Below are 72,089 nucleotides of genomic sequence, written 5' to 3'. Positions count from 1 at the left end.
GGGAGGACAGGAGACCACACCACATGGGTGCGTATGGTACTGTTTGTATGTGTGTATATGATCTATGTATGTATATATTGATGGTATATACCGTATATGTTTATACTATATGCAGGCCCGGCACCAGCACCCGGCTTGCCCACGCAAGTGCCGGGGCCCTGGGGAGCTGGAGGAGCCCACTCGGGCCCCCGGGTCAATTGCACCAGTGTCGCTTTAAGACACTAGTACAAATGATCTCCTTCCAGCTGGTGTTGTTTTCTAGCTCCCGACTAGCACAGCATAGAGCTTTCTTTCCCAGAGGGGGGGGGGGGCAGTGTAGCTGGAGGGGGGATACAGTGTGTCTACAGGGGGAGTTGGGGCAGTGTAGCTGGAGGGGGATACAATGTGTCTACATGGGGAGGGGGGCAGTGCAACTGGAGAGGGGATACAGTGTGTCTACATGTGGAGGGGGGCAGTATAGCTGGAGAGAGGATACAGTGTGTCTACATGGGGAGGGGGGGCAGTGTAGCTGGAGGGGGTATACAGTGTGTCTACAGGGGTGGGGGGAAGTGTAGTTGGAGGGGGGGAAACAGTGTATCTACAGGGGTAGGGGGCAGTGTAGCTGGAGCAGGGGGGATACAGTGTGTCTACAGTGGGAGGGGTGCAGTTTGACTACAGGGGTGGGGAGGCAGTGTGGCTACGCGTGGTAGGGGTGGCAGTGTGGCTACTGGTGGGCAGCCCACTGAGGCTCTTTCGCCCAGGGAACCACTAAAACCTGGAGCCAGCCCTGGCTGTATGTTTGTATATGGTATATATAGTGAGCATGTACAGTCAGGGAGAGTGAGTAACAAAGAGACAGTCAGGGAGAGTGAGTGAGTAACAAAGAGACAGTCAGGGAGAGTGATTGAGAGACAGGCGGAGAGAGAGAATGAGAGACAGGCAGCGAGATTCAGTGAGTGAATAAGATACAGGCAGGGAGAGTGAGTGTCAGAGAGTCAGGGAAAGGGAGTGACAGAGAGAAAGTCAGGGAGAGTGATTGACAGATATACAAGCAGAGAAAGTGAGTGAGAGACAGGTAGAGAAAGTGAGTGATAGACAGACAAAGAAAGTGAGTGAGAGACAGGCAGAGAAAGTGAGTGACAGAGAGACAGTTAGGGAGAGTGAGTGACAGAGAGACAGTCAGAGAGAATGAGTGACAGAGAGACAGTCAGGGAGAGTGAAAAATAGAGAGACAGGCAGTAAGAGTGAGAGACAGAGACAGAGAGACAGGCAGAAAAAGTGAGAAACAGAGAAACAGACAGGGAGAGTGACTGACAGAGAGAAAGTCAGGAACAGTGAGGGACGGAGAGACAGGCAGAGAAAGTGAGCAACAGAGAGACAGACAGGGAGAGTGACCTACAGAGAGAAAGTCAGGAACAGTGAGGGACAGAGAGACAGTCAGGAAAAGTGAGTGACAGAGAGACAGTCAGGGAGAGTGAAACACAGAGAGACAGTCAGGGAGAGTGAGAGACGTAGAAACAGTCAGGGAGAGTGAGAGACAGAGAGACAGTGAGGGAGAGTGAATGAGAGACAGAAAAACAGAAAGAGAGAGAGAATAAGAGACAGGCAGGGAGAGTTGGGGAGTAAATAAGAGACAGTCAGGGAGAGTAAGTGACAGAGAGACAATCAGGGAGAGTGAGTGACAGATAGACAGTCAGGGAAAGTGAGTCACAGAGACAGTCAGGGAAAGTGAGTCACAGAGAGTCAGTCAGGGAGTCAGTGAGTCAGTCCCTAAAGAAATGAACAGTCCTTTTAAAATATCCGATTAACACTGACACCAGGTAGAAGAATTCTATTTTTGTTGTTGAATAATAATTTGTTCCTGCTTTGCCTTCTAGACAGATAGACAATAGTATAAAAAATGTACCTTTTATTGGAGAAGATTTGATCATCTGTGCTCTAGCGTTAGTGACTAGAGACCATATCTGCTTGAGAAAAGCAGAAGACAAATCTGCTGGTTCTCTTGTCCATACCTAGCAGTCACTTGCTAAATGTCACATCTGTTATGGTTAAGTGCTCCCTACTGAATCCCTTCAATATTTTTTAAAATATTTTTTCCTATTTAAACTACCCTTTAAACTTGAGAATGGGGTAATTTATCATTAAACTAATCCTAATAGGCTTGTGGAAGTTAAAGTCAGCACTGGAACAGCCACCCTGGATCACAGGATCACTGACTTAAGAATTTAGATGGTAATTTGGCTTTATTTATTAGCTGCTCTTGTCAGGGGTGAATGATTGTCATGTACATGGTTACCCCTCCTCCTCTGTACCTATGACATTAGGTATGGGCCAGCATAACAAAGAAATAATGCTACTTCTCCCTGTTGAGTTTGGAGTTCCTCAATAGGTCACACCTTCCCAAGACACCTAAGTCGTGACCCTAACTGCATGCAATTGGAGATTTTATTTGTAATTCTTGAAACTTAGTACATGACCTCTATAGTTTGTTATTGCAAGTATTCAAGACCTAAAGCGGCACCTTTATCTAAAAGATAGGTGTAGATGGTCTCAGACTACCCTGCAGCTGGTGTCAAGGGAGGCATTCAAGACTAGTAAAAACAAAGTATAAGCTGTACAAACAGAAGCGAAAAGCCACAATTTTCATTTCAGCCACCAGGTGGCTACCTCACCAAAGCAACAAGGTGGCCTCTTGTATGATGTGAAATGTCATGTTCTGGGGTGATTGTCCGAATAAAAGGAAAAGCGCTAAATATAAGTTTTATTTTTTTTTATGAATACAAAAAAGTAATTGGAAGCTGCGGCTTCCTCATCACAATGCACGCAAGAACCAGGGTCATATTAGGACAGGGAAAGTATAGATGTAATACCAGTAGGGCAGAAAGGGGTTAATAATTAGTATATTAGAAGAAACATTCATGTTACGTTTATGAGTTGTGAAGGAATTTGTTCTCTTTGTACTAGTAGCCTTTGCAGGCTAAATATATGATCATAAGGAGTCTTAAAGGCCATGCATGTTCCACAGAGGATTCTGGGTAGGGAATACCCAAATACATTGCCAGGATGGGAACATGCCACTACCCATACATCAAAGTTCATTTACAGGAAATATTGTGACATGAAATTATAAGAAAACCAGCAAGTCTCTTTCAAAAGGAATAGGTACCTAACAGTAGACAGTGCTCTTTCTGAATCATTGTTCCTCATCAGTACAGAACTGGGAACTGGTTCAGTTTGTGAGAGGCCACAGACGTGGGTCAGGAATAAGTTCATTCCCCTAATGGAGATTGCACTTGTTGGTGACCTTTAGCATGTGTGTTGATAAAAGAAATTGAAGGTGAATATACTAAATATATCTGGAAAGTCTCTCTTCTGCTATTACTGCAGTGTATGAATATATCCCAATGGCATAAGAGAATGTTACAAAGCTGCGACTGGTAAATCATGTTTTGGGGTTGCAGATGTTACTGTGCATCAAAGACAGGAGTATATTAAATAAGTAATTAATGTATTTAAATTAAAGGGCTGTTCCGAGAGCGTAATAAAGGGGACTGGTTAAAAAAAATAAACATGTTCCTACCTCCTTGGTCCTTTCCCTTTAAACATTAAACAGGTAAAAAGGGAAAATCCTTACTTTAATCCTTTACATTCAATCCTTTAGGCTAAAAAAACACTTCTGCAAAATCTGCACCAATCCCCCCCCGCCAAATACTCAGTGGGGCCGATGTCTTACTAGTCAGTTGGTTACATGCTTCAGCATTATTTAAAAGTTCTGACCTTTAAATAAATCTGGTGCATCACTGGCTAACCAGAGTTGAATACAGCTTTAGCCTACCCCACTTTTTTTTGCAAGTAAACTCAGTTGGCTAAGGTATTTGCAACACCCCTGCAGATGCAAAGGGTTAGGTAGGTGAAGCGAAAGTGTCAGTGAACAGAGAGACAGTGTGTACAGCACACCTTTAGTGTTGTCACAGATACAAATTCCAGGAACTAAATCAGGAGACTCTAGCCAGAGCTGCAGCTTCCACAGTTTGGACACAGCTCCATCTCAGTCCTGTGGACCACTCTCCACAACCAATACCAGAATCTGGACCTGCTGTTTTAACGCTCTGGCCCGTTGCCTGCTTCCCGTTGTTCATTAACCCCTTAAGGACCAGGCCCTTTTTCGTTTTTGCATTTTTATTTTTCACTCCCCACCTTCAAAAATCTATAACTTTTTTATTTTTCCGTGTACAGAGCTATGTGATGGCTTATTTTCTGCGTAACAAATTGCACTTCGTAGTGATGGTATTAAATATTCCATGCCGTGTACTGGGAAGGGGAAAAAAATTCTAAATGCAGTGAAAATGATGAAAAAACACATTTGCGCCATTTTTTGTGGGCTTGGTTTTTACAGCTTTCACTGTGCGCCCCAAATGACAGGTCTATTTCATTCATTGGGTCAATACGATCAGGAGGATACCAAATTTGGATAGGTTTTATAATGTTTTCATACATTTACAAAAATTAAAACCTCCTGTACAGAAAAAAAATTCTTCATTTTGCCGTGTTCTTGCGCTAATAACTTTTTCATACTTTGGTGTATGGAGCTGTGAGTGGTGTCATTTTTTGCGACTTCTGATGACGTTTTCAATGCTTCTATTTTTAGGACTGTGCGACCTTTTGATCACTTTTTATAGAATTTTTTCTATTTTTCAAATTGGCAAAAAAATGCCATTTGCGACTTCGGGCGCTATTTTCCACTACGGGGTTAAACGCAGTGAAAAACGGTTATTAGATTTTGATAGATCGGGCATTTTCGGACGCGGCGATACCTAATGTGTTTATGATTTTTACGGTTTATTTATATTTATATCAGCTCTAGGGAAAGGGGGGTGATTTGAATTTTTATGTTTTTTTAATATAATTTTTTTTTTTAACTTTTTTTTATTTATTTTTTTTACTATTTTTCAGACTCCCTAGGGTACTTTAACCCTAGGTTGTCTGATTGATCCTACCATATACTGCCATACTACAGTATGGCAGTATATGGGGATTTTGCATACCATCTATTACAATGTGCAGATTGCACATTGTAATAGATAGCCTCGATCATGACAGCCTCGGATCTTTGTGTGATCCCAGGCTGTCATGGCAACGGATCGCCGCTCCCTGGTGATGTCACGGGGAGTGACGATCGGAGCCAAGATGGCGGCGCCCACGCGCCGCCGGCTCTTTGATGCCGCCGGCAGCTTTGCCGGGTGCGATCAAAGGGTTAACACCCGCGATCGGTGCAAGTACCGATCGCGGGTGTTAGCGACGGGCGTTTGCTTCATTATGAAGCAAATGCCCGGTGAGTATGTAGAGGGCTCAGCCCGTGAGCCCTCTTCATACTCCCCCATGCGCAGTAAGACGTAAGGGTACGTCTTATTGCGCTATGGGGTTAAAGAACCGTTAGTTGATTTGTACAACGTTGCCTCCGTCTTATCCCTGGAAACGTCTGTCTACCACCATGGGCTCCCCATCCATTTCCCAGGGTCTCATATTACAGATACTCAGGGGTTGCCCCACGGAGAAACCAGTACATCAGCCTCTCCCTCCATATTTCTAGTACACACCACCTGCTGGAGACCTGCCAGGCTGTAGGACAGCCCTCCGGTCCCCATACCAAGCACCATGACTACAGCGTGTCCTAGGCCGCAACCGCCAGCCACTTCGGTATTCTGGATCCCGGCTGCCTCCGGGCCCCAAGAAAAGGCTAGGCCCCGGAGGGGGATGTTGCACATTACACTGACCTGCCTTGTTTTCTGCCTAACAACATCCCATTTTTTAAATAGCAAGCACATAGCGCACATCAGTCATGATTTGAGTCTCTGGCCTTATTGAGAATTATGCCATGAATTCTGTCTCACACCTTAAACCAGTGAAAGGATGCTTAAATCGTTCAGATGGAAGCAGCATTCCACACCAAGCACACTTACATGCTGGTGTGGGTCCCCTGAACAAGGAGCAGTTCTTCCTATATTTTCTAATAGCTCATTGTGAAGATAAAACATCACACAAGCCCCTTCTGGCCGGGTCATCTGCTAATCATGATGTTACAGGCTCACTGACTGGGGAGGAAGGAGGTGTGTAGTCAGTGGCGTAACTAGAGTCCACTGGGCCCCGGGACAAAATTCCTAATGCCCCCCCCCCAATTATACCTAAAAAAACCCTCAAAACCCTTTCTGCTAACTGACATTTCAGTGATTATTACATATTCTGACCCCCACAATTAATTATTTAATATTCTGTCCCCCACAATGAATTATTACATATTCTGCCCCCCCACAATGAAATATTACATGTTCTGCACCCCACAATGAATTATTACATATTCTGCCCCCCCCCCACAATGAAATATTACATATTCTGCCCCCCACCCCACAATTTCTGCTTGATTTGTAAACCCCATACTCACCTCTGACTCCTTCTGACCCCGCGTCTTCATTCTTCCACCCACGGCCATACAGGAAGGGGTGCGCGGCCGTGTGATGACCTAATAACGCGGCCGCGCATCCTAGTTCATGGAGCGATGTGCTGGGGTTGTCTTCCGGCCACATTGCTCCAGTTATAGTGCTCGAACGGCCGCTTACGGCACTGTTAGATCTTCATTCTCGGTGCCAAAAAAACGCAGCTGCCTGAAGCGGTTTGCTTGGCCGGACTCCCGGCCAACACTGCGACTTCCAGGCAAATCTCCATCAATATCTCCACATCTCCACAAATCTTTCTTTTTTCCGCCACCAGGAGCTCCCCTTAACCCTACACGGAGCTCCGACCGCCACCCAACAGGAAAAGCGCCTGCTCAATGCCATCTTGCAGACCCGACAAAAATATGTCAAGTCCAATGTCCGTCAGATGGAACCCATCATCCAGCATCAAGGCCGTATTGTCCCCTTCCAAGTCTGACAACAACCCCAAACTTTGACCTTACAAAACGCACCATCCAGGCATTTATAGTCCGCCTAACATGGTCAATAGCCCCAACATCCCGCGCACCCTGCCTAGCCACTGTAGGGACCATCTCAGACCACACTATGACAACCTCAGCAAAGAATTCAGACAACGTGTCCACATCCGATCGCATAACCGTGAGAAGCTCTGCGACTCTAAGGGAACCAAGGTCGTTACCACCAGCATGTATCACCAGCACTACCGGGGAAGTACAAATACGACTGATGTCAACCACTTCAGTAAGGACCTGGGACCATAACAAACCCCGTATGCCACGGCAGAATACATCAACACCATGGAAGCCCAGGGTCCTCCCACCCGGCCGACTCTCCGCCCTTTGGGATGCCCAATAGACATAAGAATGCCCCAGTATCCACACAACCGGGCGCGATCGCAGCGCAGAAGAACCTGTAACAGAAAACAAAGAAAAATCATTGGAGTAGCAATTACTGAAGAAGATCAGCGCGGACGTAGCGTGCAAAACAACCAGAGCGCCAGGGCCCAATACGCCTAACATCGGAATCAGGTAATTCTGCCCTGGCCGCTTCAGTGGCGGCACCAATCCTAAATGAATGAGTACCGTACTCAGACGGGACTAGGCCCAAAATTGACAAACATGTACGAAAAACAGACAAAAATTGTAAACGGGTGAGAAGTGAACCATCAGCGTGCACCAGAAAACGATCACCCAGCGGTAAAAGGGATAAGAAACTACGAGACAGCATAAAAGGACAAAACGGACTGGGAACCACACACAGGTGAATCCAGGCACCCCTCCTGTACACGTCTGTCTTAGACCTGCGGACCTTAATCCGCAAAAAACATCTTGGCCAAAAACCACATCCTGCCTAAACAAGCCCCCTGGGGAAGAGGCGGATGCCTGCAATAACTCACCGATACGAAAAGCCCCAAAAAACACGAGGCTAAAAGCCAAAGAAAAAAGCAAGGCCTCATGTTCAGATGTACATACTGTCCCACAGGATGAAACCAGAGACCCTAAAAGCGAGAAGGAGACCGAGTGCCGCACTCCCTAGTCTGTCTGATAAGGAAACCCTTGGTAATATCTGGCCAACCCTGCAACTGAAAATGGAACGCCAAGCCAGAAAGGTATTTTTGCGCAACCGCCCCGGAAACCCCGTGGGAGCGGAGGGAGGACAGATAGGATAACGTTACATCAACCCTATCCGAAGAGCTAGAAAAAATGGGCCTATCCCCGGCAAAGGACAACCATGACTCCCACGCCTTACCATATTGACGCCAAGTCGAAGGAGCAAGAGAGGACTGGACCAAAGAAATCAACTGAGGATCAGGTCCCACAGCCCCTCCGGGTCGGCTGAAGGAAGAAACTCCCGAAACTCCTGCCAATGAAAACGGGAAAGAGCATCAGCAACAATGTTAACACAACCAGGAATGTGTTGGGCTCTGAAAACAATGTTAAACTCCAGGCACCGAAGGACCAGATGCCGCAAAAGTGACAACACAGGGAGAGAGGAAGAAGGCAATCTATTAATGCAAAAAACGACCGCAAGCTTGTCAGTATGAAAACAGATCCTACGGTTGGTCAAAGAAGGCCCCCAGAGCTCCACCGCAACCACGATCAAAAACAATTCCAAAAGTGTCAGGTTCCTGTCTGCGTGCATCCCGGGCGGGCGAGGGTGAGTAGGACCTGCTGCACCTGTGCCTGGACACACCAGTAGCCGGAGGTCCCTGGGGTGGTTGAGATGGGGCCAGGGGCATGGTCGGCTGGGTCAGAACCATAAGTGGCTGTGTAGAGGCCAAAGGGGGCTGTGTAGGAGCCACCAGGGGCTGAGCGGGGGCCACCAGGGGCTGGGCCGGGGGCCACCAGGGGCTGGGCCGGGGGCCACCACGGGCTGGGCCATCAGGGGCTGAGCAGGGGCCATCAAAGGCTGTGTAGAGGCCAAAGGGGGCTGTGTGGGAGCACCAGCGGCAGAGCGAGGGCCACCAGGGGCTGAGCGGGGGCCCCCAGGGGCTGGGCCGGAGCCATCACAGGCTGGGCCAGGGCCAACGGAGGGGCACTAGCCTCCGCAACTAACGGCACAGCAGTTGCTGCCACCGGTGCCGAAAGCTCCTGCCGCACCTCGGACACCGGGGCAGCACTAACCTGGGCAGTGGAGACAGAGGCTGAGGCATCAGATGAGGAGGAGGCTGGAGAACTCTGTGTGCCCCCCCATGCTGCTGATGGCGGCCGCCCGTGCTACAAACGCTGTGGAGGAAAGAGGGGGCGGAGCTAGTGCCTCCACAGCGCAGTTGGCCAGAAATGCGGGGAAGGGGCGGGCTCGCGAGGACGCGGGGGCGCGCGCTCCAGCAGCAGAGGAAGGGATGCCCCTTGCCCGAGCGTGCAAGCCAGCCCCAGCCATCAGCGACGCGTCCTCGCTCAGGTGCGCCGGCGCCCGCGACACACGTCCGGACCACTGGCTAACCACTGTCACTGGAGGGAGAAAGGAAGAAGGAGGGGGAGGGAGATATGCCGGTGACGGGGGTTGAGCAGGAAAAGGTGCCGGGGGGGGGGGAGCGGGGATGAAAGCTGTGAGGGAGATAGGACCTGTGACAGCCAGCCCTCTCCCTCCAGCCTAATGTGAGCGGAGAAGCGCCTCTAGCCTCTATCAGGGGATCGCCCATAATAGCAGACCTGGCAGGGAGGACCCAGGCTAACAACCAATTACACGCTCACCACAGCTTCACCGGTGGCGCGGGCAAGAGGAAGTACCTTGCCCAGGCGCCCAGCTTATAAACCCAAGGGGAGGGGAGAACAACAGGGAGGGGGAGGAGAACCTAAGGACTGAGCACTAACGCCCCTTAAAGTGCTAACGCCACAATAACACATTAAGTGCAACTCCTGGACACTCCCATTCAGAGGGCACCCTCCATAGTCAGTCGGGGGTACCCTGCAAGTGCGACGCTCGGACCCTTAGTAAATGAGCCCCATTGGGTCACATTTATCAAAACCAGTGCAGTCTGTAGTAGGTGCAGTTTGCCTGTGTAGCGCGTCAGATTCAAGAAAAGTGGCGCACGGTCTTTATTAGTATTGCGCCCCCATTTCCGCAGAATGCATCATTTTCTTTTTTTCGTGCACTTTGTTCAAGCTGCAGAATTGGTTGCAGACAGAATTGTGACACACGTCAGTAATAAATGTGGCGCAAACAGTAACACACCCCTTTAGGTGCACATTTTTTCTGTCTTGTCGGACACATTGCTGCCACGACAAAAAACAGGCGGAGACACTTTATAAATACACGTGCAAGCAGTTTGCATGTTATTTTCAGTGCAAAGACAGGAAACTGGAGCCAAAAATAAAAATAGGCAATAGGCTCTGCTGGGTCATTGTTATGGTGTTTTGGTGTGTTTGGAATGGCTATAAAACTCAGGTGTCAGTAGGCCCCTGGGTAACAGAGCCTCAGTGGGCACCTTTGCAGTGAACTCACATGGCGGGATTAAACATTCAGAAACTAAAACAGTCTCCAGTTTCCTAAAATATTCCCTAGTTTATTATACCCTCATGGTTATTTTATATACAGACCCCTTAACTCCCTATGGATTCATTAGATACAGCCCCCTTCACCCCCATGGATTACTTATGTACAGCCTTATTTGCCCCCCCCCCCAGCAGCTCTGGGCCCTGGCACTTGCCCAGGTATGCCTAGTGCTGTCACCGGCCCTGACTACATGCACAATTTTCAATTGTATTAAAGTGAAACAATATATTGTGGCTGAAATTGCCTTTTGAACTAACAAAAAATTGTTGAACTCTGGCCCCTCTTTCATCAGACAAGGCTTAGCTTAAGGTGACGTTTTTATCTTCAAACTTTATATTTCTGCTTAAATATCTTCTCAACAAATTGTATGAAGCAAATCTGAGGATGGTCACTCTCCATGAATATATCAATTAGACAGGAGCTTTTGGCACAATGATCATCTTTTCTCATCTCCGAAAGTTTGGATGCCGTAACGGATACAAATACTTCAGACATTTTTTTACTTATACACAAATGGTATTTAAATTATCAAGACCAAGTTATTCATCATATGAATGCACTATTTGTAACCAATATTTATGGCACTAGCATCTGTACCATTATGTGCTGCAAACATATCATCGGGAAGTAAGAGTTTTCCTCTCACTCACATCTGAGATCCATTTATGCAACTGGTATGTATATGGATTAATGGTTTAGACAGGAGAACTGATGTTTTATCACAAATTATAGGCAGAAGACAACAAAGGCCTGTTCACAACACTGACTTCTAGCAGTCACTTGTACTAATATATTGGACAAAACATATGTTAAAGGGATTACGGTGGAAAATGGACTTATGCTGTGTCCACCTTTGGGAGTTGCAGAATATGGAGGATGCGCCTGTTTCCAGATGATCCCATAGTTTGAAATGACATTTACATTAACCATTAATATTTAGATTGGTAAGCTATGCCACTCTGGCTTCAGCCTATTTTTATGGTATTTGTCTCATTGGACTTAACAGTATAAGAACTTATTCTTTCAGTAAGTGCAGAAAAAAGGTGGTCCAAAAAAACATCAGTGATCAATGCCTGTTTCCCTTATGCAGCAAACACTCGATATACAGTAACTGAAGAGGGCTCGGCTCTTGAGCCCTCTTCAAACATCCTTAAAGGGGTTTGCCCATTAAAGAAAGTTCTCAAATTTTAATCCCCTAGTGATATTTACACAATAAAGATAACTTTTAACCCCTCATGCAATTTTACTCAGTTTTAAGGCGGCTTTTCCTTATATCACTGCCTAGGCTAGTTAGTGTAAAATTCAGCTCTGTGGGCTGGCACTATCTGAGTAGACATTTCTCAATTCCTCTGTGCTGTGCTCTTGCACAAGATGCCGTGTGCTGACAATGTGCTTAGATTATCATGGTACAGGGTTGAGCTACACTTTAATTTAGCTTCTGAAGATTCTACTAATATCTGAATTATGTCTGGTTTGTAATATATTCACTGCTCTTTTATTTACTCCTCTCTCCTACCCCTCCCCCCTGATGATGTGTCAGCTTACTGCAGTCAATCTCTCCCTCCAGCATCTCAGTGGAAGGAGATTTGAAATGTGTGTTTTGTTGGTAAAAAATGCAAAACATATGGTACTTGCCCACCATTCTGTGCTTGAAATACATTTCTAAGCCTGCCCATGTGAACCTGGCCTCAATATATGACTCAATTTTTACAACTACTCTTGCATAAGGGTGTAGGGATTATTTTGACCACAGGGGTACTTCCAAAACATTAATGTGCTGCAGATGATGGACCAGCAAAATAGCATTTTATTACCTTAAATACACTATTCTAGTGCTTAATATGTCACTTCTTGTTGAATAGTACCATTACATTGCATGTCAGGTGCGTGCATGCTCTAGTATTCTCCCTGGTTCCCATGACCAGTCTGTGAGAATGGGCACTGGGTAGGGGCTCCTATTATCTCTTGCATTGGTTGCATTATAGATAATTACTACCCTGTGAGCGACAAATATCATGTTTATTACCCCCTAGAACGAATAGATCAAAAATTATCTGCAATCATTCCACTGACATCACAGATCTAGGGAGACATCTAAACACAGAAAATAGTGTAGGTTGACAAGAAATCGTTATTTGCCAAAAGATTTTAATGTTTCCAATAGTTTATTAAACTGTTTGAATATTTTTCATACAACTGACAACAACTGATCAGCAGGAAGCGGTTGAGATAAATGGTTGTCTGGAACCAAAGGCTGCATCAGGAGTGGAGAGAATAAAACATATGAATTAACCCTTTTATTAACTGGCTTGTTTTTGGGTCTTAACTAGTTTTTTTTTATCATTGCATACCAAGAAAAATATTTATTTATGCTTTTTTTGTTTTTGTCATCAATGTTGTTGTGAAGATTCATAGGGTGTCAATTCTCTTTTTTTCTCCAATATTTGTGCATTTGCATATTTGTGCCAAAATTTGTGACTTTTCCACTCGCCAAGCAAACTAAGACACGCTATTGTATAAATACAATATTTTGGCACAACTTGTGGTTAAATAGTTGCAAACTCCAGTTCCACTTTAGTGTAGGAAAAACTTTAGAAGAGTCTGCAACTTTTGTGACTTTTTAATAAAAAAAGTCGCAACAACCCCACAGACTCAGCTGCCTGATATATCAACCTCTAAGATAAGGTCCAAAACCTAATATAAGTCCTCTAAGATGAGTTCAAAACCTGGAATAACAAAAAAACTAATTTCAACTTAAGAACAAACCTACAGACCCTATCTTGTATGTAACCTGGGGACTGCCTGTATTGTATAGTAGCCTATGCAATCCACACATATACCACTAGAGGGCACTGTTGAAAACCGTTATTCTTTGATTTTCCCTTTTCAGTGTGCCATAGCATAGCAAGGTTAGAAGGAATAGAAGGATAATATGAAACTGCTCCATCAGTATTCCATTCATATTATCATTACTTTAGAATAATAGTCAGGTCAAGAAATATTTAATAACACACATGGAAGCTGTGACACCCTAATTTCTTATTTCTCTTGCATACAACCAAATTACAGAACTGCGAGGTAAGAGCCAGTAACATGATGCCCATAAGCTGCTATTGGGATGTTGTGGAACTTGCGACTGGGTCCTCAAACTCTACAAACTCTTTTGGCCTTCCAAGATGTGGCACTTTTTTTCAGGGTTTTAATGTTGCCTTCTAAAAACCTCTGGGGAGTTTTATCTTTTCTCTTTCTAGTTGTCGAGTTCCTTTTCTGTCTTTTTTCTTAGGTGGATTCTTCTTGTGTTAAATTGCACCTGTACCAGATAGTCTAACATTGCTCCTTGGGGTGGAGGGTGCGCTTTTTAAAAAAAAGTCGCCAATTTTTGTTTAAAGAAGTCTCACAGATGGCTGTATGATGAATCTCCCCCTTTCTTTATTTAATGCATTTGGTTATATTGGGGCTTATTTACTAAGGGTCGTGGATGGCACTTTCGTCAGATTTTCAGACATTTTCGGGATTTGCGCCGCTGTGACAGGTATTTAACTGGGGATTGTGTCGCACAAGATTAGATTGTGGCGCGGCTGCCCTGGCTTCCATGTGAAAGAAACCGGGGATGGACGTCGGACGGTCCGACTGATTCGGACTGAGCGTGGGATTTAACTTTCAAATTGTGTCGCAAGATCAGGCACTTACATGCACCAGGAAGAAGAAGGTGAAGGTGAAGAAGTAAATGTGCCCCATTGTCTGCTTATTGCAGCCGAAAAACAGTTCACAGGCAGGTTTTTTTGTTTAAAAAATAAAAATATCGTTCCAGAAATAAAAAGGATTGAAATCAGTAGTTTTGTGTGTTTGTCAAAATTTGCACAACTTTTGATGTTTCTAAATAAAGCATTTTAGATCCCAATTTTTATGTACTGCATTTTTACATTGCTGTCTAAAATTAACTTTTTTATTTTTTTTTTACCTGTAATTTTTTTCAACGTGGTGAAGTTCAACAGGTCAGTGCTGTCTAGCATTTTTTTGTGAATACATCTAACTTTTGTCTAAACAGCTGGATTTGTTAGATAAATACAACAAATACATTTAAAAACAATGCACCACGAGTCTTAGTGCAAATGTGGAAAAGTTGCAAAAAAGTCCGCACAAAAATCAGCAACTTTTTTGCAGTCCTAACATTTAGAAGAAAGGTAGTGATAAATCTCCCCCCTTGACTTTTTAAGTGAGTATTTCAGTTCAGGGCCATTGGTTAGGGCTTGTTGTTGTGAGACCAGTTGTACTCTTTTATGATGATGTGGGGTGCCAATTAATTATTCACTTCTAGAAAGGAGGGGTGGTATAAAAAAACCTTAGAAAGTGTTCCATTTTGTTTTTGGCATTAATAATGTTGCCAAGTTTACCTTATAGCATAAATAGCATGTTCTGTGGGTAAGTGCAGTTATACTTAATTAATATTGATTTTTTAAATATAGTTTTAATTAAAACAAAAAGTTTTTTCCATCCTCGAAAACACCTTTTGTGACTTTTGATCACTTTATATTTCATTTTTATGAGGTTACAACCAAAAGGACATTTGTAGACTATTTTTGAAGTTTTTTCCTATGGAGTTAACTCAGCTGGATAAATAATGGGTTAAATTTATATTGCCTTGTTACCAATTATTTTATCATTAATCTTTTAGTTATTATTTTAATATAATGTGGGATATGGCAAATATATATATATATATATATATATATATATATATATATATATATATATATATACACATATATATATATATATATATATATATATATGTATATATATATATATATATATATATATATATATATATATATATATATATATATATAGCACTTTCCTTGTGGATCCAAAACTGCAGCAAAACCACAAATGGCATGAAAAATCCCTGTATGTCTGTAGCCTAAATGTGTTTTCCCCCGACACAGTTGTCCAGCTCTTTATAATTGCAGTTGGACAAGAAGTGCAACTCTTTACCACTATGGCCACTATGTGGCAGTATAGAGCTAAATAATAATTGTCCTCAGAAGCTTCAATCTTGTATGGAATGAATCTTATACCGAAATTTAGTACCATAAAAACTCCTCAGTTCTCGTTTTATAATCTAATGTCAAGGCACAGGGATAACTGTACAATATAATAACATATTTAAATTAAAGTCATTTTATAATACCATAAATATGATGCTATACCACTCATTCTTTTACATCTGAAATAAGAGCTATAAGGTATTGGTAGAGGGGAGAGCTATAGAAAAAAATAATTGAGATTTATTCCCTGACATGTCTTTTTCTGTTGGTAAATGCAACAAAAATAATCCAATTTTTGTGTTTTTCTACTTTTACACTACTATTATATATTTTTTTGTGCAAAGGTGGTGTTTGGGTAACTTTATGTTATTGATTTTTTATTGTACACATTTTTTAAACTTTATAAAAATGTTTATTTTGTCCTATTCTTTTATGTGAACAAGTGATCATTTGATTGACTCTTCAAGCTAATAAATGGCAATAATGATTTTTTTTAAAATTAATAAATGTTTTTTATTTTTTGTTACTAAGATGTGTGGCAGAGGTTCCGACCGTGATCAGGTCGGGGATAGGAGGAATCCTTGGCTTGCCAGCCGGTAGACATACATACATTGATTATCAGAGCACATTGGCAGAGCTCTGCCCACAAACACTGTGTGACATCATACAATGTGCAAAGACCTGTCTCTGCCCGTCCTACTGCATGGTTACACCACAGGGAAAAGAGGAAGACGTAGTGTGGGAGGCAGGGCCGGCTCCAGGTTTTAGTGGGCCCCTGGGCGACAGAGCCTTAGTGGGCCCCTCCTTGGACCGCCCTCCAGTGGCCACACAGCGCCCCCTCCCCCTGCGGACACACTAACCCTGGGGACACACTGATCCCCCCCCACCCCCCCAGGGACACACTGATCCCCCCCCCTACGGACACACTGAACCCCCCCCCCTCCCCTGCGGACACACTGAACCCCCCCTCCCCTGCGGACACACTGAACCCCCCCCCTCCCCTGCGGACACACTGAGCCCCCCGCTCCCCTGCGGACACACTGAACCCGGACACACTGAACCCCCCCCTGCTGACACAATGACCCCCTCCAGACACATTGAACCCCCCCTCCCCCTGTGGACACACTGACCACACCTGCTGACACACTAACACCCCCCCCCTCTCCCCCTGTATACACACTGACCCCCCCCGCCCCACGCGGACACCCTGACTCCCCTCAGGAAAAGAAAAAATTCACCTTTCCTGGTTCCCCCGGAGCAGCGCCTGCAGCTGTCTTCGGCCTGGGCCTCCCGTACGCGCCGGCTCTGAAGCCGGCACACGTGATCCGATGACGTCATCATGTACGCCAGCTTCAAAGCCGTCGCATACCCTGCGGAGCGCTGCATCATGGGAACCGGGACAGGCGAGTTTTAGATTCTGCCTCTATGCTGCGATCTCGACCAGCGCAGCATAGAGGCAGAAAAGCGATCGATCCGGATGGTGATCAATTGTACCAGTGTCTTATAGCGACACTGGTACAATTGATCCGGGGGCCCGAGTGGGCTCCTCCAGTACCCCGGGGCCCCGGCACTTGCCCGGGTTGGCCGGGTGCTGGCGCCAGGCCTGGTGGGAGGTATGTACTGAGTTCATCTTTTTTATAAGGGGCCCTGAGACTGCTAATTTATCATTTATTGGTGAGGGGAGGCTGCTATTGTTTATTTCATATTTATATAAATGGAGGCTGCTGCTGGACATTTTCTTGATTGGGGGCTGCTGCTGGTCATTTTATTGAGTAGAGACTGCTGCTAGGCATTTTATTGATCAGGGAAGGCTGCTGCTGGGCATTTCATTGAGTGGAGGCTGCTGCTGGAGATTGTATTGCAAGGTGGTTTCTGCTGCTGGTCATTTTATTGATGAGGGGGGTTACAAGAAAGTATCTGCTGCACTATAAATGAGGTGTATGGTACTGTGAGTATATGTTGGTGTATCATATATGTGTAATTTCAAGTACAAGAGTGCAATATATGTGTAATTTCAAATGCAAGAGTAAAGACCAGGGGTCAGGAACCTTTTTGGCTGAGAGAGCCGTGAACACCACATATTTTAAAATGTAATTCTGTGAGAGCCATACAATCTGCACATGCCTCCCAGTAGATAGGTAGCCACAGCACTTCCCCTCTTGTAGATATGTAGTCCCAGTACATGTCCCCCATAGGTATGTAGTCCCAGTACATGGCCCCCAGTACTGTAGATAGGTAGTCACAGCACATGCTTCCCAGTAGATAGGTAGCCACAGCACATGCCAAGGTATATAGGTAGTAATAGCACATGCCCGCAGTAGATAGGTAGCCACAGTAAATACCTCCCAGTACACAGGTAGCCCCATCATCTGCCCCCAGGCCCCAGTAGATAGATAGTCACAGCACATGCCTCCCAGTAGATAGATAGTGTCAGCTACTTTCCCCCAGTAGATAGGTAGTCACAGCAAAAAAAAGGGAATACTCACCTACCTGCTCTTCCTTCAGTGGTTTCTCATCACCCCCAAGCTCTTCTCTGTGACCCAGGCGCTGATGCCATTGTTGCTCTAGCGCCTGGGTGATAGAGAGGAGTGGATGCTTCTCTACTCTATGACACAGGTGGTCTCACCTAAGCAACCTGGGTCACACAGGACGCAGGTAGCGGTAACATCACTTCCTGCATCCAGTGATCATCGCAGTGTTTGTGTCTTAGAAATACACACTGCCGATCGGTATTAATCAATGATTTGTCTGAGAACCACATGCAGCCATCAAAAGAGCCACATATGGCTTCTGAGTCGTAGGTTCCATACCCCTGGTATAGGCAGTTGCAGTACTTTAATTTCACAAGAGTATTATTTCAGAAGCACTGCATGTGAGTCAGTTCACATCACTGGTATATATTATAAAAGTGTCCTGTTTCATGGGTTCTCTTTGGAAATATATACGTTGTTAGGCCCCATGCACACAAACATTGTGGGACTGTATATATGGCCACAATATGCCCCCATAGACGGCAATAAGTGCTGTGTATGATACAGTAAGCACAACAAGTGCAGTTCACCATTATTTTTTATGGAGAGCAGCTCTCAGTCACTCAGTCACCAGCGCGCCTGCCGTATGCCCTCCTCGCTATGGATGGGCGGGCTCACATTCGTGTGCATGTAGCCTCAATGATATGTTTTAAATGTTGTATTAAAAAAGTTTATACATTTTATCTTCTACAAGTAATATCTCTTGCTTATTATTTTTGGTTCACATTATTTCTTTGCTTCACATTAAATAGAGAGGCTCTTTGTTACACATGATTTTTTTTCCTTTCTAAATCTAATGGAAAAAAGTTGCACATTTTTGCACAGTTTGCTTATTTGCAAAATTTTCTGTGACATCTTCATATTTGCACCACAACCTGTGGTGCACAGCTTTTTTTGCTCTATTTATCCAATGAATCCAGCTTTTTAGACTAAACTTGTTATATTGACCATTTATGACTGTTGAAAAAGTAAAAAAAAAGTGTGCAAAAGCTTGCCTGGTCTCAGGTGGCAAACTTGGCAGGAAAAAGCTGGACAACCAATCTTTAGACACATAATTTAACACAAGGGAAAGGCAAATTAGACTAAAAAACAAGGCAAAAAAGCAATTAGACTGATAAAAAAATAAATTTCCCGCATAATATTTTATAGTATATTACTAAACACAATATTTTATTATAATTGTATATTATAGTCATTGTCAAATGTAAGGCATTATAATGTAAAAGATTATTAAATATATTCTACAAAATAACACAAATAACTCACACTGAGAACATATTGTGAACATATGAAATTTAATTAAATTCTGAATCAAATGAAAATAAAACATTTCAAGTGCAAAAAGTTCTTCTAATCAAGTGTAAGCCATGTGGCAATAATCTGTACAACAAATCAGTAGATCTTGTCTTGAATTAGGAGGAAGAAAAAACTGATAAGAAAACATTAAATTTTAAGTATTAACTTTTATTAGTTAGGATGATTCAGGACGTATTGTTCTCTATAAAGTAACATTCTACCTTCTCATTCATTACAGTGAGGAACTAACATTTATCTACAAGTCACGTATAGCAGAAAAGATACATATTCACAAATTTGCTGCATGAACACTTACATTTCAATTAAATAAACTAGTCTTTGAAAATCTGATACTTCAAAGAATTATATAACAGTTAGGGTCTGTTGTTCCCTTAGAAACAATATTTTTTACTATGAGTTCTCTGCCAGTTAATTGTTGGAGGAATGTAATAAGCTCCATCCCCACCAATGTTTCAGCAGGCAGGGGGCGGGAGTGGGCATAAGCACCCTGGCCCGCAGTATGTACTATAGTCTCAGCAGGGGCGTAACTTAAGGGGGGTGCAGAGGGTGCGGTTGCAACTGGGCTCAAGAAGCCTAGGGGGCCCATATGGTGTACCTTTCCTATATGAGAAGACTAGTACTATTAACAATACATTATAATTGGGGGCCTGGCACACATTTTGCACTGGGGCCCGGTGGCTTCAAGTTACTGCTCTACTTACAGCTGTAAATGACCAAACTAACATTTCTTTTTAAACTTTCTAGCAGATATGCAGAGATAAGATACTTAAAGTACAACTGTAAAAACTTTTGCCAAGCCCTGTGATGCTGCCATGTGTTCTCTTTATTCCTATGTAGGTGTTTTATAGTGTAGGTGGACATGTCTTAATATATTATTTTCTTTGTGATGTAGCAGATTACTGTATGATGCAGAGCTCCAGTACTTTGTCTTCCCAGCCTTGTTCTGCACTAGATCTGTGTACAATCAGTAACACTGATCCTGTGTCCTGATTGGCTGGGTTTGTGCACATTCAGGTAAATGCCCTGAATGCTAGCGGCATCATTGCTCATAGCTGCTGTCACAACAAGGAAGTCCCGCCCACTTCAGAAAAAGCTGAGAGTGTTTTATAGATCGTCTCACATGTCTATCACCCCTATATTTCATGGTAGGAAGAAGCCAGAAACTTAATACAGGTAACATTGGAATTGTTGTCAAAGGCTCTCTCCAGCTGTGCTAACACAATTTTTGTCAAGTATTTTTACTGTAATACTTTAAAACAAATCTTTAATTATAAGACATAAGTCAGGACTTTAATGAATCTTTAAAAGAAATCTACCATTTATAAAAATAAAAACTATGTACAAATACTCACCTCCTCTTCTCTTGATGTTGATCCCAACGCTGTCCTCTGGTAGTCTTAACATGTTGGAATCACCTAGAAAATATTATAATTAGCAGCACGGTGAGCAGTGACAAGATATCCGATGCTCCGGGCTGCTAATTATGCACTTCTCTGCACCTCCCTCCAATGCTGGGAAAGTTTCTTTTCTACTTGATCCCTAGATCAGCGCTGGGATCAACATTAAGAGGAGCAGAGGTGAGCATTTGTACATGGTTTATATTTCTTTAAATTTTGTTTATTTTTTAAAATATATTGTTTTCATTTTTGGAATGATTTTCAATGATAAATTATCATTATACATATGTAAAATAATGAATAAAGACATGGTCCCAAATGACACTTAGGGTTTCCTATTGGGTCCAGTGAATTGTTATAGAACAAATGGCCTTAAATGTGTGGATGAAAGGTAAGTTTCAGTCCCTCTTTGGTTTGCTCATTTACAATAAATACATCTGTTCAAAATAGTGACTCAAAGTCTCTTTCATATATTTAGGCATATGCTTCGAGCCAGGCCTTGATCCCTTCTTTGTTTGCTGTAACCCATTCAATGTTATTTTTTACAGTTTCTAGAGCTTGCTTTCTGGGGGTTTCTCCTGCTCCAGCCTCTGGATTTCTTTCAAAGAAATTTTCCATCTACAAAAATAAAAAAGTAGAAAAGTGAGCAATTGGAATTATCTTGAGAATGTAATTGATTTCATATATATATATATATATATATATATATATATATATATACGGTATATGATATGGGACTAATCGCTTTGGCCACAACTGCTAGGATCCCCAGCAATCAGCAGAACAAGGGACCAAAAGTCCCCCTCTTAATGGAACGTTGTGTCAGGGGCGTAAGTACAGGGGAAGGAGCCATAGCATATGTGGTATGTGTATATATGCTGTTTGTCTGTATATGGTATTTTATGTATCTGTATATTTACTGTATGTGTGATGTGTATATGCTCTATATGTAAGTGCATATGGGATTTGTATGTGTTGTATGCCTGTGTATATGATGCATTTGGTACTGTATGTAGGTGTGTATGTAAAAGCTTTATGTATATGGTGTGTGTATATACTGCATGGAATTGTAACTCAAAAGTGTGACTATACAAATACGTATATTTTTTAAGGGGGGAGGGGGGCCCCATACAGAAGTCTGCTATGGAGTCCTGCATCTCCTAGTTACGCCCCTGCGCTGTGCACATGCGTTACCGTTGTGGTGTCCCATTCCATCTATGGATCTTGATAAGCTCCACAGAGGTAAATGTAATGTATGTACATTATTCACAGGACTTTTAGTCTCCTGTTCTGCCTTTTTGCTGTAACTTGTTACCTTCATGGGACAACCCCTTTAAATAATAATTCTAAAAAACAATATAACGCGTTTGAATTTCAGTCAATTAATATTAATGACACATACTTGCAGGGGCATACCACATAGAGAAAACCTTTAACAAAATTTGAGCCTTTTTCATCCCGTCATTTGTCCATACTCAAATGGTGTATAACCTTTCCATGGCTGGTTATTATACTCTAAAATCTTTGACAAGAGGATCTGACAGACTATGAGTTAAAGGGTACTGGATCATGCTCTAGCTACAGAAATGATGATGCCTCCAGAAATCTAGGGTAAGAGAGGCTGACCAAATAATACATCTTATTGAGCCTCAGGATCTGCCGGCTTATGTCCAGATAGACTTACTTGCCAGAGCTGAGTTTTTGTGTTAAATGTTGTTGATATTCTTGTAATAATTCTTCCAAGGTTTCGGTCGTTGATAGTATATCTGTTCCGAAAATAAAAATATGGGTTGTCTTGACATTGGAAAAATGGAAAATATTAAAACGTTGTACAGTTCAAATTCTGACATTACCTTTTTACCAAATAGTCCCAGTTAATCCGCACCCAGTCCCAAGCCATCTGTTGTCCAAGTTTTGTGTATACAGATATGTAATAGATTACATTCAGTGCATCTTGAGTCTTAATAAGATTTTGGTTATAAATTTGTTTGAGATACCTGAATAGAAGAAAAGAAATGTTGATTCACTTCATTTCATATAAAAGATAGGAAGTTGTCATACATATGTGTATGTAAGAATATTTCTCATACCCAATAGTGCACCCCATACATACATACATATGGGTCCCATAGTCACAAATTGTTTTAGCCACAAATTTCTTATAATAGCCGTCGCATTTGGTGGGCATCAGAGAAATTCTAGATTTATGTATAAGGAAGGGCACAATGATATGAACTAGACAGAGAAGTTTGGGTTCTTATATGTTTGGCCACAACTCAGCACCATATGCAATCCCCTGATATATCTCCTCAATACAGGAGCAGATGTACCAAAAATAAAAACCGGAAGGAAGGAGCTTTTTGCTGTCTATTAGATTCCATGAAAAGGACAATTACTATCAAAGCTTATTTATAAGGTGGGTGTTTTAAGATGAGCCATTGAAGGACAAGGAGACCATGTGTAACATTGCACATTAGCTGTTTGTGTCTGTCAAGTCATGTACACAATGAATGAAATAATCTTTCTGGGCGTAAAGGACGCCCTACTTACACATGACCCCTAGTTACAAATGGACATCTCTAACCACTGTGATCTCTGGTGCAGTGCTCTGGATGCTGAAATTTCTTATTTACTTTACTTGAGTCCAAGGCTACAGTGATCCTTGTTCTCATGTCAACCCAACATTTTGAAATCTAATTGTCACAGGCAAAAAATAATTTGGCTGGAGTTACACTTACAAAATATACCTGTTCCGACTTACACACAAATTCAACTTAAGAACAAACCTATCTTGTACTTAACCCCTGTAGTTGAAAATATTGCTTCGAAGCTAGAACTAGAAAACAAAATGAAAAGTTCTTGCAGACCTATCCAGCAGCGGGATACTGTTTGTTGATGCGAGGCCCTGTAGTAGCTTCTCCTTTTCTTGAGCTAATGGAGTTTCTAAATACTTCTGGAACATGAAATTCCAGGACTCCTCGTCATTAGACTGCATCATCCCATAACGGTACACCAGCTGTCTGAGGTTCACTGCGATCCTGGGAAAAAGCAATGTACACACAATGTATTAGCTGTAATGTACAGGCATGCTGTTGTTTATTGCCCCTTATACTGGCCTGGTGTAAACAGAAAAAGATGGACCCATAAAAATAACCAAATGCTTTTACAAATTGAGCTATGCTTACACATAGGTAGTTATTGCGGCAGATTTATCAAGCTGTCTGAAAGTCAGAATATTCTTAGTAGCCCATGGCAACCAATTACAGCTCAGCATTCATTTTACCAGTGCTCATGAATATTTTAAAGGGGAGCTGTTATTGGTTGCCATGGGCCACTAAGAATATCCTGACTTTCAGACAGCTTGATGAATCTGCCCCATTATGTTGTTATATATGGATGTTATACAAAAAATTGCGTTGGCTAGAAATATCTCCCTATTGCCCTTATTTTAGGGTCACAATCATGACACCTTCAACTTTTATTGCGCTTCAAGTTTTATTACTTTTATATGTCATTGGTACAATCTTGGAAAAAAGTGTAAAACATTGTGTGAGGCCTTCAAAAGACAATTATCTACAGGATTGCCAATGTGCTAAAAGCTGCATGTGATAGGAACCCCATAGAATTTAATGGAGCACCAGTCATGCATGCGCCTTGCATTCATTGGGGGTTTCAATGGTCTGACCCACAGCAATCTGCCACTATCTGGAGGAGAATGGGGTGGCAAAATATAGGGAACAAGCCTATGTGTATATTCTACTTAATCATCTTGAAGTTATGTATGATAAGAAGTACTTTCTGTTACCCTGTCCCAGTTTTCCAGCTGTTAAATATAATTGAGGCATTGTTAAGTGCATCAGAATCTCCGAGCCTGCACGCAAGAGACAGCACTGAAGAGCGAAGGAGCCTGAAAGCAAGGGAAGACAGTTATCCTGCAATGTTATAGGCAACAATCTGTTTCATGTTGATGGAGGCATGCACTTACTTTTCCACATCACTGCCTTCATCTTTCCAACCAAGATCATCTGCAATTGGTTTTACTTGTTTGCGTAAATATTCCTGTAACAAATGACTTAGAATTACTATATTAATAAAGCCAATGCAGCCCCACAAAGCATTAGCACATTCAATTCTGCACCACATCAAAGCCAAGCTGGTTTGACACGTTGCCACAAATCTGTTGTGGTTAAATCTATATTCACTCATACAACACAAAAATCCCAATAAACATAAGAATTATGATAGTTCCATTCCTGAACACCCAACTTGTTATTTAAAAAGCATAAAAACTTCATAAGAGTTTTTATATCCTTATGTGCATGTGTGGGGCCTGTAATTCTATGCAATTTGTGTTGTACCCATCTCCTTTTTGCTATCTAAGTGGCGTATTACAGCGCGAATGCCGTAGTGAATACCCTATCCTACAATTTGAAGAACAAAAGCTTTACAGAACCAATCTGAAAGGCAATGTCCTACAAACACAAAAAACTGTGTAAACTTCCCTATGTGCCGTTGTCTGTGTAGTGTGCAGAGGGCACCAGATTCAGGATTTCTGGTGCATGTTCTGCATGAATCTGGAAATCCCTGTACTGCTCCGACGGAGTGCACCACTTTTTTTGTGTGACACACTTCTGTCGGACTTTGCATGATAAATGTGTCGGACAGTCGGACTGACCGGAATGCCTCTTTCAGTGCAGAAATTTGTGTTGCAAGATGCCTATGGCAGCTGTGACACAAAACGGTTGCGTGTGACACAATTGTGGAGCAGACACTTCTTAAATACCTTTGCAAGCAGTTTGCACCTAAAGGAATGTGCAAGTCCATCAGAAAACAGCACAAGCACCTTAGTAAATGTGGGCCAATTATTGAGAAAGGACATTCTTAGTTCCCAAGTACATCAATAATCACCACTTTAAGTGGATGAATCCTTTATATCGATACAGTTTGCATTTGTCATTGCATTGTCTAGTTAATACAGCGTGATATGCTACATGCATATCCCATGACTTGAGCTCTGAACGGACGAGTAAACCCACTGGTTTCCCGGACCTCCAAACACAAACTTGAACGGAGCCCACTAAGTGACTAGAAATCTTTTCCCTTTCCCTTGTCCCCATCCCCTTTACTTGTTCTTTACTTTGTTCGTTTGTGTTGTTGACCCTATTATAGGGTTTTGTTCTTTATGCAAAAAAATTTCAATAGACACAGTTTAAAAAAAAAGATATTCTTTGAGGTTTAGAGGTGAATACTAAAGTTAAGTTTTATTTATTTATTGTGAGAAATTTGTCTTGACCAATGAAAGTAGAAGAATCATTGGTGCTGCAAATAGCCATAAAGCATGTAAAGTAAAGCCTTTATCAAATCTCTAGGATATGAGACTGTAGAACATGCTTGTATTTTTTGGCCCAATACTGCACTCAGTTATGCTACACTGTTGCTTTACATGGCTAAAAATTTTAAGAAACCCCATTCTAAAATCCTGCACTAGGTATTGGGTGAGTGTCTCCATTTGAGAAGAACAGATCAAAAAGTCACTAGAAATAGGAGCTTTCACTCAGGAATACCCAACACATTATACATTTCACAGACAGAGAATGAATTCAATGACAGGCATACCGTATGTGAGGACATACATGTGGCTTATTTGGGGCTTGGGTTAGGTGGGGACCCATTGCAGCACTGATTCTCCATCACACGGAAAGGATTTTCCTGCAGCATACACTAGCTGAACTGCACAGAGGCTTGTACAGCTTCTACTGTACCCCACTCTTTATCAGCAAATCTTTATAATTTACAAAGGCAAAAGAAACAGCTAGTTTGTTTGTTGCTGTGCACAAAATGGAATACTGAATTATGCAAAGTGTATTGAAAAGTATAAGCTTTAAGCAACGGAATCACCTCTCCAACAGTATAATGTAATCAGTGTACCTGAAACTTTGGGTAGATGGTGTTATCATCCTCCAGCATATCCACTAAATATGACAGTGCAGATATTGCTCTAACCCAAGGAAGATAATCTTCTTCTTTCTCAAGATATTTTGTCAGGTTTAGTGAAACACCGTAATCCAGTCTTTCAGCTCTGTCGAAAAACAAATGTAAATGTTTGATGTTCTGTATATATATTTCTCACTTTCCCATGTTGTCTCACAATGCCATACATATAAGAGTGTAAAATACACTGTCCTTGTGAATTGACTGTAGTATTGTATGTGCAATATACTTGCAACACACAATAACAAACAAAAAGTATTTTTCAGCACCATAATGCAGGATCGTATCTTGGGTAATCCCTGGGATGAGTGGTCTTGCTGACAAAACAGATAAAGCATTATGATAATGAGCTTCTATGGCTGGTTCAGCACTTCTCTTAGCATATTAGTTATTCACTGCAGGAGAGGATGATGTAATCCCTGGGTTGTGCCTGAAGGCAGAATAATCAATTGCTGTACCATCCACCAGATGCTGTGTATGAGTGATCCAGCTCAGGTTGATTAGTCATGTCTTCACTAACCTCCATGTCTAATGAAAAGCTCTGTGTGTAATGTGTTTATCTAGGCAGCCAGCCTGACCCAGCATTTCCAGTTTCCTGAATGTTATTCTAGGTTTTTCAGCAAAACCACTCAACTCAGGGATTAACCAAGATATGATTCTGCATCAGTGTAGCTACAGCATTCTCAAGGTATGTTTGCTTCACAATGCATCAAATCAAATGGTAGGTTTACCATACAAGTGTATTGCAGTGTAAAGGGTTAATTTGTGTACAGACAATAGCATAAATAAAGCATCAGAAAATAAAATCAAATTTTAAATCAAATAAAAAAAAAAGTGTATCAATATCTGGTTTTAAATCTTTAAAAAAATAAGTCAAGATATTCTTTCCAATAAAAGAGGTTGTCTAGATAAGGGACTGCTTTCTAAAATACAACAGTTCGCCTTCTAGGCGCTGAAAGCCAACACATGGCCTATTTAGTGGTTGATTTACAGACATGGGATCTATCAATCAGTCCACTTTCCTATTGTGACAATTATCAGAAATGATAATCATACTCTGTGCTTTGTAACATTTGACATTCCATTGTGGAACTAATGAGTCATTTTCACTCCCTGGGGTCCTTATCTAAATGTTGTCTTTGGCAGTTCACAATTGTTGTGCATCAGCTTGTCTTCTGAGACGTCTCAGAACTTTATCGTTGTCAGAGAATATTCCCAGTGAACATTGTAAATACATTATACAAATATCCAAAGCCAAAACCCTCTGTAGCATATGAAAACTAATTTGTAGCATCCACTATATTAAGAACACTTGAAAAAGGTATGTATATAATAACAATGTGACTCAATACTCACCTTGCTAAGGCAAAGACATCATCAATTATTCCAGCCCTGTCTCCTGGTGTAAAAACCTAAAACACCATTCAAATTGTGAGAAATACATATTGTACATAGGAGCTAACACTCATATTTTTCTTAAATCATCTTATTTTCTTATCTAAGTGCATGATTATTTTTTATTGTGCTATGCATTTGTAACAGGTTCATACACAAATATAAGAATCTACAACAAGCTTGAAATAACTGGTGAAAGGCAAGAGGGGGCATTACTCAGTGGCTGCCATATGGATGCTCATAACCAACAATTACACTGGTGGACAAAGTAATCTCACATGCTTGGTAACAAAATATCAAATGAAATCCATGCATAGATAGGGGGAAACATACAGAGGTGATATACATCAACTAGTAGGTCAAATACCAATCCAAGGAAATATTTCCAATATACCATTTTGTAGAAAAAGAAGGCAAAGTGGCTTTATATTATGATAATACCTACCCCATGGTTTGTCTCTAACAAAGTGGCAAGATGATTCCAATTTTGAATTTCATAATTTACTCGGAAATATCCAAAGTGCACGTTATTAATCTTGAAAAACCCATCTGCACTACTATCATATGGTTCCAAGGTAATTGAAGGGGCTATTGCAGAGAAACATATGTTAGATTCTGGAATTAGTTACATTTTAAATAAAAGCAAGTACCACTAAAAACAAATAAACATTTTAAAGGAGGATTACCTATACCTATCACTGATATATAGGGGCACATTTACTTATCCAGTCCTGTTGCGATCCCCATTGTGCGTTGTCCGACGATCAGGACTCGGGTGCGATTCACTAAGGTCGTGTGCCTGATATTCTGCATGTGTCGCTCCCCACTCAGGTCCGCCGGAGTTCACCTTCTTCTTCCTGATGTATGTAAGTGTGTGTCTTGCAACACAATTTAAATGTTAAATCCCGTGCTGAATCTGAATCCCGTGCTGAATCTGCCCCCGATTTCTGTCACATGAAAGCTGGTGCCGATGCGCCAAAACCCGATTGCGTAAATAAATAAATAGTAAATAAGGCCCATAATGTGTGTCAACCATCACTAACTACAATGGTTGAGATGGAGGTTATCTACTGTACTATTTCAATGTAGGACTAACCAGACACTAGGGCAGATTTACTAAGTAAAATGTAAAAATGATGTCCTTTTTTGGGCACATAAAAGCCTAACATACAATGGGTAAGGAAAGTATTTAAGACACCTTTACATTTTTCACTCGTTGTTGGTAAGATCAAAACATTTCTTTTTTTTATTATTATGTACACTCTACACCCCATGTTGACACAAAAAACAGAAATGTATATATTTTTGCTAATTTATTAAACAAGAAAAACTGAAATATCACATGGTCATAAGTATTCAGGTCCTTTGCTGTGAAACTCATATTTAACTCACATGCTGTTCTTTTCCTTCTGGTCCTGCTGAAGGAGCTCAGAGACAGAATTGTGGAAAGGCACTTAAGGTTCCTAAGAGCACAGTGACCTCCATAATCCTTAAATGGAAGAAGTTTGGGACAACCACAACTCTTCTTCCACAGGATAGGGAGCGGGTCTCAGTGATGAGACCCCCACATATCACGTGCACCTCAGTCGGACCACTCGTTGTTCCCTGAAATAGGAGGAGCAGCCGGTCGTGCAAATACGGTGCTCGACAATATCTGTCAGAACCATAGAGCCAGTGGCAGCCCAACTGGCTGTTCCCATCATATCGGGGAGCGACTAGGGGTCGGAGAGGGCATTAATTAGCAAAAAATATGTTTTTTGATCTTACCAATTAGCTGCAATGAAACAAAGAACGAGAAATTTTAAGGGGTCTGTATACTTTCCGTACCCACTTGGGTACCATGCGCCACATTTATCAGTCCTAAAGAAATGTGTCACATGCCCCATGTTAAGAGTTCATACTGTACTTCTGGTTAAGGTGCTGTATTTAAATCTGTTTGAAGGTTGATTTTATAAGGTGCAATCATTCCTGATTCTGTACAGTGCTTGTTCTTAGTGCTATATTTCTGTACAGAGCTTGGTTCTGGTGCTTTATCTCTATGCGGAGCTCATTCCTGGTGCTGAATTTCTGTACAGAGCTTGTTCTTACTGCTCTATTTCTGTACAGAGCTTGGTTCTGGTGCTGTATCTCTATGTGGAGTTCATTCCTGGTGCTGCATTTCTGTACAGAACTTGTTCTTACTGCTGTATTTATGTACAAAGGGTTTTTTTTTAATAAGAGAAGGTGCTTCTGACAAGGCAAAATACTCTGTGGTTTTGATGGTTAAATACGGTGGTTGCTGCGTCCCTCTGGGTCTCAATATGCACTTGAGAAATAGGTAATTGGTTGCTAGAAGAACAGGGTTGTATGGCGCGCTACCAAGAGACAAACTAATTGAATATTCCATTAGTTCACCTCTTGGTAGCGGGCCATAAAACCCTGTTCAACCAAATTAACTTTTGCTGTGCAGAGCTTCAGATGATTCAGGTGCTGTTTCTTTATGTACTGCACTAGTTTAATAATTCATGAGAGGGACTGTATTACAATTTAAAGGGATACTGTACATATTTTATTTAAAGGGGGTATTATCTATACTAACTCTGGAGGTGGCAATGCATACACATATATACATATGGAAGCACTGTATTCAATCATTTTTATTTAAGCGTGGGATGGTAATTTTTTTATGATTGGAATTGTTATGCCTTTGTTATGAAATTGTATATTTTAATGGCTTTGGAGGGCCATTTTTCGAAATTTGCCCCATTAACTAGAAACTGCCCTGACCAGAATTATCGTGGGTCATCAGCCATTGCAATATAATTGCAATATAAGATTTATATTGATACTGCTGTAAGCTCCATGGTATAATGAGTAATTCACTTTAGTGCAAAATATAATATGCCAATTAAATTAACATGAGATATTTGTCCCAATTTTCATCATTTTGAAGCTAGCAGTGTATTCACTTATAAAGATAAGGCTAGGTTTGCTCAGCCTTTTTACCTGACATGTTGTAAATGCTGGTGAGCTTTACAGCTGAGTTGCTGGTAGCATAGTACGTCACTGGAATGTTCCACCGGTAACTGCAAAGATACAAACATCATATCAACTTACCATGCTCAGTAGCCAGGAGTATCACTGTACAATGTTCTCAGTCCTTGCCCAGTCCCAGTTGGTTTACTGATTAGATTTAGAGGAAAGGGGCTATCTTTCTGATTGGTGGTCTCAGTGATGGGACCCCCATGGATCACGAGAATGTTGTACCCCCGTTGTACCCCAAGCTAAATAGAGCAGCCTATTGCGTATGCACCGGCTGCAGTATTCATCTCTATGGTGCTGACAGAGATACAGTAGCCGAATGCCGTACTTGGCTATATCCGTCAGTGCCATAGAGGTGAATAGGGCAGACACTGCATGCACAACTGGCTGCTCTATTCAGCTCAAGGTACAACAGGGTACAAGAGTTAGGGGCTAACTTGTTGTCACCAAACAACCCCTTTAGGAGAGGCGCCTTTTCAAACCTAAAATTTTTCTCCGCTCTGCATCTACTGCATCCAGTGATAACAATTCTCTTGCAATTGTACAAAGGTAAAAGGTAAGGCTTCAGTGTAAGATTTTTGTTTGCTTTCTGTTCAATGTATACATCAGAATAACAGAAGGCAGTGGCATGGACTACAGTATAGGCATACCATGGGAAGAATGTCCATAAATTTCCTACAGTATACTGGATTTTACATTATTTTCACTGTATACCCATATGTATAGACATTCACAGACCCAGTATAATGTAGTTACAAATGGAACAATGAACATAGTGACAGATTTCCCTCTGCAGGTTCTGTCTGTAATTCACAGTTATCTCAGAGCTTGAGATGGAGACTCGCTGTAATGAGGTCTCTGCTCAATAAAAGTAATGGAGACTCAGCATTCAGCATCATACATCACAGCGGCAAGGTAGTAATATTCAGATTCTATGCCTACCCTTAGTGATTGCCTGTTACATCCTGTATATAAGTCTATGGGGTCATTTATCACAGTTGTTATTCTTTCTTTTCTCTCTATTTGCACTTTTTCCAATGCTTGTACAAAATTGGAGAAGTTGATTCTGTGTTAGATTTGCCCTATTTATCCAAACAGGGCAGATGTGCTTGTTGGACATGCAGCTTTTTTGGCACTTATTAGCTGATTTGGACCAAAAACAGGAGCCAATAAACAACCATAAAAAGGTGTAAATTGTGGCAATTTAAAAATAAATTCAAACATGGGATTGAACATATTTAACATAGCAAAACCCTTATGATAAATAAGCACCAAAAACACTGGAAAAGAAACGACACAGAGACCTCACTATAATAAATGACCCCCTATGTATCAGGTTATACATATGTATAGGCTGGCAGCTTTAATACTATGAAATGCACCAGTATTTGCCCTGTCTGCTGGTCCACCCAGTGCCACTCAGCACTTCTAGTTTTCTTGTAGATAAAAATAAGAACTGAAATTTTCTTTTAAATGACAAATGTCTCAGAAATGGAACAGGTATATCAATGTTCAGAATTACTTAGAGATCCTCTCTCAATTTTGGACACTTAACCACCCGTAGGTTTTTATTTACCAATGTTTTTGTGTCCCAAATCGCACTTTAACATGTCCCTATGTGTCCGCTAAAAGAAAAAAAACCTTTATATCTAAAGATAGGTTGGAAGAGACGAATCGGACCCATCTCTTGTGCACGCTGTGGCTGCGCAGTTGCATAGTAAAGCCGGAGCTATACACCCTGGCTTCAATGCGCAAATGCAGTGAAGACGGTTTTAGTATGCCAGCTTAAAGGGGTATTCCCATTTTAGCAATTAAATGTTATAGCTTGGGTAAAGAATAGATATACAATTTTCCAAAATACATTCTGTATCAGTTCATCAATGGTTAATAGATCTCTGTTTGCTGTCATTCTACAGAAAGCTCCATTGCTTATTTCCAGTGGACAGCAATCTGTCCATGGTCACACAGGTGCACGGCTCGTTATATCACACAGCTCTTATTACTCTCTATGAGACTAACCCTTTATGCGCCTGTGTGACAATTGTCAGATTTCTGCCCACTGAAAGTAAAAATAGAAGTTTTCAACAGGATGATAGTAAGCCGAAATCTAGAAAATCAAGTGGAATTGATACAGAAAATATATTGAAAAAAATTTATAACTTTTCATTATACAAACAATAACATTAATTTGCCAAAATGTGAACACCCTCTAACAACACTTGTTTAGTGTCCCAAATCGCCCTGACAGGTCCTCTTTGAGTCAAAACACTCAAAATCTTGTTACCGGTTAGGAGAATTGTGTATGTGCTTATTTCTGCTGTACATCTGTACTTCAATAAGGTTTAATCCTCCTTCTTAATACTGTAAAATGATATGAGAATGATCCCACACACCTACCTGAAGGGGGATGGGGGTTCAGATGAATCAGCTTTTGGATCAAAAAGAAATCTTTCCTGTTTAACAGTGTTTCCCGATTCTACATTGAGCACTGGATAACCCATCTGTCTAGTCCAGGTATCCATAACTTCTTTAACTGGTTTGTTACTTGCCTAAAAATATAATTCATGTTATCAAGACAATTAAATGGTTTTTCTCTTCATACCTTCTGTTGCTTATACCAGTGATTTTCAACCTGTGTGCCGCGGCACACTAGTGTGCCGCGACACAAGGTTGAGTGTGCCGCGGGGAAAGTTCCCCGAACTATGCTGCCCCTGTGTAGAGCTGCCCCGTATTTCTGCGCCCATACTTACCTCCAAGCCCCGCGTCGGCGATCCGCCCGTCTTCTGTAGCTCCTGCACCGCGCGGCCCATGTCACGTGACTGACGCGACCTGACGTCAGGTCGCGTAAGTCACGTGACCAGAGGCGCGTGGTGCAGGAGCTACAGAAGGTAGGCGGATCGCCATTAGGAGTGAAGGTACGTGGAAGAAGACATCAAGGGTAAGTATATAGGGTTATTATTTGTATAGGGAAGGCAGCTAGGGTCTTTTTTTAATTAGTAAAGGTAGGCTGGGGCTTTTTATTTGTTAAGGGAGGCCTTTAGGGCCTTTTAATTAGAAAAGGGTGGCCTCTGGGGCCTTTTAATTAGTAAAGGGGGGGCTCTAGGGCCTTTTAACTAGTAAAGGGAGGCCGCTACAGGCTCTTAATATGTAAAGGGAGGCCTCTAGGGGCTCTTAATTTGTAAAGGGAGGCCGCTAGGGTCTTTTAATTAGTAAAGGGAGGCCGCTAGGGTCTTTTAATTAGTAAAGGGAGGCCGCTAGGGCCTTTTTATTAGTAAAGGGAGGCAGCTAGGGCCTTTTTATTAGTAAAGGGAGGCCGCTAGGGACTTTTTATTAGTAAAGGGAGGCTGCTAGGGGCATTTTATTAGTAAAGTGAGGCAGCTAGGGACTTTTTATTAGTAAAGGGAGGCCGCTAGGGGCTCTAATTAGTAAAGGGAGGCCGCTAGGGGCTCTTAATTAGTAAAGGGAGGCCGCTAGGGGCTCTTAATTAGTAAAGGGAGGCTGCTAAGGTCTTTTAATTAGTAAAGGGAGGCCGCTAGAGGTTTTTATTAGTAAAGGGAGGCCGCTAGGGGTTTTTTATTAGTAAAGGGAGGCCTTTTATGACTGTTTTAGTGTAATTTTGTGCTATTTTGGTTGGTGGTGTGCCCCAGGATTTTCTAAGTATAAAAAGTGTGCCGCGGCTCAAAAAAGGTTGAAAATCACTGGCTTATACAACATGAAGACATTCTGCAGCGTTGTCAAATATAAAAATTCTATATCAAAAAAGTCTATATCACAAATGAGACTCACAATCTAGTTCCCTATATCAGAAACACTAAAAACTATTTATACATACATTGGACCTCTGTTGAGCAGTAAATGCGATTACTTATAGTATTAAGAAAAAACCCTTTTAGGGAAAAAAAGCTTTAATAATCTGTTCTGATTTCTCACCTCAGCCAGAGAAGCCCAGAAGTCATCGGTTTTGGCATTCTGGAAATGATACTTCTTTAGGTAATTCTAAAGCAGGAATAATAAAGTTAATTATACTACATACTGTCTTCAGAATCAAATAGGAAGAAAGTCCACTGCCCAAAACATTAAAATAGTGCAATTTCTATAATTCGGGGGTCAATCTTAAAATATCTACTTAGAATTATATTTTTATATAGTTATATTGTAAAGCGCTATGGAATATGATGGAGCTATATAAATAAAGATTATTATTATTATATATTGGTACCCTGTTTCCCTGAAAATAAGACACCCCATCAAAAGTAAGACCTAGTGGAATTTTTTTCAAGCTTAGAAATACACATGTGTATATACATATATATGGCCTCCCCTGAAAATAAAACCTAGCGGCAGTTATTGCTACAGCTTCCCCCACCCTGTACATTAGTATTAGTAGATCATTTAGATTCTGCAAGAGGTTGTGAAATGAAATAAGAATTCTTGGGATAAAATAATAGTAATAATAATCTTTATTTATTTAGTGCCATCAAATTCCATAGCGCTTTACAAATCAAAATCACTGATAGCTCCTTTGTGAATGTGTCACAAGAAGTTTCCTGGACAAAAAGAGAATGCGAAATTGGGGCCTATGATTCTAATAAAAATGAAGTCACAACAAATTCAGCATGAAATTCAGAGCTTGGAGATATAAGGATGTTTTTGACCTGATGGAATTTAAATAAAAAATGTTGCTTTTTGTTCATAAATACGGAGATTGTTAAATGTACCATAGATTATTGTATGTGGAAATAGAGTAACACGGCTTTCTTGATGGAATTCAGATGGTTAGGCTGATGGATGTGATGGTGGGACTACAGTATATTCATGAGAAATTAAGACATCCCCTGAAAATTAGACCTAGCACGTCTTTAGTAGCAACAATTTATTTAAGACACTGGCCCACATTGATCAAAACTAGTGCAGTGATCAATGTGCAATGAACCATTTCGATGTTCCACATAGCAGCAGGGTTTTGTTCACTGATGCATCGGCAACCTTTGCAATGTTTCAGAGGCTACGTCTCCTTCTTCAGGCCTACTATTGTTTTAATAACAGAGGGATACAGATAGTAAGTGTCGGTGGTATACAACGTTGCTATGGCTGTAATGGAGTAGAAAGTCTCCTAATCGTACACGGACTATTAGTTCCAACTGAGATTTATGTGAAACTAGTAGATTTGTCGAAGATTCTAGAGATTATATTTCATACACTACCAGAAGGGACAGATAGTTTAGTGGGTAAAATGCGGTGACAGTTGTACTGCAGAAGTGTATTGGCATACAACTAGTGAATAAAATAATACATATTTTATAATACTGTTTGTAATATATGTTAATTTCAAGAAATGCAATATAATACTGCACCTGACATCCTAACTTGAAATACTCTGGTGTAATCCAGTTTTCAAGCATTCTTAAAATGGATGCTCCCTGTAAACATAAAAGACATACGGTATACTATACATAATGTACACATAATATAATAAGCATGTATTCTCTTTCTTACAGATTGATTTCAATTGCAGTCATGTTCTTGTGTTCAATGTTTTATTAGACAATTAAATGAATGGCTACTGGCTTGGATTTGACTAAATTAATAAAAATTTGATCACTTGGACTGTATAATGCCCCTAGCAAAACTACAGGTCTGTACAGTATATCAAGTAAAGGTTAAGGCAACTCATTCACCTAAAGAAATATTAATACTAGGACAACATACTCTAGTAAAATCTATTATTATTGATTTTCCTTTTTCCAAAACATTTACAATGCGATTGTGGAATTCATGTAAAAGATATTAGAGTTCATAAATATGTCTAAAATGATTTCCAACCTTGTTATATGAAATGGCATCAAAGACTGATGTAATCTCTGCTGGAGTGGAGACTTCCACAATAATTGGGTGGGAAGACAGCAATGCATCATCTCTCATTACGGGTAGCAGGTCATCTATCAAAATTTGGTCAATCTGTCAAAAGAAGAGTTTTACATTTGAAAATAAAAACTCTTGTACATAAAAATCCTACAAGTTCATACAAAAGAGATAAACACAGATGTCATGCTTCTTTTCTGATGGATTCCTATGTAAATGGGGAAACAAATCTGAAGTGTATACAAGAACAAACAGAGCAAATGTCATTTTAATCTAAGGTCTACATTTGACCTGCTATACATATGTATGCTGTGTGTTAACCCAATTTCAGGGTTCACACTTAGCATAAGTATGTACTGTAGGTCAAATTGTACTTTTTAGTAGCGTTATTCAAAACATTTGGAAAAAAATCCAAAAAATCCAAAATTGACAAAAAACCCTTAATTTTCTCACGTGCTTTGTACTTATTGCTATCAATGTGTGGTCCAAATGACACCTAACTATTGCTTTTAGGGTCAGCGGGATAACTGAGATGCCAAATTTATATAGCTATATTAATAAAAAAACTATAAAAAAATGTTTTCTTTCTTTTTTAATATTATTTCAGGCCCCTTGGGATGTTTTAACCCTTATTGCTAATGCTGTACTATAATGTATTGCAGTATACTATGAAACTACCTCTCATCTGCCATAGTCTGCCTTTGGCAGACTGTAATAGATGTGGCTGAGTGACAGGTCTGTTAGTCTCAATCAGGCTCCAGCTCTAGTTGGGTTTGGCCATGGCACCTAGAGCTTAACTGCTACAATCGGTTAACGCCAGGTTTCTGTTGTATGATGCAGCATACACATGGCCTTATGGATAGAGCCACACAGGCTAATGGCACCATGATGTATGATCATGTAATGGAGCATCCAAGGCTTAAACCATAAACTGTATAATGTACCTTTATCTTTATCCTTAAATTGGTATTCTCATCTCGGCTTTCACATTTTATTTAATTCAGCTGCCATATATAAACATTTCTTCAATTGCATATTAATAAAAAAATCTACCTGTGTAAAGATAATTGTACGTAATTGTAGTAAAGTTTCCCCTTAGAAACGAGATATTCGTTGTTGGATGCAAGCACCCTCACACTCTTCCAGCACTGGCGACACATGTGCTATAGAGCCCTGCATGACCACCTGGATTCAGCGACCATTGCCACAGGATGGCTCTGGGGCATGCTGTAACTCTTGTACATTTCATATCCAAAAAATATTTGTTTCTTTGTGTAATCTCACCAGCAGAGGTGGTCGTATCCAAGCACGACAATCTCATTACTAAGGGAAGACAAGGCTACATTTTTGGGAAATTATCTTCCAACATCCATAAAATCCAATTAAAGGAATGTACGTATATGGCAGATGAACTTAGTTAAATTTGATTGCCCAGATGAGAATACCCCTTTAATAGTCTTCAGTTTGGATTCTCCTTTTTTTCATTATTTGGTTTCACATTATTTCTCATGACGAATAAGATGTGTTATCTGTTATAAATATCAATGGTATTTTTGGTTTTGCCACAGAACAACTAACCATGTTCCATGAAGGTTCTGATGAGTTTACTCCTGAATACTCAAAGAAGCTGGCAAAGCCTTCATTAAGCCACAAGTCGTCCCACCAATCCATCGTCACTATGTTTCCAAACCACTGAAATACACATAACATAAAAACATAATGATTATTATCGGTCTTTCATAGAAATACATTATTTGTGCCTCAAGGTCCATTATGAAGCCAACCTAAAAGTAGGTAAGCTTCAAATATGTCAACAAAATTACAGAATTATAAATGTTCTTTATTCTAGAATGTAAACCATCTTGGGCAGTGGCATAACTAGGAAAGGCAGGGCCCCATAACAGATTTCTGCTTGGGGCCCCCCTCCCCCTTAAAAAATATTCATACATACACACACGTTTATACACTTAAATATACACAAAGAACATTCTACACTCATATACTTGCACACACACATACATATGTATACTCTCATATGCAGACATTTATGTACTCATATATACAATTATCCACTAATACATACAGTATATACAAATTCAGGGTTCATTCAGGTGGCCCCTCCTCCATCCATAGAGAACAGCGGTGCGCGGCCGCACACTCGGGAAAAGATAGAGGCCGCCGGGCCGCCATTGCCGTCTATGGGGACATATATGTGGCTACATATACATCCCTATAGACAGGCGTGTGAATGTACCCTTATACTGTATATACATACTGTATATACATACAGTATATATGCATCAAAGTTGCATACATGCTGTTTATATACATACATAGTATATAGTGAGCCAGCCGGGCGGCCACAGGAGTAGTGAGCCAGCCATGCGGCTGCAGAAGGAGTGAGTGGGCAACATGCGGAGGAGTGGGTGAGTGGGCAACATGAACATCTCGGATGTTCATCCCAGGCCCCTGTGCCGCCCAGGTTGTTACGCCACTGATCTTGGGGTTGTTTTTGATCAGCTTTCCAAACTGTTATTTGTTGGAATGCCCAATTCAGAATAACTATTGATCTTGTAAAACTTAGTCATATACCTGATGGACAAGCTCATGAGCAATGACAGCTGCCACTCTCTGCTTATTGACCGTTGCAGATTCACTAGGATCATAAAGCAGATTAGTCTCCCTATATGTGACCAGTCCCCAGTTTTCCATGGCTCCAGTGCCAAAATCAGGAATTGCTATTTGATCTAAGTAGAAGAAAAGAACAAAAAACAACAATAATATTGCTGTATATAAATACAAAAGTGAGACATCTTCATTGAAAGAAGGCCGCAATGCTGAAACATAAGGCATTTCACTTCAAAGGTACGGATTAGCATTTACAAAATGTAATCCATTTAAAAAACCACATTATCATGTCATATAGCTCTAGCTGTCTCTAATATCTCATTGGCATTTGTGAGCTGATCAGCCACTGCAGCTTTTTATATACCGTAATTAAGTCTTTTTTCACTACAAAAGGTGAAAACATGCTTGAAGGTGACACTTTAACTCTAAATTTAGAAGCTTCTTTTTAGTATTCACCAATTGCTTAAAATGTGCCTCCTATTCTAGAGTCTGGGATAATTTAAGGAGGAGGTGAATTATGACTGTGATCACACTGGCACCCAGGCTTATATTTACAATTTATGCCATGTCTTGGGGATCAGTCTTAGGCCCCTTAGCCAATAGCATTTTTCTCATGTCAGTCACAAGTGATCCGTCATTGATTTGGACCCGCTCTAAACTCTGACACATAGCTGTTCAATAGATATTTTCACACATCCCATTTTTTTATTTAAAGCATCTCCGTTGCGATGCATCAAAAATAGTGCATGCCCTACATTGATGTGAGTCAAGAAAACCCCACCTATTTAAATCTATGGGTGGGTCAAAAAAAGCACATTGCACTTGGATGTCATTGGATGTTCACATATGGTGACCTATCACCTCTAATAAATGAAACCGGGAATTCAGCTTCTTAAGCTACATTTGGCACTATAACATCTCTTAGTGCTGCTGCTTCTTCTGTTGGATTTGGAAGGATGCCACAATCCACAGACGTAAAGAAGCTAATAGAAATGGTCCTCAAATCTGGGACATAAACTCTGCAATAAAAAGGAGCATGCGTGGCAGGACATTTGCAAGGAACTGTACCCTCCTGAGTGGGACAAGAAGACCAGCAGTCCTGGTGTAAACTGAGTGACATTCAAATTGTTGATGAACAGAAAAGATGGCAAATTTTCTGTGAACATTTTCGCTGTGGTTCTGGCCTGTCCAAGAAGTGCCCATTTTGTTATTGGGAGCATATGATGCTCTTTAAGGACATAATGGAACTTCATCTGCAAGTTTATTTCATTTATTTCTACTTTTATGTATGTTCTTTTTGAATGATTGAATACTGTTTCCAATATTTTCTGGATCTCATGGACAAATATTAAGAGGAAGAAGAATTTTGAAGTTGCAGGCACATCTTCTGCTTCCAGAGCCATGGTAGCTTCCCAGGATTCTGGGGAGAACTTGGAAGGTGAATTTTCTGTTGCTGCTTTTGATGCCTCAACCACTCAGGCCCTAACTGCACGGGATGTTAAAGTGCTTGTCCGGGCCACTACAAGGTGGTGCAGAGGTGGATCATTATCTGATCAAAATTCTGGATGAAGAGGTCATCCAATACATTAGGTGCCAAAAAAACTAAGACTATCTGGAAGATTATTCACATAGTCTAGTTCCATATCCCAAGGATATTCTCAAGGAGAGGAAAATAGTGTATTTCTAGTCATCAATGTCCATACTTATTGATGCTTCTACTCCCCCTAAAGACCCTATAGCCCTCCTGTACCTTCTGAAAGGCCTATGCATAGGCCAATGGAATATATAAAACCCCTTCTCATTATTCACAGAAAAGGGGACCGTATGGTGCTTGTTCCCTCTATAGGCAGCATGATTACCCTGACCCGTGTGGCATGCATCACATGTTCCTCCCCCACCAATGTCTTTATGGGATCAATTTACATCCCAGTTTACTGATCCTCCTTCTACCCCAGTGTCATGTTTTCATCATATGTGATTGTCTTGTAATTTGTTGACAATCACATTTGTGGCAATTTGGGCAAAAAATTTTTCCACATGTCAAAAAGACATATATTTTTCTTCTTGTCTGAAAGTTTTTACTGGCCTTTGGTTTCAGGTCCCCAAGCTGCACATTTCAGTGGTAAAGAAATAAATAAAAAAGTTAAGCTGAATGTTTGCCATCATTTGCTCACATATGGTCAATAGAGGCATCTTACCAAGTGAGTGTAAGGACAAGGGCCCTTTAAAAATAATTTAGCCTGCCATTCGTTTTTTTCTTATGTACGAGAAAAATGAAACAAAATGGCATTACATTTGTACAGGAAAATGCAGCATTGCAACCGTAAGAAATCTTGAGCAAACTTGCACGATTTTCATTGAGCAATGTTACGCGATTTTCAACACGATTTGCTTATAGCCATTACTGTAGCTTATAATAAAAACTGCCTGTGCAAACAGCTTTGCTATTTTATATTTGCCATTGAAAAAATAAAGGAGACCCTAGTGGAGACTCTACGGCCCCTTTCACACTATGTTTTTTACATGCAAGTTCTGTGCATGTTTATGACGTAACGCAAGGCAAGTATGAAAGGGACCTAAAGGAGTTGTCTCTGTTATTTATTTATTTTGTGGACAGCCTTCTATATAGTAATACAAATCTTTTTACAACCACCTATGGATTTCTGCACCATAGCTCCTCTTCAGCTGGCCAGCTGAGGTGGTAACATCTTCTACAGTCCCATTAAAAACAGTTCCTAACCACTTGTCGGAGAGTCGCAGAAACTAGTCACTCCCTTTGTAGGGATTCTGGTACCAGTTTGTGCTTCCTGATCTGAGTGGTACAAACCCTAAATCCATCCATGTATCCATGTATATTTGATGCAAGTGATAAACCATGTTGGTGACAGTTCTTGTTTTATACAGACATGAACACATTTGACAATATATTTGACAATGACATGAATTTTTTGAAGTCCAAAAGACCAAAACTATGAAAATTGTCATTTCATTTAGACCACAGCTATGCATAATGGAGACGTTAACAAACCATTTACTGTTATTTTGAGAAAGAGGAGAATGTTAATTGGAAAAATACTAAAACAAGCTGTGGGAATCGTGTGAAAGTGGCCCCATTGAGACTTGGGGGTTAACATGGCCATATCAATTTCACAGGTCATTAAGGCCATTAGGAACTAGCTAAATATAATCCATGGCCTTTTCCTTCTAAAATCAGCTTTTCAAATCATGCCAATAAGCCTGAAGGCCTATGCATTACCCTTCTGTGCCAGCTTCACAGGCTGTTACATTTTGCTGCCATTAATTACAGCAGGCAGAGGGGGGAAGTGCTGAGAGAGCAGGGGCGAGAGTGAGAAGCCTGTGAAGCTACTGCACAGAGAGGCACTGGTAACACTGTCAATATCTCTTCAGGATCATTAATTTAATTTTAAAAGCAAGGACGCCAAGGATAACAAATATAAGAAAATAACCAAAGCCTGGATTTATGAGTGAGGCTTCTTTCACACTTGTGTTTTTTATACGCGAGTTCTGCGCATGGTTTTGAAATGCAGAACTCACACTGCACTCTACCTTATTGTATTCAATGGGTTTATTTCTATTTGCATTTTTTTCATGGGTTTTTTGAAAAACAAACCATACAAGTATATGGAGAAGCATCAAAAATGCATTGCACTCTGAGAAACGTGCAAGTGCAATGGTTTTTTTCCCTGATCTATTGCCATAGAAAAGATAGACCACAGTCAAAAGTCTTTTTAATACACTTTATACGTGTTATCTGCTTGTAAAAAAATAATGGTTTTCACTGATAAAACTCTCATCAGACTTTGATAAAACTCTGAAACACAAGTGTGAAAGAGGCCTTACTTTCTATGGTTGCATAGTCCAGCATACAGTATGGAAAGCAACTTTGGAGTTACAAGTGAAGTAATGGACAGGGACACATGCAGATTTTATTAGGATGAAGCAACCAATGTACTTTGATGGACATACATACCAAGCTTTGGAAGGGAATACTCCATATCGAAATATTCTTCAAAAAAGTCAAACACAACCTGAGTAGTGTCGGCTGCATACACAGCTGTTTTATTCTGTAGCGGCTGCACATAGATTTTTAGCTGTATGAAAAAAAATGTTAGTAATGAAAATTTTATCTAATTTAACCATTATAGAGCTGTGTTGCTTTGCCAAAGTTTGAAAATCTTGACACTAAGGAATATTTATCTGCACTTGGTGATAATCTAATGATTATGGGAGGAGTTGTAACTAAAAGCTGTTGTTCCTCAAATGTGTTGCCCACCTTTTGCAAATAATTGATATTGTTTGTATAAGGAAAAGTTATACAAATATACAAATCGTATATCAATTATTTGCTGAAAGTGGGCAACCCCTTTAATGTAAAAAATGACCAACATTACAATATGGTTTTTATAATACTGTTTTATTTTTATGTAGTGAAAGGATATATGGACCCATTCATGCATCATAGGTCCACTGACCGCTAACTTTGTGTCCCCTATAGCATTATGTATGGGCACAGCCCAACAGTTTGGGCATCAAACAGCCACTGTTCCTACTGTCGTTGGTGTCTAATAAATTATTGGTGAATAGTTATTTATTATGCACAAACTAAAAACTTTTAGTGTAGTGTTACTATTATTATACTATAAACATACTTGATCCTACTTCATAGTTGCTGGTTACCTTATATAATGGTTTGCCGTTGAGAGCAGTTATTTAATTTACCAATTATACATTAATTGGTTGTCCATGTGATACATGGACATGGTGGATCTTAAAGAATTGTAGCTGCTCTCCACCCTGGGTGATATATTTGATAATTGGATTATGGCCCTGTATGTATTAATCAAAATGACCTGATAGGGTAGTTGTAAAATAAGTATTCTCACCACCCCAACCCAGAAGGAATTACACAAAATGATGCAGCAATAATAACACCCCTAGTAAACTAAAAGTATATCAGATACTATCAAGGTGGATTTAGCACTTAAAAAAATATGACTTTCAATCAGATTATTACTTACAGGAACACCTCTCTTTGAAAACCGTTCCACATATGTAAACTGGTGGACTGCCCAAGCCACCAAGTATGTACTCATAGGCACTGATTTAACAAAATCTGTTCTGATCCACCCATTTCCAAGGTTTTGACTAGCCTTAAAAGAAAAAAGTTTGGTTAAAGTCTATAATAATAATAATAATAATAATCTATATTTATATAGCACCAGCAAATTCCGTAGCACTTTACAAATCACAGGGGACATATACAAATATAATATTACATAACAGAGTACAAAACTGTCATATGGAAAAATAGGAACAAAGGCCCTGCTCACAAGAGCTTACAGTCTATGAGGGTGAGGGCATTGACACATGAGGGGAAAGAGCTTGTATAATGGTCCAGCCATTCTTTATAAGGGAACAATATAAAATAATTTAATAAATAATAATTCTGCTGCATGAACCAGCCATCAGCCGCCATCTTATTTACAGGGTCCAAGGTGAAAAACACTGCAGAGAAGCCTGGAGCTTAGTTTATATCTGGTGTTTGCCGGATAACAGATGGGAGATAGGACATAGGATGGATTAGTAAAGGTAGAGTTGATGTTTCATGCAGTTAGCGAGTATGATAAGCTTGCCTAAAGAGATGGGTTTTAAGAGCACGTTTGAAGCTTTGGAGGGTGGGTATTAGGCTGAGAATTGGAGCGACTCAGGAAAAGTCCTGGAGACATGCATGAGAGGTTCAAATTAAAGTAGAAATTAATCTAATATCACTGGCAGATCGAAGAGCACGGGAAGGGCGATAGACTGAGATGAGAGAAGAGAGATAGGGAGGTGCAGCATTATTCAGAGCTTTGTGGATGAGGGTTATTATTTTAAAGTTAATACGGAAGGAAAAAGGCAGCCAGTGCAGTGATTGGCACAAACTGGAGGCATCCGTGTAGCATTTGGTCTGATAGACAAGCCTGGCTGCTGCATTAAGAATAGATTGTAGAGGAGCGAGTTTAGTGAGTGGAAGACTGATTAGTAGGGAGTTACAGTAGTCGAGAGTGAATAAGCGCAACAATTAGCATCTTAGAAGTTTTAATTGTCAGAAATTGTCGGATTCTGGATATGTTTCTGAGATGCATGAAGCAAGAGTGAACAAGAGATTGAATATATGGTGAAAAGGAGAGGTCAGAGTCCAGCACCACCCCAAGACAGTGGACCTGCTGCCTGGATGCTATAGTGATCCCACAGACCGAGATGGAGAGGTCAGGGTTAGGTAAGTTAGTAGATGGTAGAAAGACAAGAAGATCAGTCTTAGAAAGATTAAGTTTCAAGAAGAAAGAGGACATGATGTTAGAGACAACAGAGAGACATTCACTAGTGTTCTGGATTAAGGCAGGGGTGATGTTACGTGTATATAGCTGGGTGTCATCAGCATAAAGATGATACTGGAAACCAAATCAGCTGATGGTTTGTTCAATGGGGGCAGTATAGAGGGAGAAGAGAAGAGGACCTAGAACTGAGCACTGAGGAACCCCGACACAGAGAGGAAGATAAGAAGAGAAAGATCCAGAAAAGGAGACACTGAAAGTGCGGAGATAGGAAGAAAACCAAGAGAGTGCAGTGTCTTTTAGGCCAATGGAGCGACTCATCCTGAGGAGGAGCTGGTGGTCCACAGTATTGAACGCTGACGATAACATCAATGTTTTATTTGACACATAATGTAGTATTTTTAGTCCTTTTAGTCTTTAAATGTAAATTTGACTATATCATATTTCTGTTAGAATTGTTTGGATTATTCATGTATTTAACAAAAAATGATTCATCTGAATGGCCATCATATAACATGGCATTTGGCCTGGATAGAACTGCATGGATATGAATAGAATGGTTTGATTTCTATTTACCTGAGCAGGCATATTGGAGAGTGCACTGTATTCTGCACCGTGGGTAATGGAAATTGAGTAAGTTGCTTTTTTATTGGGCTCGTCGAAACATGGGAATGACTTCCGTGCATCTGTTGGCTCATGATCTGTAGCTGCTATGCTCCTTGGGAAGGAAAGCACAATATTCAGTGTTTTTTTTTTCTGCATTTAAACTTTTTCCATGGGTATTTAAATGTATGATACGGCTCTTTACAATTGTGTATTCTTTATCAGTTTCAAGCATAGACATTAAAATAATTTTTTAGAAATGAAATGAATAAAAATAACAGCAATACGAAATCTATAGTATATAGGACAATAATGTTGTTGGATGGGAGCATAGTGGGGTTCATTGAGTTTCCAAAAATGTAAAGCGTTATGAAGTCATACAACATTATGTTTTTCAATTATATCAAAGTGATTTAAATGAGAATTATTAAGATCTATTTCACTGTCTATAAAAATAACAGTGGTCTGAGCATAAAGGACAAACAAATGATGTATGTTGATAGTTTACATGTAAGTTTACCTACCCACTCACTGGACTAATTATTGAGGAATCTGCTATGTTGAGTTTATTTGTGCTGACAATGCCAAGAACTGTTTTCCCCCCCTCCAAATGTTATTCAAGAAAACACAATAAATCAGGAAGTGGCTTCCATCACTTTTGGTAAACTACACCCACCCATGATTACAAGAGTATTTTATGTAGATTTTTTGTATAAATGAAATTTTAATTATATAATACAGCTATAAATGCTGGTTCAAATATTGGCTCTGAAAAGGTAGAACATTAGAGGTATTAGGTTTAAGATTCTGAACAAAGATTATGAATAGTTTGGATATATACATATGAGATAAATCTAGTCACGCTCAATGGATACGTTTCTGGTAGTCCATGTGGAATAGTTGTAACTGGACTCTGTCACCATATCCTGAGAGACGAGATTCTTATCTCTAATAGAACACCAAAAGCACGTTTCTAGGTACTACAGAACTCAAGATAGGGGTTTTATTGAAAGAGCATAGTCACATTACAGTCATTTGCACCTTATTTACAAGGATACATACATACAGCATATATTGTGTCGCAGCACAGACCACAACACAATATACAATAAATTGTATATTGTTAAAAACTCAAGATAGGGGTGTTTAACTTTGCAGAGATTTATAGTAAATCTTTTTGCTGCTACAAAAAAGATAGGTATCTACCAGATCAGTGTAGCAGGGGATTGTATTAGGGAGACATTAAGAGTCTTCTGCTGCCACATCCTATGTATTCTATTATGTTCCCTTATTCACTAAGGAATTATATGATCTATAATATTCTCCTAAAATAATCTAGATCCCTGCTTCACTCCTTGAACAACCCCCTCATCTTCACCACCTTGGAAAGACTTGCTTAGGGAATGATTTACTGGATCTCTTCATGTCTGACCAGCTTACCTTTGATCTTGCAGTACTTGGAAAATTTTACCAACTTCACTTGCTATATCTAAATTACTGTCACTTATCTTATCTGTGACAGGTAGTTGTAAAGCTAGATTACCAGTACCAAATGAGGGATCACATACTATTATGTAGTACCCCATGTTCTGGAAAACTTAAATCACCAGAACTCATTCAGGCTTCAGTAGAATTCTGCTGACCTTTAAAATGTTCTGCATTCTCTTCCTCACAACTCCCTACAATGAGTAAAGGTCAGTGAGGTCAAAGAGTTTCTTCAGAGCACATAGATGTGGACAGTGAAGATGTCATCTGTCTTACCCTGTATTTTGCTTTTAGGCCAGGAGAATTAACAGAAGCAATTTGGAATGTTTTAGCATTGAAAACGTAAACTAATCTATCATTTCCAGTATTAAAGTGGTTATTGAAGGAGTTTTTGGTTATAATGCTATACATCTGGATCCCTATTGATCAGCTGATAATTGTAGCCTAACAATGCTGGAATAATAACAAAGAATGGGGAAAGCTCTAATTCCCGTTTAGTAGCCAGTGCTGGGAACTGAAGCTGAGCCCCTACTTAGGCTCAGGGCTGGTTTTAGGGCCGGTTTTAGGCAAAACTAAAAGTGGGGCCCCAAAATAAAACTATTTTATGAACAGTCACAATAATAACACTTTGTCGTTTACAAACAGTAGTATGGTAAGGCAATCTGTAATATGGGACTGTAGGAGAATTTTATAGGAGATAAACAGATGATAGGTAGATTGATGACAGAAGATAAATATGAAAGATGATATAGATTTATAGACAGATGATAGATTCATAGATGTGAAAATATAAAGTAGATTTTATATAGATGGCTAGATAGATGATTGGAGATAGATTGATATGAGATATAGATAGATGCAGTAGAAGAGACTTAAAGAATTGATCAATTGATAGATGGATAGACAATAGGTAGGAGATATAATAGATAATAGACAGGTAGATAGAAGATATATAGATAAATAGATATAAAAAAAATTAGATAGATAAATCGTTAAATAGGTCATCATTGTAACTATGCTGGAAAACCACTTTAAAGGAAATCTACTGCCAGGATGAAGGATTGTAAACCAAGAACATTGACATACTAGTGTCTGCCCCATCCCCTTTTAGCTGCTTATTCCCATTTTTTTTTACCAAAAAAAACAGGGCATACGAAGCTAAAAGAAAAGTGGATCCTGCCAGAGGGGGCACACACCAGTATGTCAGTGTGCTTGGTTTACAGTCCGTCATCCTGGTGGTAGATTTCCTTTATTCTCAACTATCAACTTTTACTGCTGCCTATAGTCTGGTCCATAAAAATGATACTAATATATATATATATATATATATATATATATATATATATATATATATATATATATATATATTTATTAACCCCTTAAGGACGCAGGGTATTTTCGCTGATTTCTCGCTCTCCATCTTCAAAACTCCATAACTTTTTCATTTTTCCGTGTACAGAGCTGTGTGAGGGCTTATTTTGTGCGTAACAAATTTTACTTTCCCATGATGTTATTTATTATTCCATGCCATGTAGTGGGAAGCCGCAAAAAAATTCCAAATGTGGAAAAATTGAAAAAAACTGCATGTGCGTCATGTTCTTGTGGGCTCAGTTTTTACGACTTTCACTCTGCGCTCCAAATAACACGCCTACTTTATTCTTTGGTTCGGTACGATCGCGGTGATACCAAATTTATATAGGTTTTATTGCGTTTTAATAAATTTTCAAAAATTAAACGAATGTGTACAAAAAAGAAAAAAAATTTTTTGCCATCTTCTGACGCTAATAACTTTTTCATACTTTGGCGCATGGAGCTGTGTGAGGTGTCATTTTTTGCGAAATGAGCCGACGTTCTCATTGCTACCATTTTGAGGACTGTGCGACATTTGGATCATTTTTTATTACATTTTTTATGTCATCTAAAAAGGTGTAAAAGTCGCATTTTGGACATTTGGGCGCCATTTGCCGTTCCGGAGGTCACCGCCGCCCGTAACCGTTTTTATATTTTGATAGATCGGGCATTTTGGGACGCGGCGATACCTAATGTGTCTGTGATTTTTACTATTTATTATATTTTATATCAGTTCTAGGGAAAGGGGGGTGATTTGAACTTTTAATATTTTATTATTTTTTTACATTTTTTAAACTTTTTTTTTTCCCCTTTTTCCCACTGTTTCTTAGACCCTCTAGGGTACATTAACCCTAGATGGTCTGATCGCTCCTGCCATATACTGCAATACTACTGTATCGCAGTATATGGCATTTCTGCACACTATACATTACAATGAGCCACAGGCTCATTGTAATGCATGTGCAGAAGCCATGTATCCTCGGGTCAAACGAAGACCCGAGGCTACCATGGCAACCGATCGCCGCCCCCCGATGACGTTCGGGGGAGCGGCGATCGGAGGTAAGATGGCGGCGCCCACGCGCCGCCAAATTTAAAGTGCCGCCGGCGACTTTGCCGGCGGCAAAGAAGAGGTTAACACCCGCGATCGGTGCAAGCACCGACCGCGGGTGATAGCGATGGGTCTTTGCTGCGATATGCAGCAAAGCCCATCACTGTATGAAGAAGGCTCAGCCCGTGAGCCTTCTTCATACAACCTTCACAGCTCCGTGGCGGATATATCCGTCACGGAGCGTGAAGGGGTTAAACAGTTTTAGTATCAGTTAAATATAATCATCTGTATATATTTATTAAACAGTTGTTAGTATCAGCTAAAAAAATTATATATATAATAATAATATATATATATATATATATATATATATATATATATATACACACACATTGGAATAGCTTTATAAATGCAGCCAGAAATTTTAGTCAAACCCTGCAACTGATCCTGTATTACCCTTGATGCAAATCAAGAGGCTAGTAACATCATAGATTTTGATTTGGAGCCCATATCCTGTAAATAGTAGCAGTCAGAATGGGCCTTCCATGGCTCATCTGCATGTTAAACTGTTCCAATGATTGCAAATATAGAGATTTCAAAATAGTTTTACTTTAATGCAATGACACTGTCATTTCCAGGGTACTTTATTAGTACTTTATCTGGGAAATTACAGGTAACAACTAGAAGAAATGGTAGACACTGAGAGAAACTGCATCTACAATGTCACATCACCAAAAAGGCATAGATAGGCAGCCCTCCTCCAGTGCATTCATCTCTGTTCTATGCTAGGCAATAGGGCTGCCAGACAGATTTTCCTGTAACGGATCCATATTAGAGTCAATAGAGTCAAAGCTATGAGTATGTTTTTGTATTGTGGGACACATGGAAAATATAATTCTACACATATATATATATATATATATACACACAGTATATGTCTTTGTAATTAGAATTTCCTAATATAAATAGACAAGTTTTATTGTGAAATAAACTGAGCTCCTGATGTCAATCAGTATCTGCTGATATAGAACAAGACTGCTGGGAGATTTCAGCTCTGAAGCATGCAACATTGCAAATCCTGATTCTTTGGACACCAGCATATACTATTATTAAGAGCGATTACAAGATAAAGATAACATATTATATACTTTATGTCTTTCTAAACTTTTTATGCAGACTTATTTTAGATGTAAACTATTAAAATGAATTCAGTTAAATGATTATAAGGCACTTGCATTTCTAGCAGTTTTTTTTAGATAAAGTTATTAGCAGTACATATGTGATAATAATGGCCTAATCCTAATCCTATATACACATAGCACTATATATAGTACGTATCAGAGGGCTCTATTAACACACTGCCCTGACAGAATGTCCAAATATTTCTACTTATAATTTTTGAATGTTATTTGTAACATTGAAATAAGACATATTATATGATCATTCTATAATAATCTAAAAACAAGGCCCTTTGACATGGACCAATGATTAGTAAATTAGAATTCTTGTTCCCAATAATTTTCCCAGTGAAAGGTCCTCTGTACATGAACAATGTTATCAGTGAAAAACTAACAATCTTTTATGTGATTTTATGGCTACTGCTTTCCGTCTGTCAAACGTTAGCAGATTGCATCTAGATACACTGTTTTTCACTCTACCGACTGACTATGGGGCGATTCTTGTCCAAGTGCCCAAGAAAAGCAGTGAGTGCTGTGATTTTGGATATGCGTATTGGTCCTTAGATATAATGGGGGAGATTTACAATGTTTTCTCCACTAGTATTCTAAGCAAGACTACAACTGAAATTAGACCTTGGGGAGATATCTCCCTATGGCAGCGGAGCTCACTTCTGATATACTAAGAGGTGAAAGCCCTTTAGTATATCAGGCCAGTTGAAGGGGAAATTAACATTAGTGGGATAAATTAATACTAAATACTTCACAGGAAAGCTTACCCCCAGGAAAAGCTATCAATATCAGATTCGGGGGGGGGGGGGGGGGAATGTGGGCACCCACCAGCTAATAAAGGGTTGTCTACCGAAACTAGAATAATAACAGATCACTGATAGAAGTTTAACTCTGATCATCATATGGTTTGTGCCCAGCTGGGACCCCATTATTATGAGAATGTACACCCCCAGGAAATGTGGAGAACATGGTTTCCTTTCACACTTATGGGTGGAGCAACAGTGCCAAGCAAGCACCCTATTGCTTTAATCAGGTCCATGGAATCGGCCAGATAAGTGAACAGGGAATAGGGCATGCTTGGCCCCACCACGTCATCCATTAGTAAGAATGGAATCCCATTCTCCTTATTGCTTGGGGTTCTGTTCTCATTTACCGGTAAATTGGGGATAACTTTCTGTGTTTGGAAAACCCCTCTTACCCTGGCAGAATATATTGTACAGTATTACAAATGTTCACAAAAGCTGAACACATGAAGTTTATACCGTGCAACAGATGAGGCATAAATACCTGCCTGGCAATTACATCTAAGCAGGAGGCCATCAGTCACATGAATTCTCATGGACATTTTAATGGATGATTTGGCAAAAGTAAAATTTCTGGCACTGTAATACTGTAACTCCATTGTTTGCAGAGACGTTTCATTGACTCAATCACTACAAATAGAACACGCTAAAATGTCTTGGACATGGCTTACTTCTTAAGTAACATTTGGTTTATGAAAGCGTGCTAGATATGTGTGCCAGCTGTAGTGAACACTACCCTGAAAACTAGACAAAAATATTACCATGCTTCAGCAGAGATGGTGTAAGGATTCTCAGCTCATACCACAGTTCAATGACTCCCCATCCAGAATTGTACTCCATATAAACTATTTTAAGCCATTTAACGATTAAATGCCCCATCCACCCATTATGCTCACTGATATAAATATACATCTAATGGTAACAAAGTAACTTCATATGCTTGAAAACAAGGGTAAATAAATTAGAACAAAAATCTATTCTACAGATTGAGAGCAAAACAAGAAAATAAACAAGAGCATTGTATATTTTTATCTGTTATAGTTATGCAAGTTGGAGCTATGAGTCATTTCCCCTTTCTTTTATAAACCAATAGGTACTTATTCCTACATGTAGGTAGAGTTGAGTGAATCTATTTGTTATTTTGAAAATTCAGTATGAATGTGGCATTTTTCAGGCACCCAATTGAATACAAATCTAATGTCTAAATGGCGGTTAACTAGTGCTGTCATCTAACCCAAGGGAGAAGGATGGGTGGGGAAAATGTAGACCATTTGTAAAAAAATGAATGACACAAGGAGCCTTTTAAGTAAGATCAGTGTTTTAGAGGACTAGAGAGAATTATATACCAATTACCAATGACAATTGGTGCAATTGGTACTGACTGATTCGATTTGGACCTGAATCGAATCTTCTGAAAAATTTGACAAATCTACAAATTTCTATATAGAAGTCATATTGTACCAATGCTCATCTAAAATTGAATAAATTAAGAATGTTGATATGTACATTCTTGGAATTTGGAGATCATAAAATAAAAATAAAAACAGCATAATAAAATAGCTTCTTTGCTTATATGATTATATTATTTTATAATAATAATAATGAGCTGTACTAAGGGCCCTCAATTTTTATATGTCGTTAATAGTACTATTGCTTTCTAATGTAGTATATGGCCACAGGTACAACTTCATATGTGGTATCAAAGGCCCTGTATATAAATAAATATATGCACACAGGCAAACACACACAAAAATATATAGCAAAAATACATTACTTGGTCACTCCATTTTCTTCATATGTAGTCCTGTAGAAGCCCACCAAGGAGCCATTTAACTTTCCTGAAAATTCTAGTGTCAGTCTGTAGGTATCATTCAGTGAATCATCGTTGGCATTGGGAGGCAAAATTTGGCTGGCTTCGAACACCACATACTCATGGAGCTTATATTCAAAGCAATGATTGATGGGAATCTCTTGGTTATTTGGATCTCTCAGCCTGGGCTTTCCGGTGATCTTGTTCTCCCTGATGTGCAGCCATAGATGCTTGGTATTTGAGCGAGTCAGCTTCAGCCAAATGGTAACAGTACCATTGTATATATCGTTATCCAGCTCAGCGTGAATACTTAAGTCATAGTGAAGGGGATAGATGTAACTTGGGAGTCTGAACTGGCTCCAGTCCCCATTTGCATTTTTTTCATCTGGGCAGGTTTCAGAGTCTGATGGTGGTGGGGCAGAGGTAGGCAAAGATGGCAAAGATGATGTAGGTGGATTGGTGACATCTCCATTAGTGCTTTTACATGGCTCTGGATAAGTAAGTCCAACTCCCAGCCCCACGGCTAGTCCTACCACCACCACCGCCGCCACAATAGCAGCTACATGTTTTCCTCTCATGCAGTACTTCTTAGACCCTACCTTCTCATACATGTCCATGTCTTGTAAGTCGTTTCCCATGTTGAGGACAGTGAGCTCTTCCTGATCCTCTCCTCCCAGCTGCTTAGCCCAGGCTGATGTGAGACTTTCTTCACTACTTGAAGCATACTTCTACCAGCTCCCCCTTCCTCCCCTCCTCCTGACCCTCTCCCCGCCTCTCTCAGGGCAGTGTCGCTGAAAATAGCTTAGTGTTAATCAGCAATAGATGGGGGTGAGATGTTATACAGAGAGCATCCCTAAACTAAAGCCCCAGGAACACCTTGAGAGTGAACTCTGTCCACATTGCTGCAATTACATGTCATTAATGCTGGAATGATGCCTTCAATTATGTATAGTTCAGATTATTACCTTCATGAATGCATTATTCCATATTCTGGGTTTATATGTAGTGATTTATCAACCAAAAAATCCCAAATTGTCAGGTTAGTTTTTAATCCATTTGTGCACCAGCTAATTTTTGGCTTTGTGACAAGGCAATTTATTGACTTTTCTCTCATTTACATTGCTATAGATGTAAGAGAGTTTGTTTCATACAGGGAAAGTTGTATTTGTTAATGGCACAATTTTATAGAGAACTTGTCATGCAAATGACCCACAAAAAATAAAGACTTCTTTAAAAACTATGATTAAGAATAATCGCTCTTTTACCTATACGGTTCCTTTCCATGGCTGCAATGTTAAAAAATTGCTTTGTAAACTTATATGAAACTCACCTGATGTGAGTCGAACACACTGTTGTGCAGATTTACTTACCCATTGTGACCCCGCGGTGCGTTGTCAGACGAGGATTCGGGTCCGGTGCGATTCACTAAGATGCATCCGAGTTCCTGCATCCGTGGCTTCTGCCCCAAGGTCCGCCGGAATTCACCATCTTCTTCCTGGTGCATGTGAGTGTTTGATCTTGCGACACATTTCCTTTTTTAAATTCCGCGGTTTGACTATCCTGGTGTTGTTTGATGAATAGAACTGTGTCTTCTGACAAGTTATGCACCCGTGGGTCCTTCATATAACCAGGACAAGTTAAAACCTGACATCCAAATGAATCACAGCAAGCGGAGATCTTGAAAACAATGAGCAATTGATGTTTTTTTTTCAAAAACATTGGAGCATATTTACTTACACTTCACTAAAAGTGATTTGTTCGTCTATAATGCTGCGTGTGGCGATTCATTAACATTGTGCGCCAGAAATCTTGAATGTGTTGCTTCCCTGCACTGGTCCAACAGAGTTCACCATCTTTTTTGTGGTGCACCACCAAGTTAAGATACTCGGTCCGAATCCAATGGCACGCCCCCTAATTTGTGTCGCATAGCAGCCAGGGCATCTGCACCACAAAAGGGTTTGCGTGCAACACAATCACAGCGCAGACACTTCTTAAATACTTGTGCAAGCCATTTTAGCCCTGAAGAACGCACATGGTCCAACAAAAATGCAGCGCGCGACCCTTAGTAAATGTGCCCCTGTTTGTTATACCATTCTTCATGCGCCTGTTCTGCACATGTTTTTGATGTTGACAATTAGAATTGTTTTCTGTCCCATTGTATTCAATCAGTCTGTTTCTATAGCATTTTTATGACACATGCAAGTGCAATGTGTTTTTCACTGATCAATTGCCATAGAAAAGATGGACCACAGTCATGAGCAGATCTAGGCATTGCCTGCTATCTTCTATGTCCCCTATCTCTTACTGGCCCACGTGAGATCAATTTGATCTCCCCTGTCTGGCCTCCTGCCATTTCACCTGAATGTTCAGTGCTAGACACCTGTGATACCTGCTGGCTGTTTGGGTACCTGATGGCTTAGGAGTCCGCAAGGTCCTGTCTTGGTCTGCTCGTGAAGTATGTATTCAAGTTGATGTGATGGGTTGACACCTCTTTGTGCCTCGACTGGAGGATATTGCTGGGCTGTGCATATGGAATATGGAATATATAAACATTAAGGAAACTGAAGGCTATGAGTAAGATCTGTGTTGGGTAGAACCGAGTTAATTATATCAGTCAGGCCCAATAAAACCATTACAATTTCTTATGTGGCTCACAGGAATTAATTGTCCACCCCTGGTCATGAGTCTTTTTTTATGCACCTTTTATGTGCTCTTATACATGCCCAGTTACTTGGAAAAACTTGTTCCCAGTTACATGTGAAAAAAGAAAATTAAAAAATGTAAAAAAATATATTTAAAAATTGTGGGAATATTAATTTTATAACCTCTTGGGCGATATATAAAATAAAACACACACACACACAAAAATATTAATACATTTTTAAAATAAACATTTTCCAGCTACAGAATAAAAAACATCACCATAGTCGCCCCATATGCCTGAGATTTTACATATAATGAGAGGGCAGTTCAATAAGTACCCGTTTTAGAAATGAAGAATTTTTTTCAAATTTTTATTTTTTATTTTTCAACATAGTCCCCTTTTAGAAAGATACACTTCTCCCAACGTTCCTGCTATTTTTTAACCCCTCCATAAAAACAGGATTTGTCAAACTCTCCAAAATACGTCTCTGTCTCAGAGATGACTTCCTCGTTTGAGCTAAATTTTTTCCCCGCAAGGCATTTCTTCATGCTAGGGGACAAGAAAAAGTTGTAGGGAGCCAGATCGGGTGAATAGGGGGGGTGCGACAATTCATGCAGTTTGGCGGAGAAAACTCCGGATTAATGTGCTGTTGCGAAACAGCACCTTCTTTTTCGCAAAATGCGCCTGTGTCTCCTTCAATTTTTTGTTGAAGCGGTCCAAGAACATGATGCAGTATTGTCCAGTGATCATTCTTCCTTCTTCTAAAAAATCCATGTGCATGACACCGTTGGCTTCCTAAAAAATCGGCGCCATGACCTTTCCAGCCGTTGGGACCGTCTTCGCCTTCTTTGGAGCATATTCACCGGGAGAAATCCATTGTTTTGATTGCTGCTTAGTTTCTGGTGTGTAATAATGAATCCAGGTGACAACTCGACGCAAAATCTCCTTCCGATCTCGCTTAAATTGCTACAAACACTGCTTCGAAGTTAACAGCCGCATCTGCATGTTGTCCACTGTGAACAACTTATCATGTAAAATATTAATTGCCGTTCCGGTCGACACATCTACGGCCTCTGCTACGTAGACTTTTTTGAATGATTTCCTTGGTAACCACGTCTGCCGGGCATCTTGTCACTCCTCATCAAAAACGGATGTTCGCCCACATTTAAATTAGTTGAACCAATATCTAACTGGTAATAAATGGCAAAGTGTCCCCATAAACAGCATGCAACTCTGATTTTATTTCCTCACTTTGTGTTGATACACACTTCACTCAAATGGCTGCCAAATCCAAACTTACCAATCAATCAGTCTGCAATTTGTTTTGCCGTTGTTTGATAGATGGCAGCACACAATGATAACAACAACTTCCCTCAGGAACGCCCTCTGTCGTCAAACACGGGTACTTATTGAACAGCCCTCGTATATCATCAGAAGGTCACTCACTAGGGAATTCATTTATAATGGTCATTTTCAGTTTATTGGAATCTGAAAAAAATCTATACTATATATTAAAGAAAAATCTGTTTCTGTCGGTTTTTTTCAGCTTTGATGCCCCCCCCCCCCCAAAAACCCAAAACCTTATGGCCATTACACAATTATGTAAATTAATTTAAAAAAACCTCATTAAAGAATTTTAAGACCTGTTCAGAAGGGGATAAAACATGCAGAGACCCCTGCCAACCTGTGAAGGTTTAAATTGAGCTTATATGGCATTAGCATTTTGAGTAATGTTCAGCACGTTCATACATATATTGTGATTCTAAGGGGTGGGATTCAAATTTGTAACAACAGGTGCTCTACTTTTGTGAGCAAGTCCGTTTGTAGGATGGTGTGTGAAAAAATTAGACCTACTATATAATAAACAATTACTATGTATACTAATCTACTATTTAATTCAACCTTTTTATATCTAAATCAATCTAGTTAGCTTGACCTAAACAAACCTTGGAGCTGGGCATGCAATAATTTCCTTCATTCACCTGCAACCGTGTGACAAGTCCAACCAGGTCTCAGCGTCGGAATCAGTGGTGGGCTGGATAGGACGACTTGGCCTTTTTTAGTTTTTTTCACTTCCATTTTTCACTCACCACCTTCAAAAATGTATAACTTTTTTTATTTTTACACATAAAGAGCTCTGTGATGGCTCATTTTTTTGCGTAACAAATTGCACTTAATAATGACAGTATTTAATATTCCATGGCGTGTACTGGAAAGCGGGAAAAAAAATTCCAAATGCAGTGAAAATGGTGAAAAAACACATTTGCGACGTTTTCTTGTGCTTGGGCTTGGATTTTACAGCTTTCAGTGTGCGCCGCAAATGACATGTCTACTTTATTCTTTTTGTTGGTATGATTACGGGGATACCAAATTTGTATAGGTTTCATACAAATTTACAAAAATTAAAACCTCCTGTCCAAAATAATTTTTTTGAATTTTGTCATCTTCTAGCGCCAATAACTTTTTCATACTTTGGTGTACGGAGCTGTGGGTGATGTGATTTTTTGTGTCTTTATATGGTGTTTTCATTTCTATAATTTTTAGGACTGTGCGACCTTTTGATCACATTTTATTAATTTTTTAATATTTTTCAAAATGGCATAAAAGTGCCATTTTTGACTTTGGGCGCTATTTTCCGTTACGGGGTTAAACGCAGTGAAAAACCGTTATTATATTTTCACTTTGTCTTTGTCTTGGAGTGATCATTAGAAGCTACATAACATCAAGGGCCTCCCCTCTAACATCTACCGGGGGATCTACATATACATTCATTGCAACCAAATAATAATATAATAATAATAAAGAATCATAAATCAAGAAAGTGCCAGACAAGTAAATTTTATTATACACAAAATAGATGGCAACACAACAGAGGCAATACATATAAAAACAGTGAGTGCCATGTAGTCACAGAATCAGACCTGGTACAAGAAGTATAGTGTAAATCGGAACCTGAATGGAAACCCCATAGGTAAAAGGGAGAAGACATAACTCATAAGGAGCTGACACTAAATCATAGTTACCTATACCAGTAAAACAGGCACCCCCGACACGTGTTTCGCTAATGGCTTTCTCAAGGGGAGAAAGCCACTGTTTTTATATGTATTGCCTCTGTTGTGTTGCCATCTATTTTGTGTATAATAAAATTTACTTGTCTGGCACTTTCTTGATTTCTGATTCTTTATTTGGATTCAAAATTTTGGTTGCATTGTATAAATATAGCGGGGGTTACCTTTGATAGGAAACTCTATGCCCACACCCCTAGCTTAATGTTTTTTTGTACCACATACATACATTGGTAGGGTCCCAGGGAGAAATGTTTTCTTCCATCCACGGCATCTCCCTATATCTTGCAATTCACCTGTTGGACACCTGCCAGACATGGATGAGGCCTGCTCCACCTAGACCAATCAAACATGACCCAGTCAAGAACTAGGCTGCGCTCAAGCCAGCCACTCAGGTAGCAGGGGAATCCAACTGGTGGGCTATGTTGCACTACCAGGAGGGTGTGAGAAAGGCCAGTTGCACTCTCCTGCTCATATATCAGTTGTGTCCAGAAGTGAGTGGGGATCTGAAAGCTCCCCTGCTCTGCTGCAGCAAGTCAGATGTGGGAGTTGTCTCTCTCCTGTGCTTCTCCTGACTCGGTGAACCTGCTCTGATTCGATTTTAACAGCCATCTCGCCCAAGCCGGGAAGAATCGGCTGTATCCCAAACCTGTTTATTCTGCAGGTACCTATTAGATAAGATGTTTTTCAGGTTGAGGGACTTTTTTGTTGTACAGTATGGCAGTTGTACAGAATGGCAATTTTACTGTGCACTGGCAGATCCAGGACGCTGTGCACCCCCCTCATTGTGTCTAGTACGTGCTTCCACATGCATGTGATTTTTGTGTGCATTTACACACTGTATACTGTATAAGATGGAAAGGCTTAACTTTCAAAAATCAGCATATACTACTGCTATCTAACAAGCTCGAATGTCACAGCACTCAAAAAGAAGTACAAAATGGTATCTCACACAGCCGGCCGGCGATAGGTGCCGAGAGCTTGGTGACGTCATGGCTCTCGGCACCTGAAGGAGGATGGCTACAATGAAGCAGGCGGGAATAATTAAAGATCGGAAGGCATCTCCCTTCCGAAGATGACGTAGGGTAGCACCGGAGGGCTATTTTCATATGTAAGTAAAACATTTTTTTAGCTAAACTAACAATCGTCGTGCCTAACTAAAGTATGTGCCGGCATCAGTATTAAATAGCCTACCAGGTGGTCTGCTCGCATGATTTTATCATGCGAGCAGTGGTAGGTTTCCTTTAACAGATGAGCAAACTGCCAATATACAAGTGAGGTGTGCACAAGAAATAAGAACTAAGAGTTCCTATGACCAGCTTCCCTGGTGATCGTTTCCAACCGAGAAAATCAAAATAATCTTTTATCATTTCTATTAGAGACAATAATGTAATAAGAGGCTTTGTTCATATAGATGCCTAAGCTGGAATCAGCCAAGAACTAATTGCATGTTAATGACCTTCCTGACGCTCAGCATCTGGAAAACATGTCCCTATTGACCCCTCTATCAGGTGCCATAAGAATTTAGATTCTTTGTAACAATGAGGTGTAATTGCACTGTAAACACTTTCTTATTAACTTTGAGCAATTGACTGCTGGGATGAACTTGACCATTACCCTCTGTATGTCATTACAATATTGGTTTAGTGCATGTTATTAAATTATGTAAAACATCTACACATTTATATGACTTTATAATGTGACGGTCCTAGGAATTTTTTTTTACGTACTGTAGGTATTTCTGAATTCATTCTTTGCAGATGCTGACCTGGATGGGACTTAAGCCACTGTCATTCCGGAGGATTTTTGTTACTTTCTTTTTTAGTACATTAATTCAGTTCATTGAGGTTTGTGGTCATTTATTTAGCACAGCACTCCTAAGGTCCTATCACAGCATTTCAGCATAGTGTGGAGTATTAGACTGTGACTTGGTCATTGCAAAACCTTGATTCAGTTCTTTTAGAGCAGTGGTTCTCAACCTTTCTAATGCTGCGACCCCGCAATACAGTTCGTCATGTTTCGGTGACCCCAAACCATGTACAAGAATATTGTATTCATGCCAAAAAATGCAATAAAATGGTGGCTCCGATGGTTTTAGGCGTTTTGATCATTCGACCCCCGCCGAGGTCGCGACCCACAGGTTGAGAACCACTGTTTTAGAGTCATTCTGTTTGCTGGCCTGCTGCCCCATTGTTCTGTTGAAAGATCAAGGTTTGGCCAACCTTTATCTTCTTGATAAATTACCTCATATTGAACTCTAGAATGCTTCTGAATACAAAGAAGTTCATACTCAACTCTGGTATTGTCTTTCCAAAGGACATTTTCTCAGTAGGTGGTTTGTTCAGGTTCTAGTTACCAAAGTTAAAGGAAATCTATCATCAAAATCAAGCATGATAACCCAGAGGTACCAATAGATTCAAGCACTATGACTGTGGTAATCTTTTCATATTTGTTATCCATGTCCTCACTTTTTTTAAAATCAGCTTTTAAAATGATGCTACTGTTCAGAAGAGCTATGGGGGTGTTACCAGAGCCCCTCCATGCAGTAGCTTCGTAGGCTGTTGCACTCTGCAGGATCACTTACCCACTGTGTGCTAAAACTCACCACTGCTGTGAGCAGGCATATGGAGAAGGAAGTGCCGAGAGAGTACGAGGAAGGATATAACAGTGCAACAGCCTGTGAAGCTAGAGCAAGGAGTGGCCTTCTGGCTCATTAGCATAGTTTTAAATTTGATTTTAGAAGGAAGCGATGGATAGCAAATATAATAATATTACCACATTCAAAGTGCCTGGATCTAAGTCCCTGTGTTCGATGGTAGATTTCATTTAATGGAAGACTGTGAGCAGAAACTGACCTAATAAAACAATATCTTCAAGATCATGTTTCTTTTATGGACCTGAGGGGTGGCATTATCCAGAAAATAAACTTTGAAGTGAAATGTACATTGGTTGTAAAAAGTCACGGAGGTGGAGAATTTAGCACTGAAGTCAAGCTCTCTCCATTTGAAAATGTCCCCATCCAGGAATATCACACATGGAACATTGCACATGCATATAAGAAGTGTTCAGGTCACATATTTATCACACGTGACCCTTTTGTGTTGTGGCTGCACTATTCTTCACCCACACAAATTTTGTCACTGAAATGGGCGTTCTGGTGCACAGTCGGAAAAAAACAATACCCTTAGGGGAAGACAAGATATCTTTTGTCACAGTAAAGAAACACTAAACCTAGAAATGTCCCCTTTCTTGTCAGTCTGCAGGATTTTCTTTATGTTTCTGAAACAAACAGTTTTGAAGAAATGCTCCAGTTTACTGCAGACAACAGAATTTGCAGAGAGCGAATTTCCTGCTGGTTTGGTTTGTTAGTGAACAGCTGGGTGGTGGTGAATTAAGGGTTGTTCAACATGATCACCACTACAGGGTGCATAGACACAATATGCAATCCTTCAGTGTGGATAAACACTCAAGACAGTAATATGTTCTAGTACCTGTATTTTAAAATTATCAAAAAACTTTAGTTAAAAAAAGAAACACCACCTGAAAAATCATGAAACGAATGAAAAAAAACTTGTTGCTAAATATTCTTCTGTCAATCATAACATATCATAAATATTTCAGCTACTCTGTAATGAAAATCTCCTAGAAATATCAGTGTTTCAGCATTTACTAACATTGGGTTAACAAATGGACTTAACAACTGTTTCAATAAACTTTGTACAGAAGATAACAATGGTACTCAAGATGCTTTCTAATATATGTTATCATCGCAAAGGTTTTATTTCTTCAATTTCTTTGGCTCTTATTGTCTTTCCTTCCTTGCTAATCTACATTCACTATGAAATCTTTGCTGATTTCGATCTTGTAGCAAAACAAACAGAAGCTAACTGTCTTTAAATACTAAATCTATGGAGAAGTATCAAGGAAGGGGTGAGCATGAGTAGCTACAGCCGAAAGTTTTGAGAATGACACAAATATTATATTTTCACACGATCTGTTGCCCTCTGGTTTTTATGTGTGTTTTTCAGATGTTTTTATCACATACAGAAATACAAGTGCAATCATATTATGAGTAACAAAAGCTTTTATTAACAGATTAGAATGAGTAAATGCAGCAAGTCAATGTTTGCAGTGTTTACCCTTCTTCTTCAGGACCTCTGCAATTCTCCCTGGCAGCTCCCAATCAACTTCTGGACCAAATCCTGACTGATAGCAGTCCATTCTTGCATAATCAATGCTTGCATTTTGTCACAATTTGTTGGTTTTTGTTTGTCCACCCGTCTCTTGATGATTGACCCCAAGTTCTCAATGGGATTAAGATCTGGGGAGTTTCGAGGCCATGGACCCAAAATCCTTATGTTTTGTTCCCTGAGCCATTTAGTTATCACCTTTGCTTTATGGCAAGGTGCTCCATCATGCTGGAAAAGGCATTGTTGATCACCAAACTGCTCTTGGACAGTTGGAAGAAGTTACTCTTGGAGGACATTCTGGTGGCATTCTTTATTCATGGATGTGTTTTTAGCTAAGACTGTGAGAGAGCAGATTCCCTTGGCTGAGAAGCAACCTCACACATGAATGGTTGCAGGATGCTTTACAGTTGGCACGAGACAAGACTGGTGGTATTGCTCACCTTGTCTCCTCCGAACAAGCTGTTTTCTAGATGTTCCAAATAATGGGAAAGGGGATTCATCAGAGAAAATTACTTTCCCCCAGTCCACAGCAGTCCACTCCCTGTACCTTTTGCAGAATATCAGTCTGTCCCTGATGTTTTTCCTGGAGAGAAGTGGCTTCTTTGCTGCCCTCCCTGACACCAGGCCTTGCTCCAAGAGTCTCCGCTTCACAGTGCGTGCAGATGCACTGACACGTGCCTGCTGCCATCCCTGAGTAAGCTCTGCACTGCTGGTAGCCCGATCCCGAAACTGAAACACCTGGCGCTTGCTGGTCCTTCTTGGGCACCCTGGAGACTTTTTGGCAACAATGGAACCTCTCTCCTTGAATTCCTTGATGATATTGTTGACTGAGGTGCAATCTTTCTAGCTTTGATACTCTTCCCTGTTAGGCCAGTTTTGTGCAGTGCAATGATGACTGCACATGTTTCTTTAGAGATAACCATGGTTAACTTATGGGGTTTTACTATTATTTAGGCCTTTCAAAGTCACTTGGAAGCTGATTTGTACCTCAAAATGTGAGTTTTGGGGATTTTCATGAAAATGAGAAAAATTGCACCTAAAGTTCTGCACCTCATAACATCCTAGAAAAATGACATGCAGAAAATATAATCTCAACATAAAGCAGACATTCCGTAAATGTTAATTATCAAGCTTTTTGGGTAGTTTTACTTCCTGTCTAGAAAGCAGAACATTTTAAACTTGGAAAATGAAGAATTTTTATGAACTTTTGCCAAATTTTCACTATTTTTCAGACCGAAATGCAAAACTTATCACTTAAATTTTACAACTAACATGAAGTACAATGGGGCAGATTTACTTACCCGGTCCATTTGTGATCCAGCAGCGCGTTCTCTGCGGTGGATTCGGGTCCGACCGGGATTCATTAAGGCAATTCCTCCGACGTCCACCAGGTAGCGCTGCTGTGCTGAAGAGCATCGGAACGCACTCAAGTTCACCGGCCTATTCCTGGTGAAGGTAAGTACAAGCTCCGCGACACTTTTCCTTTCTTAACTGCGGCGTTTTTTACGAATCCGTCGGGTTTCCGTTTGTCCATGCCCCCTAATTTCCGACAGAAGATTTAACATTAAGACTTGTGTCGCAAGACCGGGAAGGAGAAGGTGAACTCCAACGGACCTCGGTGCAGAAGCGACACAGGAAGGAACTCGGAAGTACGATGTTAGTGAATCACGCAAGTAAGTAAATCTGCCCCATTGAGTCTGGTCATTAAGCTGAAACTAGTGTCGGTGATAAGGGGTTAAATTCTGAAATCATATTCTTATGCAAACACTTTGCTAGACAGGAAAAGTCTCTAAAGGAAGAAGTTATAAAAAGAGAGAAGGAAATTCAGGAGAATAGGTCTCAAGCGGCTCTTGATAGCTTTACTTAGGCACAAGAGGCGTATAACAGGTTCATTACGAATAAAGCAAAGCAAAAACTTTTCTTTTTAAATCAGTCAGCTCACTGCGAGTGTGGTACTCCAACTAAAAGGCTTTTACAGAAGGTTAAGAAACACCAAGAGATAAACAGAATTCAGTCGATGCGAAATAACTTTGGGGAAATCACATGTAATGAGGGAGAGATTAGGGATATATTTTTACAGTTATTCCAAAACATCTATTCCTCGGACCTGGATGCTACAGTTGAAGAGATAAATTGCTCCGCCTCCAGGTGGAGAGGAAAGATCTACTGTCCCATCCAATCTCAATTAATGAGCTTGAGGAAACGTTGTCCTCATCTAGACGTAATGCCTCTCTGGGTCTGGATGACCTCCCACTGGAAATTGATTGCAGGTTTGGCTCTATTCTCCTTCCTCTCATGGTGGAGGTGGGAGAAGGCACAGGTGGTGGGCAGCCTTCCAGACTCCTGGTATGAGGCAAGTATAGTTTTGATTCATAAAAAAATAAAGATCCAGTAGACGGGAAATCGTATCCCCCGAGCTTTTGAACGCAAATGTGAAATTGATGGCTAAACTACTGATGAATAGATTAAAGACTATTGTGCCAACATTAATTCTTGAAGACCAATGCGGGTTAGTTGGAGGGCGCCAGATAAGAACTAATATTAGGAGGTTATATGTGAGTCTGCAGTTGGGCCGTGGGGAGGCCCACTCTATCCTGTCGTTGGATGCCTAAGGCCTTCGACAGGGTGGAGTAGGCCTTGCACTGGGAAGTGCTGCATAGATTTGGTTTAGGGGACAGATTCATAGATTGGGTAAGACTTTTTTTATATCGCTCCTAAGGCTTGTTTTAAAGTGAATGGGGACAATACAACCTTTTTTTCATTAACAAGGGGCACCAGGCAGGGCTGTCCCCCTTATTATACGCTTTGTTTATTGAGCCCTTGGCAATAAAGGTCAGGGCTATGAACGAGATTGAGGGGGCAGGATTTACAGGCCCTGGTGATAAAATAAAGTTATACGCTGACGACATTCTTCTTTGCCTGAGAGATTCAGGGACGTCAGTTCCGAAGGCAATAAAAACTATAAAGGAGTTCGGTTGTGTTTCAGGTTTTGTGATCAATGACCAAAAATCCATATTGGTCCCTCTCGATAGCAAAACACTTACAAATTTGGATAACCTGGATTTAAAAGTCTCCTGATCTTTTGAGTATTTGGGCCTAAAGGTTAGTCTCAATGTGGGTGAATATATAGCAATGAATCTGGTTCTCCTTTGTGCAGAATTTGAAAAGTAAAGTTAACACCTGGAGTTCCCTCCCACTAAATCGAGCAGAGAGGGTGGTATTAATTAAAAATTATTTTACCTCAAATACTTTATGTGATATGTAACTGTCCGTGGTGGATTGATAAAAAATGGTTTGGTCTCATCCGTGCAATTATAAATAATCTATTGTGGGGGAGGAAAAAGGTACGCATTAAACTAGAAACACTACCGAGAGACAAAAGTAAAGGGGAATTGTCTCTCCCTTTATTCGATCATCATTTTTTGGACGCTCAGATCCAATTCATTGTGGAAAATAAATCAAGTCTACTTTTTCAGTTGCTTTTAAATCTGGTGGGAAGGAGATTTGACTCCAACGTTGCCCTATTGGAATCGGGACAACTGATGAGTCGTAGATTAAGGGAATATCCCTTAGTGCAGTTGGTGATAAATTCCTGGAGGGGTCTGAAGAAGACATTATGGATTCAGGGGGGCTTTAATTTCATGCCTCTCTGGGGTAATCTTTTTTTTTTACAAAAATTTACAATCTTTCAATTGACAATATAGATATGTTTCAAAAATTACATCTTAAGACATTTCATAATTTTTTGAGTTTCCAAAATTCCACATAGCTCATAATTTCCTAAAAGAACACATCACATAACCAAATAAATATTATACCATAAAATACTTCGGACCCAAGATGCCATAATTAGTGTATTTTTGGAATGATTAAAGTTAATAGAGTACCTACATTTCCCTTATTGCAGACAAAAGAATAGATAATAAATTCAACCCATGCCCACCCCAATGATCCCCCACCCAAAACCCCAAAACAAAAGAAAAAAAAAACAAAAAAACAAAATGTGCCTCTCTCTCACCCTCCCTAGTAACGATTCACACTCCCTCCCAACATCAGTATATCTTCCCTACAAAACATAACATCAATTCATAGCTGCCAATCTCTCCTTATTTTTTCCAAACCCGATCCACCTCTCAGCATACTTGCAAAGCCTTGGCTAGAATGGTATTATTCACAGTTCTCTGCCACATCCCTATTGTCGGACTATTCCTAGCTATCCATTTCCTTATCAGGCAAAACCTTGCCACAAATAATAGTTTGATCAGAACCTGATGTCTAATGTTCTTACAATCTATGGCGTCCAATATACCCAGCACACAGGTCTGGAGTGAATCTGGTATGCCTACCTCGAAAATCCTTTCAATATCTTCCAATACCTCCGCCCAAAATGACCTAATCTTCGGGCAGAACCACAACAAATGTATGTCATCGGCTTTTTACATACCACAATTATTGCAACAAACAATCCTGCGATTAGGATAAATAATTGGGCAAGGCTCTGGGCCAGCACCAAGAGGACCCTTTTTACATCCCTAAATACCCTTTTCCATGTTACTTCCTCAAGGATTCCCACCTCTCCAGTCCATTTATCTACTATTCTCACCAGATTATTATGATGGCTATTCACAGGAAAAAACCGCAAGAGCTTACTGCTCTTGGATCCCCCACGCAGCCAACCGATTCTTCCAGTGCCCTCCACCAAGATTTTAACTGTAAATATGTATAATGACCAGATCCATGTATCCCAAATTCCTCCTGTAATTGCTGGAAGGATTTGAGGACTCCATTGTTGATAATTTGTTTAACATATTTCACGTTCTTCTCCATCCATGGTCTAGCATTGGAGTCAGGCACCTTCCACAACTTATTGCCAGTGAATCCCACGATGTTAAATTTAGCCTTTAGTTCTTCCCAAACTCCTGCCATGAGCTTCAAGGTGGGCAATGGACTGTCATTTTTATGGCACTTCGAGATCCCGGTCTCAAGTATTTCTAACACGTTATAACTGTACTGTTTTAACTGGAATTTACAATAAGTCGCCAAGGGGAGGTTATCCCAAACTAAGATATACTTTATTTGAGAAATCCGGTAAACCAAACCCGCTCCTCTCGTATGGTTGTTTCAGTACATCTTAAAGAGGACCTGTCACCCCAAATTAGTGCCCCCATCCAAACATACCTAATGAATCTACTCTCCAGCCCCTTTCTAATGCTGCCCATTCAAAGTCCTGGCATTAATCAAACTTCAGTAAACGGCGCTATAGCATATGGCACATAACATACATGATGTCCGATCGACGGGCGGGCTTATTCATTAGGGGGCCGTCTAGGCACTCCTCTTCTCCACAGGCCACCACTCCCCCGGGCACCAGTTCTTTTCCTATTCACTAGATGCCGGCGATCGTGTCGTCCAGTGCGCAAGCGCTGCAGTCTTCATGCTCTCGGCACTTACTGCGCATGTGTAGCTTGACGATTAGAGCACGGGGGAGTGGTGGCCTGCGGAGAAGAGGAGTGCCTGGACGGCCCCCTAATGAATAAGCCGGACTGCTTGTCCGTCGATCAGACATCAAGTATGTAATGTATGCTATAGCGCTGATTACTAAAGTTTGATTACTGCCAGGACTTTGAAATGGGCAGCATTAGAAAGGGCCCGGGGATTAGATTCAGTTGGTATGTTTGGATGGGTGCACTAATTTTGGAGTGACAGGTCCTCTTTAAGGCTAGCCTCGCCAGACCAGATCAGCCAATAGGCTTTCAATAATCTTAAAAATCTTGTTTGGAATCACTACCGGGGAGGCCGCTAAGGTATGTAAGAGCCTGGGAAGCATTATCATCTTGGCTACCGCAATTCTTCCCATCATGTTCAATGGGAGTTTTTTCCACACCTGAACTCTCTTCTATAGATCAGCTACAACTGGAAGAATATTTTTTCCTATGAAGTCCATTAAATTGTCTGAGATATGAATACCCAAACATTTTACCATCTGGCCCCTATCAATAGTAACCAGTTCCTGAGGGGGGTGTACTTTCGCCATATCTAGTGGCATCCATGCCAATTAATACGTAATCCAGAGAATTTCCCAAAGTCCCCAAAGACCCCGAAAACTCTTTCAATTGACCTGTATTCCCCCAGATATAGCAAAACATCGTCAGCATATAGTGATATTTTTTCATGTATTCCCTTATATCTAAATCCGACGATGTGATGATCTTGTCTAATTTTACATGCGAGAGGCTCCATGGCAATTGCAAAAAGGAGTGGAGAGAGTGGGCAACCTTGTCAGGAGCCTCTTCTTAGTCCAAAGGGTCTAGAAACCTTTCCATTGATTAATACTCTTGCTGATGGATCAGGGTATAACAATTTCACCCAAGAGATGAACTTCTGGCCAAAACCCATTTTTTCCATCGTTTGCCATAAGAAGTTCCATTCCAGGGTATCGAATGCCCTGGAGGCATCCAGGAACATCTGGGAACGCTGTTAGATGGCATGACCTGCATGTTTAGAAAAAGCCTATAAAGATTGTCCAGTGCCGAACCTCCTGGCATAAAGCCGTTTTGGTCCACATGTACCACCTCCCTGATTACTGCCCTCAACCTTTCAGATAAGACCTTGGCAAGTAACTTGATGTCGACATTAATAAGGGAGATGGGACGATAGGCCACAACTTTGGTTTGTCTGGTTTTGGTATCTCTGGGGTAATCTTAACTTCCCAGAGTTTTATAAAATGGAGGACGTCGGGTTCTGGGTAAAAAAGTGGTTACTTCTTTAAGTCATTTGGATGTTAATGGGGAGTTACGCACATTTCAGCATTGGCTGAATATGGGTATCCTGGAGGACAGGGATTTGTTTAGGTATTGGTAATTTTTTCACGTGTATAGACCGGAAAAAAATCTTGAGGGTGTTAAGGTGGAGGGGAGTGGTAACCTTACAGCAATATTGGATTTGGGGGGTGCTTCAAAAACCTTAGCTAGGATTTATAGGTTCTTAATGAATAGTATTGATCAAAAGATTTTTCACATTAGCCAATTGAAATGGGCCAATCAGGTGGGCATGATAACTGAGGATCAATGGGGAGGTATATATAAGAATGTGCTTAGAAGCTCTATTAGGTCAGAAGGCTGCTTCCTCTTGTGGTGGCCCCAGTGAGGATAGGAGCTGGCCCATTGTGCACAGAGACACCGGTATGTACGTGGTAACAATGGTCAAGGTCAGTCTGAAGTCGAAGGCGGCGTTCATGCAGTGAGAAAACAGGAAGAGGGTCCTGGCAGGCAGCACAAGATCACAATGCGGGCTGGGATTGTATATCAAGGAGCACAGATCAAAACAATGTCACAGAAGGCGGGAGTCACACACAGGTAGTTAATAGATGCATATAACATTCAGTAGGACTAGTCAGACTAAGAACCTTTGCTCAGGCACTGTGGAGCAGAGCATGCTGGGCTTTATTGCTACAAATGTGGACTAATAGGAAGGGAACAGCCATTGCTGGTTTACACCCTGATAAGGGGAGCATGCAAATATGTTTTCCAACTGGTTTGGCTGAGTAAGAGACTATTGAATAGGGTCAGAAAGTAAGAGTTCTCCTTATCATGTTATCATGATATTAGACTTCTTGTAGGTCATGCTTGGTGTTAAAGGAAACCTACCATTTGATTTGATGCATTATGAAGTAAACATACCTTGAGAATGCTGTAGCTACACTGATGCAGATCACATCTTGGTTATTCCCTGTGTTGAGTGGTTTTGCTGATAAAACACATACAACATTATGATACTGAAGCTCTGTCACTTCTATGGCTCATTCAGCGCTTCTCCTAGCACGTGAGGTATTCACTGCAGGAGAGGATGATGTAATCCCTAGGTTGGGCCTGAAGGCAGAATAATCAATTGCTGCACCATCCCCAGCTGCTGTGTATGAGTGATGCAGCTCAGGT

General features: G+C 40.4%; 1 protein-coding gene across 1 annotated transcript; it reads right to left on the bottom strand.

The window, feature by feature from the left end:
- Positions 1–19,352: 19,352 nt before the first annotated feature.
- On the bottom strand, positions 19,353–54,971 carry ENPEP (glutamyl aminopeptidase). Its single transcript, XM_072119311.1, has 20 exons — positions 54,221–54,971; positions 46,547–46,688; positions 44,675–44,806; positions 43,627–43,747; positions 39,600–39,754; positions 38,586–38,699; positions 36,969–37,103; positions 36,500–36,565; positions 35,076–35,141; positions 33,543–33,694; positions 31,110–31,189; positions 28,570–28,712; positions 28,086–28,141; positions 26,667–26,817; positions 24,724–24,797; positions 24,544–24,645; positions 23,606–23,776; positions 22,592–22,735; positions 22,423–22,504; positions 19,353–21,356 (listed from the first exon to the last, which is right to left on the bottom strand). Exons 1-20 carry the CDS (start codon positions 54,892–54,894, stop codon positions 21,213–21,215), a joined length of 2,904 nt encoding a protein of 967 aa, XP_071975412.1. The 5' UTR covers positions 54,895–54,971; the 3' UTR covers positions 19,353–21,212.
- Between the last annotated feature and the right edge of the window lie 17,118 nt (positions 54,972–72,089).

The sequence above is a fragment of the Engystomops pustulosus genome, chromosome 1 (assembly GCF_040894005.1).
Source record: "Engystomops pustulosus chromosome 1, aEngPut4.maternal, whole genome shotgun sequence".
Classification (NCBI taxonomy): Eukaryota; Metazoa; Chordata; class Amphibia; order Anura; family Leptodactylidae; genus Engystomops; species Engystomops pustulosus.
Note: the sequence above shows the minus strand (reverse complement) of the source record. Positions and strands in the feature narration are given on the sequence as shown.

Excerpts from the sequence above, each read along its gene's own strand:
- ENPEP (XM_072119311.1), bottom strand. The coding sequence starts at position 54,894 with ATGGGAAACGACTTACAAGACATGGACATGTATGAGAAGGTAGGGTCT. Across the intron at positions 38,700-39,599 it reads CTCATGAGCTTGTCCATCAG|TGGTTTGGAAACATAGTGAC; the intron begins GTATATGACTAA and ends TGTGTATTTCAG. Across the intron at positions 33,695-35,075 it reads TCTGGGCTTCTCTGGCTGAG|GCAAGTAACAAACCAGTTAA; the intron begins GTGAGAAATCAG and ends TTATATTTTTAG.